The sequence below is a fragment of the Cornus florida genome, unplaced genomic scaffold, assembly GCF_030987335.1.
Source record: "Cornus florida cultivar Cherokee Brave unplaced genomic scaffold, ASM3098733v1 CherokeeBrave_3.0.0_Hap2_Chr10, whole genome shotgun sequence".
Classification (NCBI taxonomy): Eukaryota; Viridiplantae; Streptophyta; class Magnoliopsida; order Cornales; family Cornaceae; genus Cornus; species Cornus florida.
The window spans coordinates 47,375,045-47,447,133 of record NW_026775580.1 but is presented as its reverse complement, the minus strand read 5'-3'; the positions used below and the strand labels follow the sequence as shown (position 1 = coordinate 47,447,133).

At 36.1% G+C, this 72,089-nt stretch overlaps 1 long non-coding RNA gene and 2 pseudogenes across 1 annotated transcript; 1 reads left to right on the top strand and 2 right to left on the bottom strand.

The window, feature by feature from the left end:
• The first annotated feature begins 31,955 nt into the window (after nucleotides 1–31,955).
• On the top strand, nucleotides 31,956–32,053 carry LOC132280553 (small nucleolar RNA R71; annotated as a pseudogene).
• A 5,238-nt stretch (nucleotides 32,054–37,291) lies between these two features.
• Nucleotides 37,292–43,238, bottom strand: LOC132278920 (uncharacterized). Its single transcript, XR_009471169.1, has 6 exons — nucleotides 43,179–43,238; nucleotides 38,333–38,504; nucleotides 38,051–38,207; nucleotides 37,771–37,974; nucleotides 37,563–37,652; nucleotides 37,292–37,450 (listed from the first exon to the last, which is right to left on the bottom strand). It is a non-coding gene; the product is annotated as an uncharacterized LOC132278920 (long non-coding RNA).
• Nucleotides 43,239–54,932: 11,694 nt separating this feature from the next.
• LOC132277560 (subtilisin-like protease SBT3) lies at nucleotides 54,933–60,844 on the bottom strand (annotated as a pseudogene).
• Nucleotides 60,845–72,089: the final 11,245 nt, after the last annotated feature.

The following is a 72,089-nucleotide window of genomic DNA, read 5'->3' as shown; positions in this document are numbered from 1 at the left end:
TTTGATTTCGTATTTCATTTCAAGTTGATAACTAGATGATATCGTAACTTCTTATTCCTTATTTGATTTCCTATTTTGAGCTTAAGATGTAGCTTTGTGAAAGCATGCTTCATGCGTTGTATTGGAAGTTCCATTGTTGGTTAAATTGTATCGATATCATAATTTGTGTTTTGATGTTCAAATGTAGTTTAGGAATGACCTTATAGATTCATTTTGAACATAGACGTTCGGTAGCATGACCCACACTTGTTGTTTTTGTATTTTGGATTTCAAATTGAAGACTTTGAGAATCTATATCTTGTTGCCTTGTATAACATGTTTCCAGGTTGTTTGAATTGCATGAACAATGTGATTATGATATAAATGATCTAGGTAGCTTATGATGCTCCCTGGGTCTCATCTTGACATAGACGTTAGGTGGCATGAGCCCCTTTAACATGTTTCACCATAAGGTAATAAAATTGTAAAATGCTAGGTCGATGCATGCTCATCTCCTACGAGTAGCTTTATGTTACTCACCCCTACGATACTGGGGTATATTTCAGGTACAGGACTCAGGATTTGAAGATTCCATTGCTCCTTGGATGGCTTACAGTTTCTAAGTTTCTATTTTATGCAAGTGTTAGCATAAGATGCCTCTTTGTAGCCTTATTTGTTTAAACTTGCATTCGTTGATTCGTATATGTAAAGTGTACGTAAGTGCACTCTTTTCAATGTATTTAATATGTATGAGATGAGGCCGGAGGCCAATGATATGTATCTCGTTTTCTATGCACTTTTGTTTTTAAAGTTTATTATGAAAATACTGGAAAATGTTAAGTCATTGCTTCATAACTTTCGCATCGGGTGTTGGAATTTCATATCTTTTTTGCCCGGACTCAGAATCAGACGATTCTTGAGTCTAATTTTGTTCATTTTTCATTGTCCTTCCAATGGTGTGCACGGTGGCACCCTTTTCAGTAAGAAATGACCATTTTGCCCTTAGTTCATCTCTTTTCGGGTTAGGCATTCTTGCTTCATTTGTTTGGCTCATTTGAGTTCCGTGGCTTTATGGAGAGTCATTTTGGGGCCTTAGGGATAACGTACATCTCTTGAGGTTATTTGGCTTCTTTCGCTTCTGCATTTCGGGTCCGTTATCGGGTTAACTTCCGGTTCATCACTAACGCACCGGGTTGAGAAATCCAGGTCGTTACATGACATGTCAAACCTCCAAGTTAGAAAAATTACATTTCATAGACAAATCATGAACATGCTAACACTTGCATGTGAACAAGAATGCTTCTAAAGAAGCTCAACTCAGCAAATCACCCAAGCAATTGCAATCTCTAATCTTATATCCTGTACCTGAAATATGCCCCAGTATCGTAGGGGTGAGTAACATAAAGCTACTCGTAGGAAATCAGCATGCATCGACCTACGTTTTACAAGTGTACATGATTTAATCATTGTGCTTCATTCCACCTAACGTCTATGTCAAAGGTGAGACTCAAGGAGCATCCTAGCTACCTAAGATCATTTCTAGCATAAAACACATCCTTTATGCAATTTCAACAACACAAGAGCATGCTACACATAGCAACAAGATATAACATGCTTACACAAAGCAACTAGTTAGAAACATGCTTACACAAAGCAACCAGATAGAAACATGCTTACACAAAGCAACTAGATATAGATTCTCAAAGTTATCAACTTGAAATCTAAATGCTAAATCAACTAAATATAGTAATTTAGTATGGATGTACTTAACAACATCAAATCGCCAATAGCCAAAACCACAGTCACAATATAAACATGATTGATAACTTGGAATTGAATGCGAAAACAAATAGTGGAAGACTTGGACATCAGTCGGATGAAACCGATACAGGGCTAATTTGGAGCTACTAACCCCCAGGTAGCCTACCCAACGCGCGAACTTTTTTGGGCTAATTTGGAGCAACTAACCCCAGGCAGCCTACCCAACGCACGAACTTTTGACTTAAAGGACTCTTGTCCCCGTACTAGAGCTAAACCCTAACCATCATGCAATGTCCTAAGTGGTTCCAAAATAAATAGATAAGTTTACAACTTATATACGTATTGAATAGTAAACGAAACTACCTTCATGCATAAGTAGGCTGAAACCACACAACACATGCTCTAAATCCACAACTACTATAGGATGACAATGTCGAATCTTCAGAGCGCGATTTGTTATGCACTATAATAACATCACATGTCGAATCTTCAGAGCGCGATTCGTTACGCGCTATAACAATATAATGCAATATTGAAACATAACTCATAAACTCATTATAAGTCAAAAGTCATGCTTTAAACATACTATCAATGTCAAATACATGAGTTAAACAATAATACAATAGAAACGGAATTTAATCAATAAACTAATTAAATTCCCTAGGTTTCAAATCTCAATCAAATAGCCTCTAATTAGTACATGATAAACAATATAACATGGTTATTTCATACACCACATCAAAACTCGATTAGGCCATAAGAACAATAAAGTGAAATTTAATTAAATCATGATAATCAAATCCCTAACTTCTAAAACAACATCAAATGGTTCCAAATTAACATATGCTAGAACATAAGTCATAGTTATCACAAATATCATGTTAAACACTTAATTAGGCCAATGGAACCCTTAATTAGATTTTAATTAATCATTTTAATTAAAATCTCTAGATTTTCATACTTGTTCAAATGCTCTCAAATTAAAGTATGTTAAACAACATACCAAGGCAAAATTCAAAAGCATATCACAAGTCAATTTTATGCTAGGTACGGCCATGGGATTTAATCTTTCACAAAAAATAAATATTAAATAAAATATGCAATTCTTATTCAATTAATCCCAATTTAATATATGTTAACAAACATATTAAAACATGATTTTCTAGCATGCCACAATTCCATTCTAAGTTATACACATCCTTGTGAATTAAATTTCATACGAAGAAATAATTAATACTAATTTTCTAAAATCGATACAAGGCATGCAATTAAGTTATATAGTCATGCCAAACACTCAATACAACACACACAAAAGCCTAGAACATCCCCTACCTCAATTTGAGATAAAAATCTCAAAAGCCACTAAATGGAAACCACTCCGAATCCGACGAAACTTCTAGGTTTTGTCAGGGACTACACCGTGCACATAACCCCCAAGGAAGCTCCATCAAAATCACAACTTTACTTCAAACCCAAACTCAAAGAATGGTCATAAATGGGTTCTAATAAGGGTGAAAGAAGCGCGTAGTCAACACGAACACTAAACGCAAAGGCCCTTCTATGTTCTGACAAAGGAGTGAAGCTCAAAAGAGGAGAGAGAAAGTGGAAGCCTCCCTTGGGCTGCCATGGAAGCTTCAGGTCATGCAAGAGAGTGGGGAAGATGAAAAAATAAAATATCTCACCCCTCTTTTATAGAAATCTCAAAAAGTGCTCCGAACGGGCCCTGTCGGGTCCGAAAAAGTGAAATTTGAGCAGACACACTCAAATGGCAAAACCCTATGAACAAAAAAGATTTAAAATGAGAAAATATGAATAATAGAAGAAATGGCGTCAAAAACCGAGTCCCGAGCAGAAAGTTATGCCCCAAACAAGTTTAGCGCTAACTTGGGCCAAAAACTGAAACTGGAAAACAATGACCAGAAGGAATTTCTAAGAGTTCACAACTCGACAAAAAGTGAAAATGAATCCCGTACGAGGATGCAGGTTCAAAACAAGGCATTTAACAATAACTTTCATTAATTACACAATGGCCCCTCCAAAAAGTAAAAACTGCACTAATGGCCCAGAATGAAAATATCTTCCAAAAATATTTTCTTAAAAACCCCTGAAATAAAATATCTTCAAAAGATATTTACAAAAAATATCCCAAGAAAAGAAAATAATTTCAAAGAACTTTGCATCCATGCCCCTATGGACACCGGGAGCAACCAGAGTACTTTCTTGCAAAAGTAAAGATACGTATTTCATGGAAACCACTCAAGATGGAGATACATGAAGTCAAAAACCAACTTCAAATACAAGTGTGGTTATGCCAACAAAATGTCAAACGGGGAAAAGACAAAATAGGGAAAAGGACGAAAAGTGAATAGTATCAAAAAATGAAAAATGTGGAAATGACTCAGTCCTCAAAGGAAGTTGTCAATCCACAGAAAAGAGTCTTAAAAATCACTCCAGAGCACTCGAGACGACACTAAGCGAAGAGGAACTGAACTCAGAAAGGAAAGACAACGGAAAAAAAAAATATCCGTGAAAATCCGGGTCATTACATAATGGGTACAATTAATACCCATGGATGGTTATACATATATTTATAGGTATATATGTATATAGGGTAAATCTAATTAATATGATTTTAAGGTTTTATATAAATATGAATATAATATTACGTCTACTTAGGGTTTAGAAGCAACAAAACCCTATTCACGAACAGTGAGGTCTGAGAGGAAAAACAGAGAGAGGAAGCTAGGGTTTTGGCCAAAGGTTGAAAGGCTGGACCAAGGAGGAATGAAGAGGGTCTATTTATGGAATAGAACCAGAGCAGTAGAATGCTTTACAACAATTAGAGGTCGCCAGAAAGTCTAGGCAGAGGATGGTTAAAGGTTTCAAATCGAAATCTAGAGGCAAGTTCTATTCTTTGCTCCTTCTCTTTGATCTGTGTTCTGTGCATGCTTAGATGATCTCCAAGACTAATACAGACTTTAAAATGGAACTTATATGTTTTTAATTCAATGTTTTAATGTATTCTCTATTTTGAATCAAAATTTGTTATCACATAAATTGATATATTCTTTGTTACTCTGAATTGTGGTAAATAAAGCATACTATGTTTAAGTGTTCTGTAATAAATTTGGGCATATATTGAACTCCTAGGAACTATACTAAAACTTACAGAAGTGTTTATACATGCCGGAGATGGGGACGAAGAAGTAGAACAGGAAGAACGGGTGACAGGGCTCTCAGAGGGGGAGAGAGCTGGCTCCATGGAAGTAGGAGCCGGCTCCCCTTTGTGTAGAGCCGGCTCCAGGTGATGGGGAGCTGGATCCCCCTTGTATAGAGCTGGCTCCAAGGTTTAGGGAGCCAGCTCCATGTGTGTTGTGAGCCTGTTCTCCAGTTTTGAGACCAGGCTCTCTTGTTTTAGTGCGTTATGGAGTTATTTGGGTGCTGTTTGGACAAGTTCAGGTTCCCAAATTGTTTTTAGAGATTAAAATGGTTCTAAATATTAATTCATGATGTATTAAAACCTAAGGATTCATAATTTCAGTTATATGCTAAAGAGTTTGAACAATATGGAAGTTTAAAACAAGTTGCATGCTGTTAACGGATAGAGAGAATTTAATTGCCTAATTTGATGTAGCAATTTAAATGACTGATATATGATTTTTAAATCTATATTGGATGCATAATAGGGTCATGTATCTGTTAAACTTTACTTGTGCTTAGGTTGGATTTTAATTAATGAACTATTAAATTCAGTTCTGTTAATTAAATGGATGTTGTTCTGGATTTTAATATACATACATATTTATATATATATATATATATGATCTCTCCATCTCTCTCCCCTTTCCTCCCTCTTTCTTCTCCTTATTTTTGATTACCATTGACATCGTCTTTCATAAGAAAGAGTTGGATTTAACTTTTTTAATCTGATAGTAAATTACTGCCTCTTTAGAATCATTCTTTTATGTTCTTGTTGATAATTTATAGGGTGCTATTGAATTTGTATCTGTTGGTGAAATCAGACTCAGCTTACGGCAGTCCTTGGTTAAACTTGGGGTTGGCTTTATTTCTAGGGACCCAAAATTACAGGTGTTAATATGTGATTTAGAAGTTGTAATGAGGCCTTCAAATAAAAGCACAAAAAAGAGTAGATCTCGTAGATCTCGCACTTCCAGCAGAGGAAAGTGGATGGTTGTGGCTAACATGGCAAGGTTTTTGTCTGTGTCCGTCATTAATCCTTCCTTTAAGCTCACAATCCAAACACATCACATGGTTAGAGAATAATAATACTTGCATTCATAAGCATGGAACATCAAACAACAAACATGGATTATCCTCCCATCTAACAACTAAGGCAACTACATTACAACTAAGATAAGTGCATGTAAATTAAACTAAATAAACTAAGAGAGAGGCACAATCCATCAAGACATGAGTACGAACCATCAAATAAGCCACAACACTATGCCTTGACAATCTATAGATCCATAGCATTAACACAAATAGACATGCATCAATAACACAAAAACTAGCGATAAACACATGAACATCTATTCTAGCATACATAGACATATGGATAGAATGAAATGATCAATTGGAAGTATTAAACCACAAAAATCATTGAATAAACAAGATTCATATATAAAATAAGTGTCAAGACAAGATTACAACACAAATCCCCTCAAAATACAAAGCATTAAAGTCTATAAGGCATTTTTAGGGGCTAACTCTAGCCCTAAGAAGATGTTTAGCCACTTATTGAAGTAGTCATCCAACCCTTAAGGGCTATCTCCATGGTAGGAATGACCTCCTTCATTTTGGAAACCCTAAAAGAATGGAAGAACTCCTAAGAATGTGTCTTTAGCCTCCCCTCCTCTCTTTTCTTCCTCTCTAAGAATGTATCTAAGCCTTTTTCTAAGCCTTTCAAAAACTATGTGTAAAAAGTAACTCAAATCTTTATATAGGTAGCTCAAGTGTCAAACCCAATGGTCTGGACTCGTGCAAAAGGGCTCCTCCAATGATTGCACCATGAGACAACTTTTAATGAGTTGGAATTTGATTTAATTCGGACTTGAAAGGGTTTGATCGATCGAGCTGTGTTGAGATCGATCGAACATTGGTCAGATCCATCGAATGCTGCAGAGATCAATCATCCTTGGTGGTGCATTTTTGAATAAAGACAAATCTCTGAGATATTTTGGGATATTTTTGGGAAAAAGACAGAGTCATAGGTAGGGTAGTAGGTGTGGATAAGATCGAATCTTTTCGATCGATCTGAGAAATGTTGGATCGATCGAAGATGATGAGATCTTTGGATAAGGACAAAAGCTTGGATCCATCGTGATGAGGCCAGATCGATCTTGCTCTGATCAATCGAAGGAATGTTGAGATCGATTGAAGATGCTGACTTTCCACACTTTGCTTTATTTTGCTTCCACTTTGCTCCTTTCTTCCATTCAACTCAAGATTGCTTCTTTAATGCTCTTAGTTGGCTGAATTAACTTGTTTTGGGGATAAGTACCTAAAAATGGCAATAACATGAAATTAGTCTAAAACGGGAAAATAAGATAGATAAATGTCCTAGAATACCTAAGCTTAAGGGGTTTAAATGCGCACTTTTCAGTGCTCATCACAACCCCAAACTTAAATATTGGTAGTCCCTAGCAATTAACTATGTAGTAAAGGAATGAAATGAATAACTATACAACTATGAACTAGAAAGCAATAAAAGGATAACGCCACTTTCATAGGGAACACGATTACATTTAGCATATGCAACAAGCCTTTTAAACCCCTAGGTTACCCCTAGTGGATGAGTGAAGTCTCATGAGGGTTTCCAGAAATGATACCCACAAACATTAAGCTCATTCTCACAAAAGAGGTACCAATATTCCAAACAAGCATTGGGAGAAAACTACCTCAAGTATGCAATTTCTTAACTATTTCCAAGGAATCTCCTAAAATCTCAACATCAAGCAAATAAGTATGGTCCTCCACATCAAGAAAATGATCATGCAAATCAAAACAACTCTAGAATCCTTTTTTAGTGGACCGGCATTAAATATGTTGCTATCTTAGCCAACTAAAGAAATGATCACATCCTTACCCTCAAACTAGCACACAAATCTAGTACCGATTATCAAGACAAATAGTGAACCTTTTATTAAAGCTTTATTGATCTAGGTGTGCTTATTCTTTTTGCTCAAATTTTATTTATTTTTTCTATCCCTAACGATCAAAGATGGAAGCATGGTGCAATGTGTTAATCTATTAAACTTTCTAGTGATCCATGAGGTCGAGCGTTAGGTCAATGACTCCCAAATCGGACGGCTTTAAGGCACTACATATTCAAACACCCCTAAGGACTTAAAAGCTCAAATCAACTAGGCTACAAATCAAAACAACCTCCATTTAATCATTTCCCACTTCTCACCTTTTGGGAGAAGTCCTCACTTTTTATTGCTTTTGTAACCTTTTTTTTTTTTATCAAGTTATTAACCTAGAGTTTAGGCCCTCCACCTTTTGACGCGAGAAATTCAGTGCTTGATGAGGCTAGAATCCCGGCTACTTAATGAAAAGGGTTTATTATCCACTTTTATCAAGATGAAAGCTTTCAATGCACTACTAGCCCAATTAGGATATAACAATTCAATAATCAACAAAGCATGTACCCCACAAATGAATGCCAGTGTGTGCCTGTGCTAGTGTAGAATCTTAGAGTGAATCTCAAAATAATCACAAAATCAGGATGATGTGGACCACAAGTGCAAGCATGATATCAATCTTTCGAAAAATTTACTCCTAAATGGCATCCACAAGGCATACAAGGAGTATTGAACTCTCAAGCAAAGTATTTTTAAATTTTAAGTAATATAGTCCTCAAAAGATCAAAATCATCACTAGTTATGAACCAATCATAAAAAAATCTCTCAAATACACAAGGCATGCTTAAAATTTTGAATTGAAAGTAAGCGCTGCAATCAACACCCATTACCCCCAAACTTTAATGGCACAGTATCCTCAATGTGCAAAGAGAACAAAAGGAAATAGTATAACAACGCAACTAAGGCAAAGAATGGCTGAGACACAAATATCCAAAGTGGGTGGTATAACCCCTCCCACCCCCCCCCCCCCCCCAAACTTGGAATTGACTGGAGTCCTAAAAAGATGTCACTTGGATAAAACTCATCAGATAACAAAGGGATAATAACTGTGCATAGTGGACATGCAAACGTAAATGGGATAGTAAATGAAGTAAAGAGAGAGGAATAAGGGTGTAACTGAAAAAAAAATTGGGCAGCACTCTCTCTCACTGAAGTCACTGGGATGTACCTGATAAATGGAGTCAATTACAGATAAATGTATCAAAATAAAATCCAAACATCCAAAAATATCATGCATAGAAAAAGAGAAATAATGTACAGCACATCACAGTATCAGAGCCAACAGACTGGCCGCAAAAATATCATAACAGTAGCAATGTAACAGTAATATCTCACAGATATATCAAATGAGGAGAGTAAAGAGATAGAGAAATCAGGCAGAGGAGGTAGGGCGAGCGGGGCATGATCCTCAGATATCTCTGGATATGTCACGCAGCACAGCTAAGACATCCGCACGGAGAGTAGAAATGTCTGCTCTGAGAGAGACTACTGCATCCTCTAATAACTGGACAAGCTCTCCTAGGCCGGGTGTCTGTGCTAGAGCGTCAGGTATGACTATCTCAATGGACTGATGTACATCGTGACTGTGCTCCTGAGAATGAACTGGTAACCCTGCCGGAGAGTGATGATGTAGCTCCTCTAAAGGCCGCTACTCCAGTTCTATCTCCATATGTGTTGCAGCCACTAGTGCATCTACTGGATCGTCCGCTGCTGTTACTACTGCCATCTCTGCCTCCTCAGCTTCTGCAGCCTCTTCTGTTGCCAAGATAGCGTCCTCCTCCAAGCTCTTGATAAGAGCATTGTAGCTCTTGTTCCAGTCCTTCTTGCCGTAATGGCAAGCACCTGACTCAGAACACTCCTGTGGATGGAAATGGTAGCGTTGGTCCTACAAGATCTGAGTAATAAGATAAGCAAAGGGGAGATACTTAGCCAGCTTAGGCCTGGCCTTGCTAATATAATCTGCATATAACTTCATCGTGACACTCTAGTAGAGTGTAGGAATGGAGAACCACTGCCTAGTGTAAAACGCATAAAGAGCTGCCAGAAAGTTTGAATGTCTCTGGATCTTATGGCTCGCTATTAATACATTTCGGTCCAGGACCGAATCAAAGAACCAGAGATCGTCGGGTAGATAAGTCCTAGTAGTGAAAGTTTCACCATCTGCGTAATGGCCAGTAAGGGCAACAGTCATGTTTACATCAGAAGGCCGCTGGAGAATAGGATAATCAAGACCTAGAGGGCAGATATGGAGGCACCGAGAAGATGTGGCCAATGTATCAACAGTGATGCGGATGGGATAGCCATCAATGGTAGTCTGCAGCTTTGATAGATTACTCGAGGCTGGCCAGAGGTTCTAGAAGAATATCCAAACAAGCCATGGATAAATAGGATAAATAACAGGCGCCAGAATGGCTAAAATACCGCGCTGCTCAATATTGTCAAAAGTTGCCCGAGTTAAGACTGACCGGGAGAAAAAAAAAAAAAAAACTATGTCAAATACGGACTCATGTGATACTATGATCCGTTGAGTCGATTACATTTATAAATCAACCTTCGCAATAGCACGAATCATTGTAAAATAAGGCTATTGGTCGGGTAAGTCGAACCACTAGGACTGCGCTAATCCATGGCAACCTAAGTGTCAAGAGTCTTGTTAGAATGATAGGGGTGTTCATAGAGAATTTGTTGGTTGTCACTTAAGCTATGAAATTAAGGTGCATAAATTAAAAGTTTGCAAGAATTTAAAGGAGATGAAATACAAGTAAAGAAGACTAAGGAAGTGAATCCGCCTCCATCCCTATACACATGCTAGATTAGAGCTAAATTGGGGGAAAAACAATATATGTTATGGTCATGATACATAGTAACACTTGGTCGCTATAATATCCTCAAGAAGTTTATTAAATCTGAAGCAAGCATAATCTATCAAAGGTTAACAGGTTTAGACTACCTAACTAAGGTGTAGCTTAACCACATTTACTTGAATGAAAGACTATCAAGCCCTAGATAAAATGATGAAGCACATGAAGGTAAGAAATAAGCATAAATCATCAAAGATTTCACCTAAGCAATGATCTATCAAAGTCCTTATCAACATGCCATTAAACCATTTCATGATCTCACTACCATTGTCACCATGAGAGTGCAAGCAACATGATTAAAAGAATAAACCATCAAAGAAAGATAATTGACTCAACATTAATCATTTAAATACATGAAGATCCATTACAAAAGGCAAAATGCTCTAGACCATGAAAACCCCAAAGAATATACATTGTAATCCCCAAAATATAGCCTAAATTAGATCATGCTTACAAGGGAGGGGCCTCATCGCCTCCCTAGATGGAGGATTAGTTACCCATGGAAGCTTTAGAAGAAGGAAGAAGCTTGGTTGCAACCTCCATTTTTGAGCTCCCTTTCCTTGGCTTCAAGAACTCTATCTTTTTCCTCCTCTTTCTCTCTCCACAAATCTTGCAAAGATCAGATATCCCCTTGTTTATGTGGTTCCCCTCCTTTGTAGATATTCCTCTCCACCAAAGAAGGCACAAAAAACCACCAAAAGACATCTCTAACCAACCCATAAAGATGGAAATCAGAGATGAGGGAAACAAGGTGCAAGTGGGATGAAGTGATGGTTCCCGGAGAGGAATCTGCCCATAGTTCGAGCGCTCGAACTAAGCACTTCGAGCGCTCGAACTAGCACTTCGAGCGCTCGAACTAGCACTTCGAGCACTCGAAGTTAGATCAGTGAACTCCTTCCTCTTGACCTGCTTTGCACTACTTTGGTAGAACAGCCATAACTTTCTGCTACAAACTATAAATGACGAACCGTTTGAAGATTTGGAAATCAAATTCGAAGCTCTAAATATGTCATGTTTTAATGGAAGTCCAGTTCTCGAGTTTGATAGTCAAAAATGGTGAGCAAAGTCAGATTCCACTGCTGCCAAAACTTAGCCTTGAGCACATTGCTATTCAAAGATTGAATAAAACACCATTTTTGCTCCTTTTTGGCCAATGAACCTGAAAATATATAAAAACGTGCAAATAAAGATAATTTATAAAGAATAATCAAATAATGGATTTAACTAATGCAGCTAAGGGCGCTTGAATATGCAATATTCGGCGCTTATCACACCCCCAAACTTACATTTTGCTAGTCCCTTAGCAAAACTAAAATGAAAAGCTCAATGAAATGACAACAATGGGAATGTTATCACAAAATCAACTATGGCAAAATGAAATATATACATAGCTCGAATATAACTCGAAACAGACACAGGACTGGAGACGGGGTCATTGAGGAGACTACCATGCATATATGAAGTATTGATACAAAAAAAAATTGGTTAAACACATTTCAATATACACGCATCAACATCCTAGTCTATATAAATAACTCAATTGTCATCTCTTGACTGAAAATCAACTCTAGCTTCAGTGAAAGTGGATTGGATTCACAACATGCGGCTTTTACTTTCTTTTTCCAGTTTCAAGACACAAGTCTTCAAATCATTGAATTCCATTTTAAATGGAGTCCCTAAGGCATGAATTAATTTACAAACAACTTTGTTGCTTGTTGACAGTTTATTTTAACTCAAAAATGATACATAAAATGGTTGTGCAATGCTGAAATCCTTTAAGCTTTCTAACCAACCCATATAGCAAGCGTTAGGCCAACAACTCCCAAACCAGATGGCTTTAGGGTGCTGAGTGTAGAGACACTCCTAGGGCTTAATAACTCAATTAAGCAACGGCGCCAAAAATTGATCGGTTGAGTCGATTACAATTATAAATCAAACTTCGTAATAGCATAAATCATTGTAAAATAGGACTATTGGTCGGGTAAGTCGAACCACTGGGACTGTGCTAATCCATGGCAACCTAAGTGTCTAGAGTCTTGTTAGAATGATAGGGGTGTTCATAGAGGATTTGTTGGTTGTCACTTAAGCTATCAAATTAAGGTGCATAAATTAAAAGTTTGCAAGAATTTAAAGGAGATGAAATACAAGTAAAGAAGACTAGGGAAGTGAATCCGCCTCCATCCCTATACACATGCTAGATTAGAGCTAAATTGGGGGAAAAACAAAATATATTATGGTCATGATACATAGTAACACTTGGTCGCTATAAAATCCTCAAGAAGTTCATTAAATCTGAAGCAAGCATAATCCATCAAAGCTTAACATGTTTAGACTACCTAACTAAGGTGTAGCTTAACCACATTTACTTGAATGAAAGATTATCAAGCCCTAGATAAAATGATGAAGCACATGAAGGTAAGAAATAAGCATAAATCATTAAAGGTTTCACCTAAGCAATGATCTATCAAAGTCCTTATCAACATGCCATTAAACCATTTCATGATCTCACTACCATTGTCACCATGAGAGTGCAAGCAACATGATTAAAAGAATAAACCATCAAAGATAGATAATTGACTCAACATTAATCATTTAAATACATGAAGATCCATTACAAAAGGCAAAATGCTCTAGACCATGAAAAGACCAAAGAATATACATTGTAATCCCCAAAATATAGCCTAAATTAGAACATGCTTACAAGGGAGGGGCCTCATCGCCTCCCTAGATGGAGGATTAGTTACCCATGGAAGCTTTAGAAGAAGGAAGAAGCTTGGTTGCAACCTCCATTTTCGAGCTCCCTTTCCTTGGCTTCAAGAACTCTATCTTTTTCCTCCTCTTTCTCTCTCCACAAAATTTTGCAAAGATCAGATATCCTCTTGTTCGTGTGGTTCCCCTCCTTTGTAGATATTCCTCTCCACTAAACAAGGCACAAAAAACCACCAAATGACATCTCCAACCAACCCATAAAGATGGAAATCAGAGATGAGGGAAATAAGGTGCAAGTGGGATGAAGTGATGGTTCCCGGAGAGGAATCATCCCATAGTTCGAGTGCTAGAACTAAGCACTTCGAGAGCTCGAACTAGCACTTCGAGCACTCGAAGTTAGACCAGTGAACTCCTTCCTCTTGACCTGCTTTGCACTACTTTGGTAGAACAGCCATAACTTTCTACTCCAAACTCCAAATAACGAACCGTTTGAAGATTTGGAAAGTTAATTTGAAGTTCTAAATATGTCATGTTTTAATGGAAGTCCAGTTGTCTAGTTTGATCTGTCAAAAATGGCAAGCAAAGTCAGATTCCACTGCTGCCAGAACTTAGCCTTGAACACATTGCTATTCAAAGATTGAATAAAACACCATTTTTGCTCCTTTTTGGCCAATGAACCTGAAAAATATATAAAAATGTGCAAATAAAGATAATTTATAAAGAACAATCAAATAATGGATTTAACTAATGCAGCTAAGGGCGCTTGAATATGCAATATTCGGTGCTTATCACACCCCCAAACTTACATTTTGCTAGTCCCTTAGCAAAACTAAAATGAAAAACTCAATGAAATGACAACAATGGGAATGCTATCACAAAATCAACTATGGCAAAATGAAATATATACATAGCTCGAATATAACTCGAAACAGACAAAGGACTGGAGACGGGGTCATTGAGGAGACTACCATGCATATATGAAGCATTGATACAAAAAAAAAAATTGGTTAAACACATTTCAATATACACGCATCAATATCCTAGTCTATATAAATAACTCAATTGTCATCTCTTGACTGGAAATCAACTCTAGCTTCAGTGAAAGTGGATTGGATTCACAACATGCAGCTTTTACTTTCTTTTTCCAGTTTCAAGACACAAGTCTTCAAATCATTGAATTCCATTTTAAATGAAGTCCCTAAGGCATGAATTAATTTACAAACAACTTTGTTGCTTGTTGACAGTTTATTTTAACTCAAAAATGATACATAAAATGGTTGTGCAATGCTGAAATCCTTTAAGCTTTCTAACCAACCCATATAGCAAGCGTTAGGCCAACAACTCCCAAACCAGATGGCTTTAGGGTGCTGAGTGTAGAGACACTCCTAGGGCTTAATAACTCAATTAAGCAATGGCACCAAAAATTGATCGGTTGAGTCGATTACAATTATAAATCAAACTTCGCAATAGCACGAATCATTGTAAAATAGGGCTATTGGTCGGGTAAGTCGAACCACTAGGACTGTGCTAATCCATGGCAACCTAAGTGTCTAGAGTCTTGTTAGAATGATAGGGGTGTTCATAGAGGATTTGTTGGTTGTCACTTAAGCTATCAAATTAAGGTGCATAAATTAAAAGTTTGCAAGAATTTAAAGGAGATGAAATACAAGTAAAGAAGACTAGGGAAGTGAATCCGCCTCCATCCCTATACACATGCTAGATTAGAGCTAAATTGGGGGAAAAAACAATATATATTATGTTCATGATACATAGTAACACTTGGTTGCTATAATATCCTCAAGAAGTTCATTAAATCTGAAGCAAGCATAATCCATCAAAGCTTAACATGTTTAGACTACCTAACTAAGGTGTAGCTTAACCACATTTACTTGAATGAAAGACTATCAAGCCCTAGATAAAATGATGAAGCACATGAAGGTAAGAAATAAGCATAAATCATCAAAGGTTTCACCTAAGCAATGATCTATCAAAGTCCTTATCAACATGCCATTAAACCATTTCATAATCTCACTACCATTGTCACCATGAGAGTGCAAGCAACATGATTAAAAGAATAAACCATCAAAAATAGATAATTAACTCAAAATTAATCATTTAAATACATGAAGATCCATTACAAAAGGCAAAATGCTCTAGACCATGAAAAGACCAAAGAATATACATTGTAATCCCCAAAATATAGCCTAAATTAGAACATGCTTACAAGGGAGGGGCCTCATCGCCTCCCTAGATGGAGGATTAGTTACCCATGGAAGCTTTAGAAGAAGGAAGAAGCTTGGTTGCAACCTCCATTTTTGATCTCCCTTTCCTTGGCTTCAAGAACTCTATCTTTTTCCTCCTCTTTCTCTCTCCACAAATCTTGCAAAGCAGATATTCTCTTGTTTGTGTGGTTCCCCTCCTTTGTGGATATTCCTCTCCACCAAATAAGGCACAAAAAACCACCAAAAGACATCTCCAACCAACCCACAAAGATGGAAATCAGAGATGAGAGAAACAAGGTGCAAGTGGGATGAAGTGATGGTTCCCGGAGAGGAATCTGCCCATAGTTCGAGCGCTCGAACTAAGCACTTCGAGCACTCGAAGTTAGACCAGTGAACTCCTTCCTCTTGACCTGCTTTGCACTACTTTGGTAGAATAGCCATAACTTTCTGCTCCGAACTCCAAATAATGAACCATTTAAAGATTTAGAAAGTTAATTCGAAGCTCTAAATATGTCCTGTTTTAATGGAAGTTTAGTTCTCAAGTTTGATTGGTCGAAAATGGTGAGCAATGTCAGATTCCACTGCTGCCAGAACTTAGCCTTGAGCACATTGCTATTCAAAGATTGAATAAAACGCCATTTTTGCTCCTTTTTGGCCACTGAACCTGAAAAATATATAAAAACGTGCAACTAAAGATAATTTATAAAGAATAATCAAATAATGGATTTAACTAATGCAGCTAAGGGCACTTGAATATACAATATTCGGCGCTTATCACACCCCCAAACTTACATTTTGCTAGTCCCTTAGCAAAACTAAAATGAAAAACTCAATGATATGACAACAATGGGAATGTTATCACAAAATCAACTATGGCAAAATGAAATATATGCATAGCTCGAATATTACTCGAAACAGACACAGGACTGGAGACGGGGTCATTGAGGAGACTACCATGCATATATGAAGCATTGATACAAAAAAAAATTGGTTAAACACATTTCAATATACACGCATCAACATTCTAGTCTATATAAATAACTCAATTGTCATCTCTTGACTGGAAATCAACTCTAGCTTTAGTGAAAGTGGATTGGATTCACAACATGCGGCTTTTACTTTCTTTTTCTAGTTTCAAGATACAAGTCTTCAAATCATTGAATTCCATTTTAAATGAAGTCCCTAAGGCATGAATTAATTTACAAACAACTTTGTTGCTTGTTGACAGTTTATTTTAACTCAAAAATGATAAATAAAATGGTTGTGCAATGCTGAAATCCTTTAAGCTTTCTAACCAACCCATATAGCAAGCGTTAGGCCAACAACTCCCAAACCAGATGGCTTTAGGGTGCTAAGTGTAGAGACACTCCTAGGGCTTAATAACTCAAGTTGGAAAGGTTACAAACTCAAACTGGTCAAATTTTTTATATATTTTTTTTTATTTTTTATTTTTTCACACCAAAGGTATCCATCTATTTGGTTCATCAATTCAGATTAACTAGGTCACGATTACGGTTAATCAATGGTTAAGTTTCCAATATGCATCTGTGTATTGTGAAGCATAAAAGAGTGAAAAATCCAGCGAGAATCTAATTGAGACATTTATATAGACTATTTTGAATCCACATGATCACTTTAAATTCATATTTTTCTTTATTTTCAAAAATTCACAATTGCTTCTATATCCACGGTGTGAAACATATGCTTTATCTCTGACAAGTTTCAAATTATACTATCTTTGCTTAGCAAAAATATGGAACCAACAATGCAAGTTGCACCCCCAAACTGGAAGTACACATTGTCCTCAATGTGGGAGACAAAGATGGAAAAATAAAGGGCATAGTGTATAAAAGGAACAAAAATACCAAGTGGAGCAACGAAGGCAAAGGTTTCCAACTATATAAAAGTGCAAAATGCGTCCCCCAAACTTGAAATGTGCCACCTGTAATGGGACACGAAGAAAAGGCAGAACAACGACAAAAATAGTAACAAACAGTAAAATATGGACGGAAAATTTTTGAAAAGAAGATAACAGAAATGCTAAAGGATTTTTATTCATAATAACATGATTACAAAAGGAACCGAAAGTCAATCATGTTGAACCAGAGCAACTTATGCATAGCATAATCCTAAAGTTGAAAAGTAAAAGAAAAACAGAAAGGAAACATACACAAATACGAAACAAAATGATAAAGTCCAACACTGGCAACTATCTACGGGGCCGGGGGAAAACGGGCGAAGATGGCATTGAGGAGGGATTGAGTCTTACGCCGGTCCTCCTGTGCCACGCGACGGTCCTCCGCCGCAACACGGCGGTCGTCTGTAGTAAGGCGACGGTCTTCTTCGGCACGGAAGTAGTCCTCACGCACAGTTCGAGTGTAGTCGGCCAAAGAAATCTCAAAACGATCCATCCGCTCATAAAGACGGGCAAGACTACCCCGGATGAAGGCTTGGTCTGGCGGAAGATCAACAGGAGGCTCGTCCCGTTCAGCGTCCTCCGCGATGGCGTCATCCTCAGAAAAAGGAGGAGATGGAAAGTGGGGCAAAGGAGGAGTAGCGAGCCGAGGGTTCTGAGAATGGCTTAGAGCATTGGTCTACCGGCGGAGAGTAAAAGCTTGAATCTTTTTACCCCTTGGTTCATGAGGAGGAACAATGAAGCCCTTGTACTTCAAGAGCTTGATAACAAAGAATGGTAATGGCAAAGGCCGATTTTTAAGACGCTGCTGCCGTGCATTGATACACTCGTCCCAAAATCGCATAAATGTGTCCCAAATGAGTTCTGGGACAGAGAACCATTTGCCTTGGTCCATGGCATACAAGGCTTGCAACATCAGGCCTCGGCGTTCAGTGCTGTGCGCCAAAGGGTAAACATTATGCTTGAGAACGGAGTCAAGGAACCAAACTCGCTCCGGAAGGGTGGATTTGAGGGTAAAGGTCCGAGGTCGATGAGGGTCATCCACGTTGCAAATGGCAGCGACAACCTGCTCCACAGTTAAAGTATCCGGCTCCTCATATAAAGGGAGATTCTCACGATTGATAATGTCATCGGGGCACTCCAGAGGATAGCCAGAGACCTCCACCATGTCAGCAAGAGTGAAGGAAAAAGGGATGCCATCAATGGATGTGGTGAGAGTGACCGGCGGCTCTTTGGGGCAATTAAGATTCTGGAAGAAAAGCCGGACCACACGGAGGTAGGTGACCTTGGCAATGGGTTGGCAAATGTGCTGAAGACGCCGGTTAACTAGCTCCGCGACAGCCCATGAAGTGGTGGGAAGAGTGTCAAAGACACCCGTGAGCGGGAAGAGAAGCTTATAATTGAGCTTTTTGTCGAGCCAAGGGGCTCGGGGCTATTCATAAGGAACGACGGGAACATCCTCAGAGGGTCTAGGATGACGGGAAGGGCCGGCATAAGACATTTGGAGAGGCGAACTGGGTTGGGGAATTTCAGCGAGCACCTGGTATGCATAAGAAAGAAAGGATGTGAGAATGAGAGGAATCTATGAAGAAACCCAAAAAATTTCAGACTCAATGCTCTCTATGATAGAGCATAGCAACAAGCACAATTAAACTCCAAGGATTTAATGCCTATACTCCTCAAATGTAATATAAAAAGCACAAAGATTGAAGAGAAAGAGGGAAGAGACATACCTTGGAAGAAGAGTGGAGAGAAGCACGGATGGAATGAGGAGGAATAGTGGAGGTGATGGTCATATATATAGGGATGGATGAAGAAGAAGGAGAGGAGTGAAATAGGTGGATGAATTATGGAAAGAGAGTAGTGGGATGTGGGTAAATGAAGGAGAGAAGAGAAGTGGGATGTGGGCAGGAGTTAATGGAGGAAGAGAGGAAGGTGGAAAGGTTGAGGTTGTGGGTTGATGGAGGGAGTGGGGGGGGGGGTAGAAGAGAGTTCAAATTTAAAAAGTGGGGAAGGAGGGTTCGAGCGCTCGAAGTTAGGCCTTCGACCGCTCGAACTGGAGGCAGTGAGTTTCGAGCGCTCGAAGTGTGCACTTCGAGCGCTCGAAGTTGAGGCAATGAGCTTCGATGGACTTTCGAGCGCTTAAAGTGTGTACTTCGAGCGCTCGAACTTGAGGCAGTAGGCTCTTAAATGAAAATTGGAAGTTTTAAGTGTTCGAAGCTTGGACTTTGAGTGCTCGAAATTTGACCAGTGAGCAAAGCTTGGGTGAAATGACTGAAATTGCCAATTTGCCAACATCCCTTCAATGCATGAATGAAATTTAGAGAAAATTTTCCAATAATGCATTAAAAATTAGAGGTTACACACATGTCAAGCATTCCAAAGATCCAAAAAAATTGCCGGATGGAGCTGAAAATTTCCAAGTATGAAAACAAGGGTTGTATAAGGCCTAAGAGAACCAGTTTGAATTTTGGACACAATTTAAGATAATTCCAGATAAGGTTAAATTTTGGCTTTCTTAGCAATTTCCCAGAAAATTTCAAAGCCCAGGCAATGAAAATGTAGAGAAGCCTGGAAATAGAAAGAAGTGCTTCTCATGTTGTGCTAAATTTAAAATCGATAGCTAGACGAAGCTAGAGCAGGCATCAATCCTCGTAAATTGGGTCTGTCAAGAGGACTTTCTCAATTTTTCGGGTTGGGACTATGCCATCAATGCAAGGCTTAAGCCGTTGGCCATTAACTTTAAAGAGCGATCCTCTTGCCAGATCTTGGAGTTCGATTGCTCCATGAGGGAAGACAGTAGTGACGATGTATGGACCATCCCATCTTGACCAGAGTTTACCGGGAAAGAGTTTCAAGCGGGAATTAAAAAGCCAAACCTTTTGTCCCGTGGCGAAAGACTTGCTAACAATGTGCTTGTCATGAAACGCTTTAGTCTTTACCTTATAGATTTTGGCATTTTCGTATGCATCATTTCGGATTTCCTCATGTTCATTCAGTTGCAAAGCACGATTAAAGCCGGCCTGTTTGAGATCAAAATTTAGCCTTTTTATGGCCCAAAAAGCACGGTGCTCTAATTCTACTGGAAGATGACACACTTTGCCAAAGATAAGTCGATATGGCGACTTGCCAATGGGTGTCTTATAAGTCGTCCGGTAAGCCCAAAGTGCATCGTCTAGTCTTAGTGACCAATCTTTGCGGTCCGATCGAACCGTTTTTTCCAAAATATGCTTTATCTACCGGTTAGAATCCTCCACTTAACCACTCGTTTGAGGATGGTAAGGTGTAGCAACCTATGGATGACGGAATACTTAGAAAGGACGGATTTAAGATAACGATTTCTGAAATGTGATCCGCCATCGCTGATGATTGCTCGGGGCGTACCAAAACAACTAAAGATGTTAGATTGAATGAACTCGATCACAACTTTATGATCACTGGTTCTGGTGGCCGCGGCTTCCACCCATTTGGAAACGTAATCCACCGCTACAAGGATGTACTCGTAGCCATAAGAAGATGGAAATGGTCCCATGAAGTCGATTCCCCACACATCAAAAATTTCAATTATTAATATGGAATTGAGGGGCATCATGTCTCTTTGGGACATGGATCCGAGCCTTTGGCATCTTTCACATGATTTACAGAAATTGTATGCATCTCGAAACAAGGAGGGCCAATAGAATCCGCTTTGAAGAACTTTGTGAGCGGTCTTTTTGGCACTGAAATGGCCTCCATAAGCAAGAGTATGAGAGAAATTGAGAATGCTTGTGGTCTCAACTTCGGGAATACATCCCCGGATGATTTGGTCCGGGCAGTATTTGAATAGCTCCGGATTTTCCCAAAAGAAATGCTTGACTTGGGAAAAGAACCGGTCCTTCTCTTGTTTGGACCAATTAGTTGGAATTTTACCTACCGCAAGGTAGTTAACAATATCCGCAAACCATGGAAGATTTGCATAGGAAATCTGGAAGAGTTGCTCATCCGGAAAAGAATCACGGGCAACAATGAAATCGGACGATTTTTCAATGAGTAAGCGAGAGAGATGATCGGCGACAACATTGTTTGCCCCTTTTTTATCCCAAATTTCAATGTCAAACTCTTGAAGTAAGAGTATCCATCAAATCAAGCGGGGTTTGGTCTCTTTTTTTGATAGCAAATGCCAAAGGGCGGTATGATCCGAGAAAACTATGACCTTGGAACCTAGAAAATAGGAGCGGAATTTGTCCAAGGCATAAACTACAGCTAGCAACTCTTTTTCAGTAGTTGTGTAATTTAATTGAGCATCAGAAAGAGTTCGACTAGCGTAACAAATGACGTATGGGAGCTTGTCCATACGTTGGCCCAAAACCGCGCCTAATGCATAGTCGGATGCATCACACATGATCTCAAAAGGAAGAGACCAATTAGGCGGTTTCATTATTGGGGCAGATGAGAGGAGAGTGCGAAGTTTAATGAAAGCTTCCATACAAGCTTCATCAAAATTGAATGGAACATCCTTGGCTAAGAGATAACACAAGGGCCGTGAGACTTTGCTAAAATCTTTGATGAAGCGACGATAAAATCTGGCATGGCCAAGAAAAGAACGGATTTGACGGACGGAATTCGGAGGAGGAAGATTAGAAATTAACTCAACTTTGGCCTTGTCTACCTCGATTCCCCGTTTAGAGATGACATGTCCTAGAACAATGCCTTCTTGGACCATGAAATGGCTTTTCTCCCAGCTTAGAATTAGATTTGTCTCCTTACATCTTTGGAGTACAAGAGATAAATTGTTGAGAAATGAATCAAAGAAGGAGCCAAAGACAGAAAAATCGTCCATGAAAACTTCCAAGAATTTTTCAACCATATCGGAAAATATGGACATCATACACCTTTGAAACGTTGCAGGAGCATTGCATAGCCCAAAAGGCATGCGTCGATATGCAAAAGTTCCAAAGGGACATGTGAATGTTGTTTTCTCTTGATCTTGAGGGGCGATTGCCACTTGGTTATAGCCGGAATAACCATCGAGAAAATAATAGTAACTTTGGCCGGCTAGCCTTTCTAGGATTTGATCAATAAATGGTAATGGAAAATGATCTTTCCTAGTTAACGAATTGAGCTTCCGGTAATCAATACACACACGCCACCCGGTGGTGGTTCGTTGTGGCATGAGCTCACCCGCTGAATTTTCTACAACGGTGAGACCGGATTTCTTGGGAACAACTTGTGTGGGGCTTACCCACTTGCTATCAGAGATGGGGTAGATGATTCCCGCATCTAGCAATTTTATTACTTCCTTCATTACCACTTCCTTCATGTTAGGATTTAACCGGTGCTGAACCTCTCTAGTAGGCTTTGCGTCATCCTCCATATGAATGCGGTGCATACAGATGGAGGGGTCAATTCCCTTCAAGTCAGCCACTGCCCAACCAATAGCTTCTTTGTGCTCTTGTAACACCGCTAAAAGGTTAGTTTCTTGGTCCTTTAGAAGATCCGATGCAATGATGACCTGGAAAGTTTGATTTGAACCAAGGAATACATACTTGAAATAGGCCGGGAGTGGCTTAAGCTCAAGTAGTGGTGGAGATTTCAAAGACGGAACTGGAGGAGTAGTGGAAAGCTGAGGAAGCGGCTCTCTTGGAATTTTCTAAGGGGGAATATCCATGATAGCGTCGACATCAAGCAGAGAATTAACTTCTTGGATGGATTGGTCAATATCAAAGTTTAAGAAGTCGAAATGAGACATGCAAGTTTCAAGGGGGTCATTGCTTAGAATGAAGGGGAGAGATTCTTCAACCACTTCATCAATGACATCAACAAGAAAACAATCATCCTCATTGGAAGGATGTTGAGTTACATGAAAGATATGGAGTTTGACTTGCATATTTCCAAAAGCAATGTCCATCACCCCGGTTCGGCAATTAATTGATGCATTAGCCGTATCTAAGAATGGCCTACCAAGGATCACTGGAATATGCTTTTTTGGATCGTGGACCTGTTCCGTGTCAAGAACCACAAAGTCTACCGGAAAGTAGAATTTGTCCACTTGGATGATAACATCCTCAAGAATGCCTCGTGGATGCTTGACCGATCTATCGGTAAGTTACAAAACCATGGAAGTCGGCTTTAAATCTCCCAGGCCAAGCTGTAAATAAACTGAGTATGGAATTAAATTCACACTAGCTCCTAAGTCAAGGAGGGCCCTCTCGATTTTGTTGTCACCAATGACACAAGAGATTGTGGGGCCACTCGGATCCTTATACTTTGGAGGAGTGCTGTACTGAATGATAGCACTAACATTTTCAGTTAACCTCACTTTCTTTGGCAAATGACTTTTAGAAGTGCGCTTTTGAGTGCACAAGTCTTTGAGAAATTTCGCATAGGGAGGGATTTGCTTGATAGTATCCAAGAGGGGCAAGTTGATCTTCACTTGCTTGAAAACTTCCCACATGTCTTGAATTTTACAATTCTTGTTCCCAATGTGTGTTGACTCTTGAAGACGTTGCAGAAACGGAGCTTTTGGCTCATAAGTAGTTTCCACATTTGGGTTAACATGTGTGGGATTTTCGTGAATGGTATTTGGATGAGAAGAGCTTGGAATTTGATTGGAAGAGCTTGAATTTGGATTTCTCAAAAGAGGTTCTTTTCCATTTTTGTCTCCATCAACCTTGTTGTCAACCACTCTACCACTCCTAAGGGTGGTAATTGCTTGAACATGCTCATGACTCGGCCCACTCGATGGAGGGGTTTCATCAATCGTATGCATCCCTCTAGGATTTTCAAATGGTTGAACGGGAAGCTTACCCTTGTCCTTTTGAAGCAATTGGTTCACAGAGTTAGCTATTTGGCCCACTTGATTTTCGAGCTTAGCTATGGATTGAGTATGAGAGTGAACCATTTGAAGAGTAGGCTGCAAAGATGTCAAGAGTTGCTTGTTGGAGTCCATGATTTGCTTGTTTAATGACTCCATCATTTGCTTGTTTGCAACCACAATTTCATCAGTTGGGTAGACCGAAGGTTGATTAGAGACATTTGGATTATACGGAGGACGGTAGCTTGAGGAGGCTAGAAATTGCCTCTTTTGAAATTGAGGAGGGGGTTGATTTTGATGCCCTTGATTTTGGAATTGGGAATTTTGTGGGGCTTGTTGTCGCCACAAAAAATTAGGGTGATCTCGCCATCTCGGATTGTAGGTATTGGAATAGGGATTATTCCTGGATCTTGAGAACATGGCATTAGCTTAGTCTTCATTTGGATTGGAATATTGCTTTGGTATGGGGCAACCCTCCGTGAGATGGAATGGACTAGTATATGATGAGCATACCGAACTTGCCGAATTTTGAGATAACGAAGGAGAGAGATGTGGTGCCATCAATTGATAGAATTTATGAGCTATGGCATCCACTTGGGATGATTCCTCCCTTATTGATTTTAGTTGACACGAGTTGGTGTTCTTTGCATTGGTTGAGGTCGGAGCCCTACGAGAATTATGTTGAAGTGAATTTTCGCTTAAATTCTCTAGTAGGGTCCAAGCCTCATCTACATTCTTGGACATGAACATCCCGCCACAAGAAGAGTCAACCATGAATCTATGGGGTTCGGTTAAGCCAGCATAGAAAGCTTGCACTAATTGCCATTTTGGAATCAAATGATGCGGACATTTTCTAAGAAGGTCTTGTAGCCTTTCCCAAGTCTCGTTGAGTTGTTCTCCATCCGTTTGAGAAAAGCTAAGAATGGAACACCTCATTTGGTTGGTTTTACTCATCGGATAATACTTCTTAAGGAATTCTTGCTGTAATTGAGCCCAAGAAGTGATGGAATTTGGAGTGAGTGAGTTTAACCAATACTTTGCCCTATCTTTTAAAGAAAATGGGAAAAGATGCAGATGGAGTGCATTCTCAGGAAAACCTCTCAACCGGATGGTCGAACAGATTTCAAAGAATTCATCAAGATGCTTATACGGATCTTCATTATCAAGGCCATGGAAAGATGGAAGTATTTGAATGGTACTTGATTTGATCTCACATTGAGCCGCATCAATGTTTGGCATCACTATGCATGAAGGTGAAGCATATGTAGTAGGGATGAAATGGTCCCTGAGAGTCATTGGCTCTTCATTTGGAAGTTCGGCCCTAATTCCCTCATTTCTAACATCTCCTACATTTTCAGCCATTGTGTTAAATTCAGTTTCAAGCTCTCTTACGCTAGAAGATTCCCTAAGGTTTCGTCTAAGCGTTCTTTCAAGTGAATTTATGTCAACTGGCGAGTCAAGAGTTGGTAGGGAGAGCGATCTACGGCCAAACATCAACAATATATAATGCTATCAATGCTACTATTCATCATTCCCAACTCCACATACGATGTTCCCATTCTCCTCAATTATCAAGACAGAATTTAAATGGCCACGACAAGGACCGATGCTTGTACAGGAAATTTAAACAAGATAATAGCCTCAACCAGGGCTTTAAAACTGAATTATCACTAAGGTTAACACATGCACAATATATTACAAATTCGAAACTAGAAGGTCAAGAAACTTACCTAGAGTCCCCTAGACTTACAAATTTGCTAGCGTTCCCTCAGTGAGCCCCGAGTTCCTAGAATCTCACACACTTACAACAACAGAGTTATCAAAACCACACAAGGAAATATTCACAAAACACAATATTAACAATCAAACTAAAATTATCCCTAGAACTTCGGTTGCTAAACCGTTTGCAGTCCCCGACAACGGCGCCAAAAATTGATCGGTTGAGTCGATTACAATTATAAATCAACCTTCGCAATAGCACGAATCATTGTAAAATAGGGCTATTGGTCGGGTAAGTCGAACCACTGGGACTGCGCTAATCCATGGCAACCTAAGTGTCTAGAGTCTTGTTAGAATGATAGGGGTGTTCATAGAGGATTTGTTGGTTGTCACTTAAGCTACGAAATTAAGGTGCATAAATTAAAAGTTTACAAGAATTTAAAGGAGATGAAATACAAGTAAAGAAGACTAGGGAAATGAATCCGCCTCCATCCCTATACACATGCTAGATTAGAGCTAAATTGGGGGAAAAACAATATATATTATGGTCATGATACATAGTAACACTTGGTTGTTATAATATCCTCAAGAAGTTCATTAAATCTGAAGCAAGCATAATCCATCAAAGGTTAACATGTTTAGACTACCTAACTAAGGTGTAGCTTAACCACATTTACTTGAATGAAAGACTATCAAGCCCTAGATAAAGTGATGAAGCACATGAAGGTAAGAAATAAGCATAAATCATCAAAGGTTTCACCTAAGCAATGATCTATCAAAGTCCTTATCAACATGCCATTAAACCATTTCATGATCTCACTACCATTGTCACCATGAGAGTGCAAGCAACATGATTAAAAGAATAAACCATCAAAGATAGATAATTTACTCAGCATTAATCATTTAAATACATGAAGATCCATTACAAAAGGCAAAATGCTCTAGACCATGAAAAGACCAAAGAATATACATTGTAATCCCCAAAATATAGCCTAAATTAGAACATGCTTACAAGGGAGGGGCCTCATCGCCTCCCTAGATGGAGGATTAGTTACCCATGGAAGCTTTAGAAGAAGGAAGAAGCTTGGTTGCAACCTCCATTTTCGAGCTCCCTTTCCTTGGCTTCAAGAACTCTATCTTTTTCCTCCTCTTTCTCTCTCCACAAATCTTGCAAAGATCAGATATCCTCTTGTTTGTGTGGTTCCCCTCCTTTGTAGACATTCCTCTCCACCAAACAAGGCATAAAAAACCACTAAAAGACATCTCCAACCAACCCATAAAGATGGAAATCAGAGATGAGGGAAACAAGGTGCAAGTGGGATGAAGTGATGGTTCTCGGAGAGGAATTTGCCCATAGTTCGAGCGCTCGAACTAAGCACTTCGAGCGCACTTCGAGCACTCGAAGTTAAACCAGTGAACTCCTTCCTCTTGACCTGCTTTGCACTACTTTGGTAGAATAGCCATAACTTTCTACTCCGAACTCCAAATGACAAACCATTTGAAGATTTGGAAATTTAATTCAAAGCTCTAAATATGTCATGTTTTAATGGAAGTCCAGTTCTCGAGTTTGATAAGTCAAAAATGGCAAGCAAAGTTAAATTCCACTGCTGCCAGAACTTAGCCTTGAGCACATTGCTATTTAAAGATTGAATAAAACACCATTTTTGCTCCTTTTTGGCCAATGAACCTGAAAATATATAAAAGCGTGCAAATAAAGATAATTTATAAAGAATAATCAAATAATGGATTTAACTAATGCAGCTAAGGGCGCTTGAATATGCAATATTCGGCGCTTATCATACTAAAAGGCGTCTGAACTTCTAGATAGGTCTATCTCGAACCTGGCCAGGCTATGCCAGTGGTGGAGAAGGAGAAGATATATGCTCAGCCTCAACTGCTGAAGATGAAGATGCAAAAGTGGCAGAGGCAGAGCGGTCAGACTGAGCCAGAGCTGGCTCCTCATACTTTTTTAACTGCTCAAGCCACTCAGCCTGATCAACCTGGGCATGAGAAGGCTCTGCGGGCTCCTCTACACGCTGTCATACTCTCCTCTGGTACTATCGACGGGCAACTATCTTAACCCATGGCCTGTAAAACAGAAAAGAAACACTTGCAAAATAAGTTAGTAACAGATAATAGAGAATTGAAGCACAGTATATAGAAACTTATATTTCAAGTAAGATAGACAACTCAGAATAAAGGACATGAATCTATGCAAGTGATAACGCAGCCAAGTAAACAGTGACTAAGTGAAGCATGCTGAATAGTGTAAGTATGGAATGCATCCAATATGGAAAACACAGGCATTGGGCATCAAGAAACTAGCATGAACACTATGGATGGTGTGTGAAGTGTGCATATGCAAATCTGTGAAGTTTGATCGATCATGACTTGAGTGAGATCGATCTCTCTTAAATTGATCAGGACTAAGTTCGATCGATCTTTCTCTGATAGATTAGAGAAAACTTCGATCGATTGAACTGCTGTGAGAGATTTGAAAAGTCACATATCTGTGACGTAGATGACACGGGGGGTACCCAAGCAAGCTTGTGGGTCCCTCTACACCTCAACAACACAAAAATGGTCACTTGAATAGGCACATGACCCCCAAAATTGAATTCGGAATCAAATATATACAAAAATACATAGATATATATACATATATATACATGTACTTCAAAATGTCATATATGGAAATAATCAATCATGGAAACTTAAGATTTAAGCGTGGAAAGCATCTAAAACATATGATTGAAGCTCAAAATCCAAAAATACAACTCAAACTTACCAAATCGGGGAGAGAAGTGGATCAAGAGAGAGAGAGATGAGATCAAAGATGAGGAAGAGAGATTCGAAGCTCTAGAAGCTCGCCAGAGGTTCACTGGAGGTTGGGAAGAAGGTGGGCAGCGGTGAAAGGGAGCTAGGGTTTGAGATCGATATGTAAATCGATCAAAATGACCCTTGACTTCTATTTTTAAAAACTGCTTCCGACATATTCGATCGATCTGGAAAAATCTCAAATCGATCGAACATAGATCGATCTAAGCTTTAAAACGACACAGTATTTTTTTGAATTTTTTTTTTTTATAAATAAATAAATTCAAAATTCAAAAAGGAAAATCAAAGTCAAAGTCAACAAAGGGCCACAGATCGATCAATTCAAGATCGATCTGGAAGAGACTTTGATCGATCCAACATATGAAAACCTGCAAACAAGTTCGTACGATGCATAGAGAGGCCTTTTTCATGGGTTTCAAAAAAATTTCTAAGTATAGAATGAAAATTGATTTGAGGAAAATCTCGATCGATCTTAGAGCACTCAGATCGATCTGAACTGAAGTTCACTCAATACACAGAGAGCTGAAATATGCAAGAAATTCTCGATCGATGGAACTGAAAGATGATTGGATGCATAGATTCATGTTTGATCAATCGAACCTCTTTTGAGATCGATCGAATAAGTGCAAATTGCTTAATTTGAACATAATAGGGCATGCATTCTCAATTACAGTTCCTAGCAATGTGTATCTAAACCCAGAATATATCTAAACAACGCAAAAAATGAAAGATAAAATAGAAATGAGGGAGGAATAGGGTTGTAAGCCCTACGAAACGCACTTGTCTTTAACGTCTCTAGCAAGACATTGGGCTCTTTTAGCCCGGATCAAATATCTTGTTATACATCCCCTCCTTAACGGGGTGAAAAGTACTTTAAACCCCACCCAACAAATGGTTCTCTAAAGAACTTGTTGGATATGATTCAAAAGGAATTGACGGTCCTTGGTCTATGCAACTCTTGGGCTTCCATGCCCTTGGAACACTTGGTTTCATAACTTTTTTCCTTGAATTCTTTTTGGTAGGCAAACCATGGAAGCGTTCATTGTCAAGTAAAGACTCAACTTCATCAAATTCATTATCTAAACACTCTTCTACAACACACACTTCTTCATGCTTGTCTATTGAATTTGGGGTTGGATTAAAGATGTTCAACTTCACTTCATGTGGCCAAATGAGATTTTCATTATCCCCATCCTACAATTGATGTTGGCATTTGCAGTTGCCAAGAAGGGACGGCCAAGGATAACGGGAATTTGGCTCTTGGGATTCGGAAACGGTTCCGTGTCTATGACAATGAAATCAACGGGGAAGAAGAATTTATCAATCTTAATCAACACATCCTCAATGATACCCCGAGGCTTTTTGATGGGCTGGTCGGCAAGTTGTAAAACCACCGACGTCGGTTTCAAGTCTCCTAAGCCTAATTTAACATACACTAAATATAGAAGAAGGTTAACTCTTGCTCCTAAATCTAAGAGAGCCCGATTAATGACATGGTCACCGATGATGCAAGATGTAGTAGGTGAACCGGGGTACTTAAACTTTGGGAGAGTGTTATGTTGCAAAATGGAGCTCCCTTGCTCGGTCAAGACCACTTTTCTTGGTGCTTGGCTCTTGTTCTTCCTCTTTTGGCTGCAAAGATTTTTTAAGAACTTGGCATAAGCCGGAATTTGTTTGATTGCATCCAAAAGTGAAAGATTAATCTTCACTTGCCTAAACATTTCAATGATTTCATTGGTCTTAGTCTTTTGTTTGTCAAGAGAAATGGATCTTTTCAAGGCATCCGAAAATGGAGCTCTAGGTTCAAAAGCTTTTTCAATATTTTTCTTTAAAGAATCTTCAACACAAGAATTCTTAGAATCATTTTCCAAATCATTGTTCAATTCATCTTTTAAATCATTTTTGACAACTTTCTCAACAAGATGATCATGCACATGCAATGAAGGAGGAATAAAATGTGAAATGAGACGGGTGTCAACTCTTGGTTGCACCGGTTCACTCTCTTCATTGGGCATACCTACTTGGTTATCAACAATTCTCCTACTTCTCAAAGTTGTCACCACATTGACATGTTCAATTGTGTGACCTTTCGATAAGGAATAAGTCTCCACAACATATTGATGCTTTGGTGGTGCATTCAAAGGCATCTTCCCTTTCTCTCTAGCATTCAAAGTACTAGCTATTTACCCTACTTGGGTTTCTAGCTTAGCAATAGATTGAGAATAAGAATGAAGCAACTGAGTGTTCACCTCTAGAGTGCCTAGAGCGGTCAACACTTTCTCCTCAAAAGCAGGACTCTTTGAGTTTCCTTAAGAATACGATGATTGGTTAGGGAAGTGAGAATTTGAAAATTGATTGCCATGTGATGATTGAAAAGAAGATCTATAACCTTGGGAACCTTGGCTTTGCATTGGAGCTGGAACATACTTGTTTTGAAAACCACCTTGGGGAGGGTTTAAGCCTTCCCCTTGGCTTTTCCAAGAGAAGTTTGGATGGTTCCTCCACCCTGGATTATAATGAGCGCCATAGGGATTATTCTGTTGGTTAACAAATATAGCATTGATTTGTTCATGGTTTTCACTTAGCACATGTCCATGGGGACAATTGGAAGTAGAATGTAGAACACTAGAGCAAGTTATACAAGATTCATTAGATGCATGATGATGAACATGATTAGGGGAGGAAGACACTTGGTTTGCCAAGTTTTGGTTGATCAAAAATTAATCAAACCTTTAAGACAAAGATTTCATCTCGGCGGCTATGTCATTAGAGTTATCAACTTGACATAGGCCAGCATTCTTCCTTCCACCTAGATTTCTACCATTTTTAGAAGATAAAGATATATGCATTGAATTCTCACTTATGTTTTCATACAATTGCCACACATCATTTTCATGCTTGTCAAGATAAGAACCACCCATAGATGCATTAACCATACCCTTATGATTATCCAGTAAACTTTCAAAGAAATATTGAAATAGTTGCCACTTAGGTATATCATGATGTGGGCATTTCCTAAGCAAATCATTAAACCTTTCCCATGCCTCATGAAATATTTTCCCATCCCCTTGAGAAAATTCACGAATGGAAGTTCTCATAACATTGATCTTTGAAACCGGATAGTACTTCTTCAAGAACTCTTGCTGCATTTCTGCCCAAGAAGTTATCAAAAAAGGCCTAAGATTGTTGAACTAATATTTTACCTTTTCTTTAAGGGTAAAAGGAAAGAGTTTGAGTCTTAAAACTTCTTCCGGCATGTTCGTGTATTTCATATTGGAACACACTTCAAGAAACTCATCCAAATACTTGTAGGGTTCTTCACTTGGAAGTCCATGATAGTTAGGAAGCATTTGAATGGTTTGCGGTTTAATCTCATTATGATGTGCTCTAAATGGGAGCAATGACTGCATATAGGTACATTGTATTCATTAGGAACATGATGGTCTCTTAAAGCGATAGGAGGATTCACAATTGGTGGTGCTACACGAACACCGTGATTAGCTTGAACCATAGGAGGTTGTGGAGCAAAAATTAGCCAAGGCATTCCCAATGGAATTTGGCCTTGTTGTTGTGGGGGGATGAATGGTCTAGGCATACCTAATGGTACTTGGATGTTTTCATGATGCACATTAGGGTGGAGGATGCCTTGTTGGTCTATGTGACCAAGGTCCTCCATATGGTCGTCATTCAATTCCTCCATTAAAGAAATGGAGTGATGAGAACTACCTTTTCCCCTAACATTACGAACAATGGATTCAAGATGAAAATCAAGAGGGACAATAGTATGATTCAATGACCTACGACCATGCATGCACTGGCAAAATAAACAACAAGCAATTAATCAAATAACAATCACTTCGTCCCCACAACAAATCAATCAACAAATCTCCACATACAATGATCATACTCCCATGCTTGAACAATATGCAAAGAAAAGTAAATTGCCTCCATGTAGGCTCATGATTTATCTAAGAATGTAAATATAAGCCTGCACGCGGACCGACGATTTAACTAGAGATTGAATTAGAAAGATCTCACAAAGGGTCCTTAAGTAACTTCAATTTATTTTCAATTTTCAAGCATTGCTATGCTTTGTAAATTTTTTAGATTTTAGCCCTTTTTGTTTAGCTTACCTCCTTACTTTAAATTCTCCTTTGCTCACTTCCTTTTGCTCAATTCACCTAGCCAAATAAGAACAAATACAATAAGTAACTAAAAAGAAAATAAAGTAAAAACACAATCAAAAGAGTACTAATTCCTATTTTCTTCCAAAGAAATACGACGTTGCCACACTACAACAGATCTGGCTTTTACTAGCGCTCAAAAGCACTAGTAAAAGTCCTAAAAAGCCCTGGTAATTCAATTACCAGCGCTTTACCAGCGCTTTTGAAAAAGCACTGGTAAAACCTGCGTCGGTAAGGCTTTACCAGTGCTTTTCGAGAAGCGCTGGTAAAGGCCTTTTACCAGCGCTTTTCCAAAAAGCGTTGGTATAGAGTATTTACCAGCGCCTTCTAGAAAAGCATTGGTAAAAGGACTTTACCAGCGCTTTTGCAAAAAGCGCTGGTAGAATGTATTTACCAGCGCTTTTTGGTAAAGCGCTGGTAAAGGGTAATTTGAATTTTTTTTTAATTTTTTTTCCCTCCCTCCCTATGCCAGCACTTCTTAAAAGAGCGCTGGTAAAGGGGTTATTTTTTTTTTTTTTTTTTTTTTTATTACCCTTATAGTTTTTGGAAAAAACATATCAATACTACCAACTACTAAATGTCATCTAATATAACACAAGTTAATACAAAAATACCATCCAAATTGTTTTTACATAATACAACCACAAGTTAACCCTGCCAATATGAAAATTACAATCAAAATTGGCTACTAATACAACTACAAGTTAAGCTGGTAAATGTTAACCAAAAAGCAAAAATGTATACTAATAGAACCACAAGTTAACCTGCCAATATACCATCCAAATTGTCTAAATAAAGCTACTAAATGTCAAACAAAAAGAATTAACAATTTTTGACAAATGTAGTACAAGTTTTTCAAAAAGAACCCATCTAAGGCGAAGGAAATTCAAAAAGCACAGCCACGAGCCTATCTTCAACTTCAACAAGTCTTCTTGCCCAGTTGATTTGAATTACCCTACATTTTTTATAAATTCATTACGTACACATTATAATAAATGAAAATTTAACATATATATAAGAGAAATTAAAAGTTCATAACCTTAACTGAATTGGCATCACGACTAGATAATGAATTTGGGAATACTATAGGAGAAGCATTTAACGAATCAGAACCCTTCAAAATAAGAAAACAAAATACATAAAATCTTGGCACAAGTAAACATATATTTAGTAAAGAATAGAACTAATAATAAATATACCTGTCCACTACAATTTTGTTGTTGCATCTGCATTAGCATAGCCACCTGTTGTTGTAAATTTTCCAACTTGTCATCATAGTTGGCTCGTAAATTTTCTAACTTATTGTCATAGTCGGCTTGCATTTTTGAAATGGTCTCCTGCAACTTTACGCGTGCAGTACGTGCCTCCTCATCAGATTTTTTTTGCATTATTAATCAGTTCAGCTTTACTAGGAGAGGGCCCCCAAACATCGCTTGGTGTAGGCCCGAAGCTAAGCATCCGCACAAGACCAGTTCTCTCTTCTCCCCTCACAATGGACAACAAATCATTGGAACTACCAATAGGCGAGTCAGAGTAACTTTTTTGAAGTTCTTCTATCTTTTCCTGCCAAAAAAGTGAAATGTCACTTTCTTGAATGGCCACAACATTAATGACAAATTGTTGTGATTATGTATAGTAGTACTATTAGATAATGCAAAATTTCAAATCATTCCCAAATTTGAAGCTATACTTAGACAAAAAAAAAAAAAAAAAAAAAAAAAAAAAAAAAAATTTGCCATTAGGGCCCTGCGATAGGTATTAATATGATTCTTGGACAACAACCGTCACCTCCCTTTTTAAAAGTAGGTATTGGTTGTGTTCGATGTACTGTACATTTGACACATTAAAATGGTTCGTGTATAACATGCGCAAAAATAAACAACTTTAATCGTCCAATGTACAGAATGCATTGCGCATACTGAATATATATTTTTTTAAAGAAAGGAAAAGTTACATCACTTAACTGAATGTTCACTTAACTGTGAATCTTAATTGAAACTTACTTGGTTACAGAATAAAATTTTGAAGCATGTTATGATGGAAACAAAAATGTGAAACATGTTGTGATGGAAACAAAAATAGTAAGTTTGATCTAACTAACGACCACTTAGCAAAAAAATTATAAAAAGATTCCAAGTCAATAATGGTGACCGACATGTGATCGAATTGAATGGCTTAAGATTTAGTGTCAAAGCTTGTGTACTTACATTATAGACCCATTAATTATCATCATTCAATGAAAATTAAAACAACAATTTATAATCAAGTACACATAACAATTAGAGTATCATATTTTGTACACGCTGAAGACTACTAGATTGCATCTGTTACATAATATAGTTGAACTTTATTTTGGCCATCTCATAATTAATATCAACCACAAAATCTGAGCTCAATAATTAGCATCAACTTAAATGGCGATTAACATTTCCATATTCTTGTTCCCCTGGTATGGTGATAGAATAAAGCACCTCCTATCAAATCAGAGGTTATTGCTGAGAAATATTTGTTCACGTTCCCAAGTAAAAGTTTAAAGGTTCAACTTCTCGCATGTTATTTGTCGCGGAAAAAAAGAAAGAAAGAAGAAACTATGACACATGCGAACATAATTAGGTTACTGCATCACAGATTGCATTGCTTCAAACGCTACATAAAATAGTACATTCTAAAACTTTGAAAACTAAACAGAGGTGTGCCTTTGAAAGATGTTTTTCTATTTTGTTTTAGGACTTCGATGATTGGGGTTGAGAGGAACACATTAAATTGAAGAATTCAGGGCACTAATCAGCAACATGTTGACAATGGGAGAATTTTACAAACAACTGAAGGATAAATTAAGGCTAATGATATTCGTGTTCCACTAACCTCCTCTTTACATCCCTAAAACTTCTCTTCAAATATATATATATATATATATATATATATATATACACATACACTTCAAAACCTCAAACTTATCAAATCACCAACATCATTTCTTTTCCAAAGAAAAAAATAAAAAATCACCAGCATCACATCTTGTCACTTCTAAATTCCAAAAAAATTGTAGGTCTTCTATCTACTAGCTCTCTTGAACCACGCAGCTTCTAGCACAAGAAGAATCCAGGCAAACTTAACGAAGTGTTTGAGGTTCAAATTAAAGGATATATTATTATTATTCCACTTTAGTCTCCATCTTGATTTCTTTCATTTGATTTTCTATCCGAATTTTTCCTCCATTCTTATTATTGCAATATCTTGTAATTAGATTTGAGATTCCAGATGGAGTTTTAGAATCAGAACATACTTTATTAATTTTCTCTCCTCCCTTTATCTACCTTTCCATTATTGGCCTTCATAAAATCTTCAAAAACTTGAATCTCAAGAAATCAACAAAAGGAAGAAAAAAACGTAAAATCAATGAATGTCTCCTTGGTGTGTTTCTATCTTGTATGAATGATTTAATTTCCCAAGAATTAAATGGTGAAGTGTATTTTCTTTTCCTCCTACCCTAACTTGATTGTGATTTTTGAGTTATCAATCAGTTCTCAACCAACAATTTTGGGTTTCAACAAATGTGTTTAACATATTCAAGGACAAGCACGGGATATTCAAAGAAGAACCCAATGACAATCCCAATATAGCAGTAACAGTACACACCAGCAAGGTCATACAATAGAAGTAGAATTTTAGAAAATGAACTCAATATCAATATAATAGAATTTAATAAACTGAACACAACTTCAACAGAACCAGAAATCTAAAAATGTAAACAACTTCACGTTGTGTCCATAATTTCCTAAGAATTACTAGGTGTAGAACAAGGATGAAGCAATAAAACTTAGAAACGAAGAAAAGATGAGAGAACAAATAGAGTACAAGTGTTAATGGAAATTAAATACATGTTGGGGAGAATATGATTGACACATTGACACAAACAACAAATAGCAAATACTTCTCCATAACACAAATCAATCAACAAGAAGCCTCCACATACAATGATCCCATACTCCCATGCTTTTCAACAAATACAAGAAAGTAAATTTCCTCCACACGGGCCGATGATAAACAATGAAATTAAAATGCCTCCACATGAGCCAATGATTTGAAAATTGGTCACTTCAAGGCATGTAACCCCCTAATACACCGCAAAGAGTTTAAAAATTGGTCACTTCAAGGCACGTGACCCCCTTTTTGCAAAATGAAAGTATGAAAACTTACAATCATCTCCGAAGCAGCAGCATCAGTAGCTTTGTCATCCTTATTTACATGTGTGCAAATGAATAAATCTACACGAGAAAGCTGAATACCTTCGTCTTCCTCAATCTATAAAAGAAACATAGACATTGTGATATATATTATTATTTACCACTAACATTTATAATCATTCAATGACATAAGAACTGAAATAATTTATATTGCCAAAACTTCAACTAACCTCGGCAGAAACACGTGCAAAGCTTTTTGTCCCTGTAGTATGCATCATTGTCTGATTCCCACGACGTTCTTTGTTTTTTTTACTGACCTCCTACAAAAAGTGAGAAAAATTAAACGTTCTAACATTCCACCTAAAATAATGACTGAAAGCAGGTAAATAATAAATTCAACTCATTGACTTTAAACAAAATTGGTAGATGGAGGATTACCTTCGCAATAGGTGTACCCCAATGCCTAACCAAAAATTCCCAATGCTCCTTTTCAACATCAAGTGGTGGGTTTGCTAATCTTTCTGCATCTGTATCCCTAACCGAGTAATATTCACTTTTTAATTCACACTTCTAGCCCCTCCATTTTTTTCTGATGGAGGATATTGTCCAATGTTTTGACAAGATTCCCACATCATACTTTCCCTAAAAATGTGATAATTGTTGCATGTTAATCCACTTTTTCCATAAAAATTATTTTAATATCATTGAAGGGTTTTACCTTTACAACGTTCCACATATCCTCCTTCAGCCGTTTAGGCATCTCCCACCAAGTTTTATAGCACAAATGAGCCAATTTAGCATTCCGGGCAAGTGTTCCCAAATAATTACTATATGTACCACTTCCAGGGCCGATCGGCTGTCCAAACTTATTAACCCTAAACAAAAATTAACAATTGTAGATGTTTAGTACAAAAATAAAGATAGAAATCATTTTTTCTCCTTCATATTGAATATAGTCTAATTATGTAAACTATATAAGATGATCTATATATATATGTACCTTAATGGTAATAAGTTTGTCGCGTTTATGACATTCTTGCATCGTGTCGGGCCCCGTCTCTTCTTCGGCGGTGGTTAGGATGATTTTGAAGTTGAAGCTTCAGTATTTTGTTCACTCACTTTTTCCACTTCACTAACCATTCATTTCATTGTCAGCTTATTATTTATCCTTCCTGGAAAAGAAAACAAAAAAGTGAGAATTCATATAAGAGAATGCAATCAAATTGTTTTAAAAAGGCAGTGCACAATCCAGGAAAAATCAATAAAAAGAAATAAAAAATACCTCAAAACTTTAGGGTATTTTTGGTTGTCCAATGGAAATTATATAAAACCATTCTGTTTTGGTAAAATCATTGATTGCACTTATACAATAATGTGCCAAGAATAGATCAAAACATATTAAAAATATATAAGCACACAAAAAAACTAAATCATTATTCATGGGAAGCGTACATGTGCATGCTACAAAATATGATACTGCAATATTATTGTCAAGTTTGCATATATATATATATATAGAGAGAGTGAATCAGAGCTTATAATATCCAAAAAAGACATTTGACATCCAAAAAAGACATTTCACATCCATTGAGTAGTAGATATAGAATCATTCTAAATCTCATCTTCATCAAGGTCATCATCAACATCATTATCTTCTTCTATAGTTGTTCCAAGCAAATCAGCTCTTGTCCAAAACGTGCTATCATCAGGCACATCCAAGTCGTTATCCACATGTTGTGCATGAAATGGCTCATGAACTTGATAAGATTCAATATCATGCTCTGGCATATCATAAAGGTCTTGCGGTTTTGCGCCAATAACCACTTTCCACTCATTGTCAATGGGATCATCAACATAGAATACTTGTTCAGCTTGAGATGCTAGAATGAAAGGCTCATCTGTTCCCAACGATCATGACGAATTAACAAGCTTAAATCGAAAATCATCCTCCTTTATTCCTCTACCCTTGGACAAGACATCAAACCAATCACACTTAAACAATACCACCTTCCTATTTACATTGTAATTTAACTCAATGATATCAGTCAGCACACCATAGTACTGAATATCTCCTGTGATGGGATTTTGATCGCTGGCTCTTACATAACTAGATGTCACTGCCTTTATAGTAACTCCACTGTTCTGAGTCTTTCTCCGTCTCTCAACATCTCTAACATGAAACTTCAAACCATTGATCACAAACTTCTTAAACCGTTTCGCGACAGGGTTTGGACCTTATGCTAGCCACCTCAGCTCATTAGGAATTGGATCCTCACTATCTCGCAATTGTATTCATAAAGATATAACTTATACAATAAGGTAATTTTTCATAAACCTATAATACACCAACACATACACAAAAGTCAAATACTTACACGTTCATTAAACCATTTGTGAAATAAATCATGAGACATCTTCTCTAATTGTCTTGGTTTTAAATAGTGCTGCCTCATCTTAAGAAATCTCTTATGTTTTCTGCATTGTGAAAATATAATGTTAAACATATTGCCTATTAAACTAAATGAAGTTTGACACGAATATAATCATGTAATATATTGGGGAACTTAATGTTACTCAATGAATGGTTCTGCTCCATGATAATTGAACAAAACATACCGATGAGCTTGCACCAAAGTCATCTCATCTAGATTAATGAACTCTTATTTTCCCAAGGCATGACCTTGTGCACCAAAATCATTCACTTCCTCCCCATCAAGCACATTATCGGAATTCCTTTGGGGCCTATCGAATCTCATCTCAATATTCGTCAAACAACGTGAACAAAAATTCAAGCATTCTTCCGCTAAATAACCTTCTACTATTGACCCCTCAGGATGACTTCTATTTCGCACGTAATTTTTCAAAGTCATAAGGTACCTAAATATAAAGAATGAAATTTAATAATATCAGAATTTTTAAAAAATAAACAAACAATAAATGAAAATTCATTAAAAATCTTGACCTCTTAATTGGATACATCCAACGGTATTGCACTGGTCCTGCAATCCTTGCCTCGTGAGCCAAGTGAACAAATAAATGTACCATTATGGTAAAGAAGCCAGGTGGGAATATCATTTCCAATTAACATAGTATTAAAACAATCCGGTGTTCCAATTTATCCAAGTCTTCAGGCCGAAGAGTCTTTGAACATAACTCTCGATAAAAGTTACTGAGCTCGACAAGTACTAAGCAAACATTCTTAGGCAATATCCTACGAATGGCTATGGCTAAAAGTTGTTGCAGCAAGATATGACAATTATGACTCTTCAACCCACTAATTGTACGCTCTTTCAATTTCACACAACGTGAAATGTTAGATGCATACCCATCTAGAACTTTAACATTTTTCAACACTCGACATAATGTGCTCTTTTCAAGTGAAGATAGCGTGACACTTGTAGGGGGCAAATAAAATTTTTTTGAACCACGTTCTTGTGGGTGAAGTGAAGGCCTTACTCCCATATCCTGTAGGTCAAGTCTTGCTTTTAATCCATCCTTCCCTTTCTGATCATTCATCAATGTGTGAAGTATATTGTCACATATATTTTTTTCAATATGCATCACATGTAGATTATGACGCAGAAGATTATACTTCCAATATGGTAATTGAAAGAATATACTCTTCTTTCTCCAATTATGCGGCAGACGCGTCCGATCTTCATGCTTCCGATCTTTATTCATTGTATGTACACTCTTTCCAAATGGTGAAAATTTAAGGCCCTCTAATTCATGTAACAATTGTGGTCTAGATAACATAGGCGGTGCACAACTTACCTCTTTAGTGCCGTCAAATGCTGATTTACAACACCTATATTTATGATCTTTTTCAAGAAAACAACGATGCCCATCATAACATATTTTCTTGCTATGATCTAAGAAATGAGAGCAAGTGTCTTTGTTACAAGTAGGACAAGCCAAATACCCTTTTGTACTCCAATTGGATACCATTGCATAACCAGGAAAGTCAGAAAGAGTCCAAAACAATGCTGCATGCATATGGAACATCTCATTTCTTGAAGCATTATAAGTTTCCACCCCATCAATCCACAACTCTTTTAATTCCTCTATCAAAGGCTACAAATAGACATCAATATCATTTCTAGGTCCCTTAGGGCCAAGTATCAAGGTTGATAGAATAAAATAAGGCTGTTTCATGGACATCCATGAGGGTAAGTTATACACGAGTATCAAAACAGGCCATGTACTGTGTGCAACACTCATGGTCTTGAATAGGTTGAACCCATCAGTTGCTAATACAAGCCTGACATTCCGAGGATCACTAGAAAATGTTGGGTATCTTTTATCAAAGCTATCCCATGCTGGGGAGTCAGCAGGATGTCTCATCAATCCATCCTTGATTCGCTCTTCGGCATGCCATCTCATAAAAGAAGCTGTCTTACTTGACATAAACAATCTTTGGAGTCTTGGCTTCAAAGGAAAATATCGTATAACTTTAGTAGGAATTTTTTAATTTGTTAATGAGGATGATGTACTTGCATTGCCCTCAGTTTCTAAATCAAAAACTTTCCACCTTGACTTGCCACAATTATGACACATTTCATCATTAGAGTGCTCCTTCCAATACAACATACAATCAGAGGGACATGCATGAATCTTATCATATTTAAGACCCAGGTCACCAATCATCTTCTTTGTTTCATTGAAGGTTTTTGGTAATGTCTCGCCATCTGGTAATCCATCTTTTATCGCTTTTAACAGATCAGTGAATGATTTGTCACTCCAATTATATTTAGTCTTCACTAAATATAGCTTCACTACATAGGATAACTTTGAAAACTTTTTACACCCAGGATATAACTCTAGGTTTGCATCTTCCAATAGCCTATAAAATTTATCTAACTCTTCATTTGACACCCTTTGGTGCTGATCATTTCTCCGTTGGTCTCTTCCCTCCCTTCAGTTGGAACACCAAAACCCTCGTGTAAAAGTCCATGCATATCATCATTTTTGTTTGCATTGATATCCTCGTGTGTTGTGTGTACATCAGTTTGCCGAGAAGATGACGGCACTTCTTCCCCGTGATAAAACGAAGTTGTGTATGACTGAATAAACTTATTGCATACCAAATCATCTCTCACCTCAGAACATGTTTGTTTTTATACAATTGCCACAATAAATACAAGGACAATATATACGTCCATCCTTCCCAACTCACTCAAATGAGATATCTAGAAACTCTTCAACTCCACGCAAGTATGCTGAACTTAACCTATTTGCATAGTAATGCATATAAAAAATCAAATTTCTTAAATTGTTGTTATTAGATTAAGTAACCTAATCAAACTACAATCTGAAGTACCTTGACTGAGTTATCCAACTTGTATCTATGATATTACAACAAGCAACCTAAATAAAAAATATGGACAAGAAATATATTATTGGTAAACATGATAACAATTTAGTCAAGGTATTTGAAAAGAATAAAAAAGTAACATGTACAAAAAAAAAAAATCATGACTACTCCATTAAAACAAATTCCTCAACAAAATGTAGCTAGGGTTCCTAAGAATGATCGTAAATTTTTAGTAAAATATCATTATGCAAGATGGGTCCATTGTGTACAGCAAGAAAGTAACAGGTAATAGTTCAAATCTCCAAAAGTTCCACATGAACATAAATAAATTATTTGCATTAATCAAAATAAAAACATATTACAACACGATTATTTGTAAGAGCTGACAATTCAACAAGATGATATACCAAAGTTAATTTACCTATCATGCAACAAGTAGAATATATATATTGATGAACTAATGAAACTCATAAGGAATAATTTTAAATGAATAGATAAAAAATTAAAAAGTAGGAAAAGCAATCATCAATACCTTCAAAGAATATTAGCTAATCAAATGCGAGTTATCCCTTCTTGATTGCTAATGTGAAGGAAACCGAGACAAATGTTGAATTATAGTGGTCACATTGTTAGCAATAGCAAGAACATAGCAAGCTCAGTGTCTTGTAGCATACAAAAACATAATTTTTTGTTCAAGTAGAAGGCAAACAAGAGAACAAAATTGTATTTGACAAAAAAAGAAACCGAATATTATATAAAAACACTAATCTGACCAAGATTCAACTCTCAGGGTTTTAGAATCAACAAGATGTAAAACATAAAGACTCAGTCAAGATTTCTCTCTAAGATATTATCCCTAAGGTTTCGTAGGACTTGTAAAGTTTTATTCTCAGATTATTGCTTGTTGGTGGGATCTGATTTTTCACCTCATTCTTCACATTTTTTTTTTTTTTTGATAAGTAAAATTCATTAAAGGCACTCAAAAGGGGAGCACTCCCAAGAGAACAAAAAGCCACTACCAGCGACATTCTTCACAACTTTATTAATATTATTTGATTCAATTTCAGATCCATTAGTAAATTTTTCTTCAAAGCTTCAGCATTTTGAATCAAATCTTTGATTCTTCATTAATCTTCATTTTTTACAAAAAGATTTTTTGAGAATATATCTTTTTCAAGAGCCATTTTTTAATGATAGAAAGAATACTTTCAGCAACCACTTCTTTTGCAACAAGACCAATGCCTATTGACAAATCTTAAATCTTATTAGATTTAATCCTTGTTATCTCACTTACTAGAAGACATCCACCATTCATGTCTAGAGCACATACATGATACATCCAGCATTCATGTCTAGAGCACATACATCATCGTGTATAAACTATATTACTCATTAATGCCAAGACTTTTATATTTAATTTCACCTTAAATAATTTCATCTTAGGATCGTATCTCTCATTGAGTTATATTATTTAAACCATTATTTAAGGTCCAAACTTTAAATTTGTCTTATTAGTGCTGCTCAATTTAAGAATTGTCAATTGAATTATTCTACATTAGTCTCCCTGGCCATAATTCCCTACAAACTATAAGTCGTGTAAGTCTAAAAATTTATGGCAGTTACATTATCAAACCCCTCTCATTTACTTGTGTCAAAAGTTTATATACTTTGTATTACTAATTCATTAATACAAGTCTCTCTTTTCTATTTCTAATTTTCTTTAGGCTTATGTTCAGTTAGATGGAAATGGTTGGAGTCTAGAGAGAGGTTTTCTTTTTTCTTTTTTTTAACATTTTACAAGTTTGGAAGGCAAGAAAAGAATAATTTTGAGGGAAGTAATTTTCCTTAACTGCTTAACTTTTCCACAAATTCGTCCTCTAGAAAACATAAGAAAATTACCATTCAAAAAAAAAAACATAAGAAAACTTACTTTCTTGGAAACTGATATGAACCAACAGCTTGCCCATAAATTCTCTCTAAAATAAAATGTTTTTATAAATCAATTTTGAAAGAAAGGTCTAATGGTTCATATCTCTCTCTAAATAAACTATAAAAAAAAAATTATTTAGATTCTCCAATAATTTTTACTTTTTGAGATCAGATAAAAATATTTATTTGAGACAAGTTTATTTAGATATGTTTTCTTGTTCAACAAAAAAGAGAAAAAAAAAAAAAAAAAAAAAAAAAAAAAAAAAAGGTAAACAATAATATTTTCTTGCAAATTTTAAGCTACCAAACTATTAAATCAAATTTCTAACAAAATTTTCATTCTAACCAAATACATGTTGAAAAAATTATTTTCCTTATTCCACTTCAATTTCTATTACTTCCACCTTGTAGTGGCTATTTCATTCTAACTAAACAGAGCCTTAAGATTGCAACTTCATTTATTTTATCTTTTACTTATTTATTTATTATCCTTATTACCTTTTTCCTAGAAACTTTTTAGTAGGATTTTATCTCAACGTTGAATAATGTACTCTTTTTTTTTTCTTTTCAAAAAACGTAATGATACAAGCCCTTCTACAACGATCATCTTCTCTCTCCTTTTTATACAATCTTTCTATAGGGAATTAATGAATTCACAATATATTGTAGGTTGAATGGAGTATGGGAAGTGAGTGTGACAATGTGAATGTGATTGGACAGATTGACAGGAAAACATGGTTTATACAAAGATCGTTAGTTTCTCTTATCTTTTTCTCAACACCAAAGGCTTCACAACACACTGGAGAGCTTTTCAATCCCACCCTAAAACGCCAATTCTCCTAGAGTGCCAAAGTCATCCTTATTGTCGATGCAACATTATTAAGTCAAAAGAAAGCCAGGAAAGAATCCAACTTTTGCGAAGGCAGAATCCTCTTGTTCCTTCAGAAGGTAGACAGCAAATCTAACTAAACAAAACACTATCACTATTACCTGAATTCAATTGAATTTCATAATAAACATTACATATTATAATACGTTACTGGGTAATAGTTGTCGAGGATGTATAAACCACATGAGAAATCAGAAGGCTTTTAATGGCATACTTTATTTATTAACAATGGCACTACTAGAACAACTATAAAGTGCCCTTTGGTAAAACTAAAAATTTCAAGCACTAAATTTTAAGAGTTGAATGTATTACTTTGAAAACCTATTTGATATTGTCTTAATTTTAACTTTTTAAGCATTGAATTCATTAAGATTGTAGAATACAAAAGCTGAAATCTGAATGTTGTACCGATTAAATTTTTACCCTCAATATGCATATATGCAAAACAAAATATATTGTCTAACTATGGAGTAAGAAAATCTTGATTCATTTTTCTAGACAAATGACATGTCAAAATATGTGTACAAATTATCTAAAAAGTAGAAAATACTGCATATTGTAATTCTAGATAATCAACTGCTACATGCAATAAATAAATTTTCTTTCTTCTACCAAGTGTTCTTGTTCTTCCATACAACTATTCACCTTCTATAAAATATCCTACTATCTTCAATTGTTACCTACCATCTAAATTCCATAATCCACCAACCATTCTACCCATCCCACCTAAATTCCAACAACAATGATACTATCCAGCTTTTATAAAATATCCTACCATCTTCAAGTGTTATCTACTATCTAAAGAGTTTCACTCTATCAACCAAACACTCTAACCATCCTACAACAATGAAGAGCTGTCACACCCGCATTTACACCCCTTTTGGATTGGAGCTCCCCTAAAGCTAGACATGTATTTCCCCATATGGAGGTGAGCTGTCGGAATCCATGGGGTAAAATCATGAACCTAATGCGAGGGTGGGAAAATTACTACGTATCAAGGTGTTTCCGACCCATTTAATAACCCATTTCTCTCTCTCTCTCTCTCTAGACAGCATTTCCTGAAGTTGGTTGAGCTCCTCAACCAAACACCCATTCCACGTCACATTTGAAATTAAACATACAGTTAGCCAAAAACTTAAAAAAAAAATTTTAAAACAACAATCTTAAGAAATTCTTAGGAAATATTTTTTTTTCTTTGTTTCAAAAAGGATGTCTTTTTTAATAAACTTTTAACCCTTAAAGAAGAACGTTTCTTTTAGGAAATTCTTACTACATTCTTCTTCAGTCCCAAAAAAAGATTACTCTTTTAGAAAATTGTACAGAAAAAGTATACAGTAAGAGAATTTTTAAGCCCCATATTTTTGTATCCTTAATTGTCTTAGAGGATCCAATTTCGATTCCCAACTAATCATATTGAGATTTGTTTGAATTTTAATTGATATTTATATACAGTATTATTTTAACCACCAAACATTAAAAAATAGTAAAAATATTATTATTATTAATTTTAATTAACGACAAATTGTATATTATTTATATACAGTTTTCTCAATGTTGGAACACAAAAAAAAAAAAAGAAAGAAATTACCTGAAAAATGAAATCAGACTAATCAACGACAAAACTTGTTCCAACAATCCAAGCTACGATCGATTATTTCCTCTCGTACAAAGAAAAAAAAATTGAAAACAACAATCTTAGGTACAGAATGAGATCAAATAGTGGTTGCAGAATCATTGAAATTGGGAGGATGCGTTGTCGCTTGAACTAAATTCCAAATCAAACCGACCTGATCTTGTTTACACTGTGATTTTTTGATCAATTGTGATTAAACTGATTTTGTGCGTATAAGTTATTTAGTTACACGGCACTTATAAACAACTTTTGTTTCATCAATAGAACTATAATTTTATGAGAACGACCTCTTTTGAGATCTCCGTGCTATGGACAATGACCCCAACCTAAATAATGGTAGGTTTGGTTTTTTCATCATTTTTACATTGAGAAAATTATTACACTGGAACACTATGCAATGATCATAGTTGCTCTTCCAAATTCTCCGGTCGCTAAGTTGTTAACAAATTTCATTCCTCATCAACTCGAAATTATGGTTTCATGATTCATACTTGGAGAATTATAAACACGGGAAAAGAAAATCAATGAAAATGGGGGAGACTAATAATTTTCATTGTTTATCAAATTAGAGTCAAAATAAATGCTTATCGTTGAAAGTTCATATAATACTTGATAAATAAATAGAAGTGCCTTTAAGCAATATTTGTTCTAGATTTTTAAGAATTTTATTCATACGCAATGATATAAATATAAGAATTCGCATTCTATAAATTGACATGGTATAATAATACTCCGTATTATAAAAATCTCAAATCAAACCCACCTAATCTTGTTTACTGTTTTGGCTATTTCCGTATTCCCAGCTTGATAATGGCACTTCTTCCCCTACGCACTCGAAGCCGAATTGCTTCAAAATCTACTTAGATGATGTCTAGAATAGGAATGGTTGGGTTGGGAATAGGAAGATAGAGAGAGTGATGGTTCAAGCTTTCACTTGAAGAAGTTCGAATCGTTGACCGGTGATGGAAGGGCGCGACCAGTGATGGAAGGGCGAGACCACGAGAGAACTATGATGGAAGGCGAGAGAACAGCTGAGATGGAAGGCAAGAGAACGGCATGATGAGAGAGCTATGATGGAAGGCGCGACCGGTGATGGAAGGGTGAGACCGTGATGAGAGAGCTGTGATGGAAGGCGAGAGAATGGCTGAGAGAGCTGCGATGGAAGGCGTGATAAGAGAGCTGTGATGGAAGGCACGACTAGTGATGAGAGAGCTGTGATGGAAGGCGTGATGAGAGAGCTGTGATGGAAGGCGCGACCGTGATGAGAAGGTAAGAGAACGGCTGATGGATTAGGGCTATTGCAAAATGAAATGGGAAAGTGGAGAATACAATGTTAATTCCCCACAAAACGACGTAGTTTTAGGGACCAAATATTCTATATATAAATCAATGGAGGGAAAAAATAGAGGGAAAAAATGAAGGGAAGGGAAAAAAAATGAAGGGAAGTGGGAAAATGGGGACACCTATACTAGCACTCCTACAAAAAGCACTGGTACTATTACACCTATACCAGCCCTTTTAAAAAAAGCGTTGGTATATACGATTACACCTATACCAGCTCTCCTACAAAGAGCGCTGGTACGATTACACCTATACCAGCGCTTTTAAAAAAAGCGCTGGTACGATTACACCTATACCAGCGCTCCCAGGAAAAGCGCTAGTACCATTACACCTATACCAGCGCTTTTAAAAAAAGCGCTGGTAATATTAGACCTATACCAGCGCTTTTTCTAGAAGCGCTGGTAAAAACCTAATATGTTGTAGTGCAAATTCAATCCCCGGCAACGGTGCCAAAAACTTGGTGTGTCGTCGAACCAACGCATAAAAATGTGTTAAGAGTGTGAGTGTGCAATGTGGCCAAGTTTTGAATTTATAAAAGCCACTACTACCTCTAACTAAAAATATAGCTAGGGTGAGTAGGGATCGTCCTAAGGGATTGTGGGCATGCTTGCAATGGAAATAATATATAGAGTTAGTAGGTCGAGTGATCAAAAGGTGGTTTGATTGGCTAATTAAACTACAAACTAAAATAAACAAGTTCAATATAAGATAAGCAATTTAAATGAAATTTAGAGAAAACAAGATAGTGAGGTCTCGGGGTCTAAACGTCACCACTAAACATCACCATTCTGGACATTCAATGTATAATTAATAAGAGGAAACATGTGTTGCAATTTGAGAATGTGTGATTAATTGTTTCAACAAGCATGGATGACCAATTAAGCATATATTGTCTAAGCAACCTAGTGAATAGCACAATACATCAAACTAAACCATTAATCTTTCCTTTAAGCTCACAATCCAAACACATCACATGGTTAGAGAATAATACTACTTGCATTCATAAGCATGGAACATCAAACAACAAGCATAAATTGTCCTCCCATCTAACAACTAAGGCAACTACACTACAACTAAGCTAAGGGCATGAAAATTAAACTAAATAAACTAAAAGAAAGGCACAATCCATCAAGACATGAGTATGAACCATCAAATAAACCACAATAGTATTCTATTAAGCACTATGCCTTGACAATCACTAGATCCATAGCATCAACACACATAAATATGCATCAATAACACAAAAATTAGAGATAAACACATGAACATTTATTCTAGTATACATAGACATATGGATAAAATGAAATGATCAATTGGAAGTATTAAACCACACAAATTATTGAATAAACAAGATTCATATATAAAATAAGTGTCAAGACAAGATTACAACACAAATCCCCTCAAAATACAAAGTATTAAAGTCTAGAAGGCATGTTTAGGGCTAACTCTAGCCCCAAGAAGATGTTTAGCCACTCATTGAAGTAGTCATTCAACCCTCAAGGGCTATCTCCATGGTAAGAATGACCTCTTTCTTGATGGAAACCCTAGAAGAATGGAAGAACTCCCAAGAATATATCTCTAGCCTCCCCTGCTCTCTTTTCTTCCTCTCTAAGAATGTATCTAAGCCCTTTTCTAAGCCTTTTAAAAACTATGTGTAAAAAGTAGCTCAAATCTTTATATAGGTAGCTCAAGTGTCACACCCAATGGTCTGGACTCGTGCACAAGGGCTCCTCCAATGATTGCACCATGAGATAACTTTTAATAAGCTGGAATTTGATTTAATTCGGACTTGAGAGGGTTCGATCGATCGAACATTAGTGAGATCCATCGAATGCTGCAGAGATAGATCATCCTTGGCAGCGCCTTTTTGAATAAAGACAAATCTCTAAGATATTTTGGGATATTTTTGGGATAAAGACAAGAGTGGTAGGTGGGGTGGTAGGTGTAGATAAGATGGAATCTTTTCGATTGATCTGAGAAATGTTGGATTGATCGAAGATGGTGAGATCTTTGGATAAGGACAAAAGCTTGATCCATCTTGATGAGGCCAGATCAATCTTGCTCTGATCGATCGAAGGAATGTTAAGATCGATCGAAAATGTTGACTTTCCACACTTTGCTTCATTTTGCTTCCACTTTGCTCCTTTCTTCCATTCAACTCAAGATTGCTTTTTTAATGCTCTTATTTGGCTGAATTAACTTGTTTTGGGGATAAGCACCTAAAAATGGTAATAACATGAAATTAGTTTAAAACGGGAAAATAAGATAAATAAAGGTCTTAGAATATCTAAGCTTAAGGGGTTTAAATGTGTACTTTTCAGTGCTCATCATTCTTAATCTCCTTGTTAATCGAAAACAATAGCTTATTTTGTCACTGGAACCTGACCATAGAAAAGCCAAAAATGGATCAGGAATAAAGAAAATTGAAAGGAAAAAAAAACTATAATGCTCCTTTCAACAGTTTCTGCTACTTAATAAAAGGTATAAGTCAGGACAATAATGCAAGTTTTCATATTAGATGAGTTCGGAAATCAAAGAAAAAATACAATGTGTTGACCTTAAGGATTTTATTCAAGGACAATCTAGGTGTTTTGATGATAACAAACCATGAATGGTGTTTAAGGACTAAAGTTTACATTGAGTGTTATATAGATTATTCATATTCAAAGAATAACCTCAATGAAGCTATAAAGATCATTCCAAGTATTCCATTATTCAAGATCACATCAATGAAAGAAATGGATACAAAGAAGACTTGAAGTTACAAGGAACCAAATGTAAAGTCCATCCAAAGATAGCTTGGACTACAACGAGCAAAGAAAACAACTCAAAGAAAGGAAGAAAGCGAATCCACCTGAAAGCCTACACAATCATGAACAAAACGTGAAGAAGGGGTAGATAGGATGGTGAGTGTTTAGGATTCAATGTCAAAGTATCTATGAATCCATTTGAAGCTCATCTCTACAGGACCATGCATATCATATCATCATTCGTATGCTCCTATATCTATTAGCAATTAACTATGCACTTCATTCATATACAATTGACATATGAAGTCATTGCTAAAGAGTGAGTTAGTTCAAGCTTGCATAAGCTTTGAAAGAACTCATCATTTGTGCTAGAAATGTTAAGACCATGCACATCAATCATATAATTCATATTGGTAAATAATTAAGACATGAAAAGCCTTCATTACCATGAGTTGGTAACGGACATTAGGACCCCAGAATGCGCGTCATGAAACACTATATTTTTGGCTAAGTGTGAAAAATGAATTTTTGAAATAATGATTATTTCAAAATAATTTTTCCCGATAATAACTCTTTATACTTAAACTAGCCTAAACTGATTTTATCATAATTTTTGACCAAGTCTACATTGGTCTACATAAGGATTCATTTTTACTAAAACTGTCGAAAATCCAAATTTGTACTAAAATTGAATTTCTACATTTTGATTTAGTTGGATTTCAATTTTTTAGTATTTTTTATTGAATCCAAATGGGGGGTACTTCCTTATTTACATTGTAAACTTAAAGTAAATGGACATTTACTTAAATGTTTTCAATGGAAATAACCTATGTGCACATGTCCTGTACTGAAAGTCCTATGCATAAGTTGTCTGTCAAAACTGTTAATACACATGTCGACTGGTTTGATGCACATGTCAACCGGTATCTAGGCAGTGGCAAAAATCTAAGTTGAAGCTCACACATGTCGACCGGTTTAACACAAATGTCGACCGGTATCTAGGCAGTAGCATATGTCCAAATGGAACTCAGTAGATGTTGACTGGTTTGCAATACACATCAACCGGTTCAAGCCAAGATGTCAACCGGTTTAGCCATATGTCGACCGGTTTGGTCGCAGATCTGTAGATTTCAAACTGTAACATCTATTTTCTTCTCGACCCTCATGCATTCCACTCCTAACAGCTATATTGAGCTTGGAAACTCTATAAATAGAGTGGGGAATGTCTTAATAACTAAGAGACATTATTTGAAAGACTTCATAATGCATTAAAGAGAGCTTTTGTTCTCAAATCTTCTTTTTATCTCTCTCATTCACTCTTATTCAATCTTGAGAGATTCTAGCAAAGATTAAAAGGGCTTTTGCTCTTGTTTTAATCTTCATAGAGTTTTGCTCTATTATACACTTGAGAGATTCTATTGAATTCATAAAATCTTATATTCTTCACATATTTCATCTTCTCTCATTCATTTCATTTATAGAGTTTGAGCTTTATTGATATTCATATATACTCTAGTTGAGAGCTAAAGTTTGTACATCAATCTTTGAGAGATATTTCTTGTGAGCTTGCACTTGTATATTTATCTTGAGAGAGATTCAATCTTGTACTTCAATTACAATCTTTTCTACAAACTTGTAAGGGTTGGTGTGACCCAAAAGAAGCCTAGGAGAAGGGTGTTCTCTTAGCAAGGAAAAGAAGCAAAGTCTTGCTTCATGTAAAGGTTTGCTCTCCACCCGTAAGGAGAAGCTATAGTGGATTGGGAAGTCTCAAGAGGAGTCTTGAGCTGAGGAGTAGGAGTTTCCGAACCTCGCTAAAATCACCGAGTCAATGTTTGCAATTTCTATTCCCTTATCTCTCTTATAATTGTGCTATTTAATTGCTTATTTCATATCTTTATAATTGCACAATTGTGTTAAGTACTTTGCTTGAAATTGTTTTTCTATATTGCAAAAATTATCCATTATTTGTAATTGACTCTATTCACCCCCCCTCTAGAGTCAATACTTGGGCAACACAATGCAAAATCACAATAAATTAAAGTTAGTTACTGTGCTGTGCTGAATGACATGGTATTGTGATGTTACCTTAAGAGCTAGAAATGAGAGCTGCCAAGTTAATCTTAAAAAGGACTCCAGAAAAACTAGAAATGAGAATGCAAGGAAAAAATGCAAAAAAATTTAGGGAAGGATATATATTATACTTGAGAAATACTAGAAACAACATAATAAGAATACTTTGAAAATGGGAAAATAAAATTAAAACAGTATGTCATTTGAATGGCAGACTCAAAATCATATGAATGTAGAAAGGCATCTCTTAAAGCAGCCATGCATCTTGACAAAAATCAAGGAAAGATGTAATGGTGATCTCAAAAAACTTAATACTGATAAACACACAGTCAATTTCAATCCTTTTCCCTTTTTATGATCTGGAGCAACTTTCTTTTATTTGAACATTGAAAAGCAAATTTTAAACTGCAACATTTCAGAGACAAAATTATTACTATGAAAACTTGAAAGAAAGCAACCTTGAAATACTACTGTACAGAAATATAGGAAAACTATTTGACAAGAAGTATTTAGGCCTCATTGCCATTGATATGCATTCGGTTCCATTTTAAGTTTTGTGTGGTATGTTTTATGGAACATACCAACAAAATACCGGTAAGCGATAAAAGCTTATATGGAATACCTGGTAGAAGAAGTACAACAGCAAGAACACAACAAAGACAACAAGAGTGGTAATAATCACGACGCGTCCAGCAGGAGAAGATAATGCTAAGACTACTGGGATCTGGATGACAGTAAATGGTATCAACATGTATTACAAATGGCTCTATCAAAGTATACATAACAGTCAACAGATAATATCTTGTACCCTTTTAGTTTCAATTATTAAATTAAACAACATTCTCTCTCTCAATCAAATGCTAAAAGATAAAAATTTTAAAGGCGAACGTACTGAGTTATAGTTCCTAGTTGCCTCGTGTATAATCCTAAACAGCAGGTGCAGGATTAAACTATGTATTTCATTTTTAATACCTTTAATCTTTTTTTCCTCTACACAATAATAACAGAATGCTAAATTAGCTATCTTTTTTTTTTTCTTCTTTCTTTTTGGAGGTAAGTTATAGGTTCCTGCAGTTTGTATATCAATTTTCTTCAGCTTGTGATGCCAGTTCACATGTATGAAAGGGTCACAATCAAAAAATATTGACAAAAGAGACAGATAACATATATACAATGCACTATTGAACGGATCAATTAAACATCCAAGCTAATGAGTTTATCTGTTTGGTTACTCAGAAATTCATTCCTCAACCACGGGGGATATCCTGTCACTAGTGTAGGAAAATTCTATCCCCCTACCACTTATGAGAGTAAAAAGATGATAAAATAAATCACAGTACTTAGAAAAAAAGCATGTATGTTGAAGATGTAGTATTATTTTTTACTGCAAATACACTGCCTTGAATGTTATGCTCTGGTTAAACACTTAAATTTTCAATCTAAAATTTGAATTATATGCAAATAAACTGCCTTGAACTTCACATTATGTGTGCCATGGCACAGGCCACTTGGGGGCAACCTGACTGTTTGATACTCAAAAATTCATCCTCAACCACACGGGATTTCCTGTCATTAGAGTATAAAAATTATGTAATGAGAGTGTAGAGATGGTAATATAAATCATAGTATTTTAAAGATGTGTTTTTTTAACAGACAACACTACAAATTCATTGCCTAGAATGTGATACTTTGATTACTTCCAAGCTTGGACTGCAACAAATCATCATCAAATGGTGAAACCACAATAGGACTCCTCACTGTATGATTTCCATTCTCCTCAACCCAAACAAGCGAACCAAATTTGACTGTGCCATACTATTCCTTCATGTACTTTATTGTCAAATTGTAGCTCTGCTTATCATACTTCTTAACAAAAAGGATTTTCTCCGGCCAAACAAAGATGGTGGGTGCTGTAACCTCAGCCTTGTAAATTGTCGGTCCATCCCCAACATTTGTCATTGTCCTCTGAAATGTTCGAGTGATCATTGTTGTTTTGTTAGTGTACAAAACAATAAATGATGGATAATTCAGATCGTCAGAAGGGTTGGAGCAAGTGTAACTGTTTGATCTTGCAATGGTTAAAATTTGTGCCTTGGTGAGATTCATCGAGCAGAAGAGATTTACAAGTCCTGTGGACTCACATCATATATAAGACCGGGATCAAGTGCCCTGTTTGGATCAACCTGTCCTGCCCCCATAGCTAGAGGTGAGGCTTTTTCGAGGTCCAAACTAAGGTCTCGAATATGATTAAGTGGGTTTGCCGTGGTCATCATGGCAGACCTTATAGCAACTGGACTCCATTCTAGATGAGCGCCTTTTAGGAAAGCAGCCACACCAGAAGCGTGAGGACACGCCATGGATGTCCCAGAGTGAAGATTATAATCACTAGACAAATCTATATTCGAACCAATAAAGGCTGCAAGTCTATTGGGAGGCCAAGCTGCTAAGACTAGTGATCCTGGCGCCATTAAATCCCGCTTCAGGATGCCCAGATAGCTCTGTGCAGGACCCCTTGAAGTGTAGGAAGCAACAGCAGGTGCAGGCTTTGTCCCCAAAATGGTTTGTTGGAACTTTATGCTTGCCTTAGGCGCCTTCTTTAGACCTTTTGGCATATTTGAACACTACCTCTGCATCTTTTGAGCCAATCACAACTCCAGGATAAGAAAATTCTTCCACCTCGGCTAATAGTAGATCATCGCAGATAAAGATGGCTGAGGTCGCCTTTGACAGACTTGCAACGTTGTAGAGAGAATCAGTGTCGCCGATATCACATATGAGGATGCCATCATAAGGGGGATTGGACAACAAGTCAGTTGAATTGTAATGTGACATAGTCTTGTTGTAAATGAGAGGGAGGTCATTAACCAAGGCACTTGCAGGGAACATGGTCCATCCAGTGATGGTTAACCCATTGCCAAGTGTCACAGTCCCGGCAAAAGAACGGTCAATTGAACTGGCACCCACAGTTAAGACCCATGGGATTCCATTGTATACTGACCCAAGAGAGGGGCCATCATTTCCTGCTGCAATAGACACAAGCACACCCTTCTCCATGGCTCCAAATGAAGCTATGGCAAATGGGTTCTCATATAGAAGGACAACAAAACTAAAACCCATCGAAATTGACATCACATCGACCCCATCAGCCACAGCATGGTCCATACCAGCGAGGTAATCGGAGGTGTAGCATTCTACAAAGTTGCTCGAGCAGACCCTGTACATGGCCACCCAAGCACGCGGCGCAACCCCTCTTGCAGTCCCCGAGGCATAGCCAAAGTAGGATACGCCTTCAACATAGTTTCCGGCAACTGTGGAGGAAGTGTGTGTCCCATGACCATCAGTGTCTCTCGCAGAGTTCATGGTAATGGTAGTGTTAGGATTTGCCATGAAGCCCTTGTTGAAATATCTAACTCCAATGAGCTTGGAGTTACATAATGAAGAATTGAAATCTTCACCTCCTTGGCACGCCCCCTTCCATCTTTTGGGCACTTTCGTCATTCCATAGTCGTTGAAGCTCCGGCTCTCTGGCCACACGCCGGTGTCAATGACACCCACAATGACACCTTGACCGTAATTCGAAGCTGGCCATAGTCCGGCCACGGGATTGAGGGAGAGGAACTCAAAGGTGTGAGTGGTGTGAAGAGTGACAATTTTGTCAGCATAAGCTGAGACAAAACCGGGACACCTTCTGAGGGTGTTTAGCTCATCTGGGGAGAACACTGCACTGAAACCAGTTAAAGTAGTGTCATAAGCATAGATAAGCTTTGGGGTGGATCGATGGTCATTTGGTGTTGTGGAGTCAAGGATGGAAGTGTACCAGTGATGGTGGGTAGGAAAGACTTTGGGCATGTTGGACTTGTCCATGTGGACAATATAGGTGGACCTCTCCATTGCATTTGAGTGAGAAGTAGCAGAAAGAAACAAGATCAATTGGAAAACAAGAGTTGGAGGAACAAGTAACCTGTTTGCAACAAGAAGTTGTGGAGGAATTCGATGGTGATCGTCCATGGAAGATTTTGAGTTTCAGGACGGCGAGTAGGGTTGTTGAGAAAGTTAACCCTAACTTGGGGTTTGAAACTGTTCATTTTGCTCTAAAATGTTGAGAACTTTGTTTTCTTTGAAGATTTTGAGTTTCAGGACGGCGAGTAGGGTTGTTGAGAAAGTGAACCCTAACTTAGGGTTTGAAACTGTTCATTTTGCTCTAAAATGTTGAGAACTTTGTTTTCTAACTTAGGGTCGTCACGTCTACTACACCCTAACTTAGGACCAACTTTATCACGGATAGCAGCACAATGTCCCCTTCATTTTTCTCCAAAAAAAGGGAAGTTTGTCATTATCATCACAGCTGTACCTCTTCATAGTTCCGTCTCCAAGAAATACCTTCTAGCGTCCCAATAACATCACACAATGGTCAACATCACACAATGGTCATGGTTTGAATGAAACCAATGAAATTGAGTAGAGTTTGTTGAATGGCCTTGTGTGTGTTCCTACGTGTCAAAATAATTTTATAATATTTTTAAAATTATAATTACACTCTACTTTATATACAAATATGATTGGTCTGAGTTTTTTCTGAAAAATTTATTTACATTATATATGCAAGTGTAAATAATTTTGATAATTCATTATAATCATTTTTTTCAACATTGTACACCCAATTTAGGACCTTGTGTGCACCAAACTTTGGACCCGCCATATTCACACAAAGCATCACATTATCCTCTTCATTTCTTATTTATTCGTCAAATAATAATAATAATAATAATTGTCATTATGATTAAATTGTACCTGTAAATTCATTTACTAACATTTTTAGAAATAATTTATTATTTCTTATTTTTAAACTAGTGAAGTTTTTTTATTATAGTCACAGTTTTGCCTTCAAAAATTTATACCATTTTGAGTGACAAGTTTTTTCTAAACTATTTAATTTGTATATTCAAATGCACTTAATTGAATAAACACTTAAAATTTCATAATTAAGTGTTAAAAATGATTTTAAAACAATATCAAAGAGCACTTTTCACGACAATTGTGTTGTTCCTTGTTTTTGAAAGAATATTGTTTTTCATACATATTTTAAAATGATATTTCAATTGCATTGTTAAATGCAAACTTAATTGAAAAACACTTAATTTTCATAATTAACTGCTGAAAATTAATGATTGTAAAACAACACTTCGGAGTACTTTTTAGGATAGTTAGAAGTTGTGTTTTTAAAAGACAGATTGCATATAACTTCATTTAAGGAATAAATAAATAAATAAATAAATAGCTAGTGAAGTGTGTATGTTATGACTTTATGGTGTGAATATCATTTCTATTTCAAGAAATGATTGTAAATGTTTTGTTATGGAGTGGGTCTATTTTTTTAGGATAATTATATCGTTTAATATATAAAAAAGATAATTGGGGTGAAAGTGAAAATATTGGGACAACAAATATCAAATTTTTGAAAGTGGAGCTATAATCATAAAGATAAACTTGTCTTTTTTTTTTTAATTTATGAATAACCAATATCAAAAAACTGAGAGAAGTGGTTAAAATATTTTTTGGTTTGGTCTCTTACCATCACGAAAGAAATTATCCTTTTTACAAATAAATAGTAACGAATTATTTAAAAAAAAAAAAATTAGAAATGATTTAATACAACTTGATGCCCAAAGCTAAAAGAATAAAAATAAAATTTGAATGAGGCATTTTTTATTGTTAGTACAGGTAAAAACTTCTCTAGTAGAATAGCACTTTTTATTGTTTGATGTGTAAAAGTAAAAAATTCAAAATTTTGAAATGTATATGGGCATAGGACATGTTGAGAACTTTGTTTTCTTTCTTAATTGGCTGAGGAGGGTCACATCTATACCCTAAGTTAGGACCAACTTTATCACAATGTCCTTTCATTTTTTTCCAAAAACGGAAGTTTGTCATTATCATCACAACTGTACCTCTTCATAGTTCCATCTTCAAAAAATGCCTTCTAGTGTCCCCTTTCACACAGTGGTCATGGTGTGAATGAAACCAATAAAATTGAGTAAAGTTTGTTGAAGGGTCTTGTGTGTGTTCAGACGTTTCAAAATAATTTTATAATGTTTTTAAAATTATAATTATATTCTAATTATATACAAATATGATTGGTCCGAGTTTTTCTTGAAAATTTTATTTATGTTATGTATGCAAGTAATTTTCGTAATTTATTAGAATCATTTTTTTTCAACATTGTACACCCAATTTAGGACCTTGTGTAAACCAAACTTAAGACCGACCTTATTCACACAAAGCATCACATTATCCTCTTCATTTCTCTTACCTATTAGTAAATAATAATAATAATAATAATAATAATTGTCATTATGATTAAATTGTACCTATAAACTAATTTACTAACATTTTTAGCAATAATTTATTATTTCTTATTTGTAAACTAGAGAAGCTTTTTCATTATAGTCACCGTTTTGCCTTCAAAAATTACGTTCTAATGTCAGAAATGGCATACAAAATGCAACCTTACTTTCCTACATAGTCCCACTAGAGGCTAGTTAAAAAATTGTAGTATTCATTATATGTTCCCAATAATTATGTAAAAACATCATTTGACTGCATTTTCATAGAATAGGGATGTTTGGATTGTCCATCATTTCAATGTAGAGGGATGTCTAAACTCTTCATATATCCCTTTTAGGTAAATTGGTACAAATTATGATCGACTTTATCCAAATATGACATAAGACGGTCTTGTTTATTTATCTTAAAATAATATCTTCTTACTTATTTGTCCCAAAAAAGGAAAAAATATTATGTCTTTATGACTATAAGTGTACCTAAAATGTTGACACATAGGAAAAAGTATTATGTCTTTATATCTTAAAATAACAATTTGATTGGGTGTTACAAAAATATTAAAATATCCATCAATTAATTAGCTTTATATAGCAGCATCGTGTGTTGACACATAGGTGGAATAATCCAATTTATTATGAATTGAACTTCTTATGAATAAAATGTTGGGAATATAGATTAAAGGAGTTTGAAGAATTAATGGAGTTTAGTTCTAAAAACAGTATGCTGTGAACTGTGAAGATAAACAAAGTGATATATATGTGTATTTATGTGATATATATATATATATATATAAAGGAGTTTGAAGAATTAATGAAGTTTAGTTCTAAAAACAGTATACTGTGAACTGTGAAGATAAACAAAGTGATATATATGTGTACTTATGTGAGATATATATATATATATATATATATATATTGAGAAGATTGTGAGATATATATATATATATTTTGTAATTGGCTAATTTTGTTGTCAAAACAAGTCCGATCGAGTTGTAAAATTTCGGTTCAAAATTTCAAGATTGAAGATCAGATGCGGATTTGAAGAAATTCAAGTGTTTATGTTTTAATACACTTGGGATGATGAGAACAATGCTTTAAAAGGTTTGTGAGTGTGTGAGAGCACTTAGGAATTTTGAAGAATTAAGGAACAGGTTCAACATTGTGGACATTCAAGACTGGTCATCTTGAACCGGTAGGAAATTCCTGAACTGGTTCAAGAATCACGAAGGATTCTTCATTGGCCATCTTAAACCTGTAGGCAATTCCTGAATCGGTTCAAGGCCTCAGATTAACTTTGGTAACTTTAGTTTCCTAGTCTGTTTTGATTCATTTTTGGTCTAGATTTCCTTCCAAAAGCCTATGCACGAATGTCACTTGTTTTACAAGTATTCTCAGGTCTTCCAAAACTTCTATATAATGTCTCTTTCATTTAATGTTGAGATATGGCTTTTAGGAACAAAAATTAATTATTTTGAGAAAGTCTTGTGAGAGATATTTTTCAGAAAATCAAATCTAATTTTTCTGATTCTATTTTGAGAGCACACACATATATACATGAATGATTTAGTTATGTTGTTCTTTATCTCATCGAAATTGGAGCATGGTTAAATATTCAAAGATTCCGAAAAGTAGATCTATTTCTTCTACATCAAATTCAGATCTTGAAGAAAATGCGACGTCACAAAGCTAGAAGATTGTCAGCAATTCGTTTTTGGTAGAATGACAGGATGTGAGCCTGAGTTAAAGTCCATTGTACTTTGTTTCAGATATAGTGAATCGTTTTGTTTTGGACTACATAGTCCACGAGGTTTTTCTCACAACAATTGATTTATTCTACCCATTGGAGTTTCTTCACTAAAAATTCTGGTGCCATCTCTCTAACTCTATTTGTTTTACTTTTCAGTAATTAGTTTTGTGATTATAGATATTTAATTGATCATATTGCTTAGGTAATTTAATCAATCACAAAAATTGGGCAAGTTGACCTATTAATCTCATCTAGGTCATTTAAGTAGTTAATCACAGTTAAATCAACTAACAGCTTCCACACTGCATAACTCACAATATATATTTAGTTAAAACAATGAACACTTAAAAAAGGATTATAAAAGGTTTGTAATAAATAAATAAATATATATATATATATATATATAATTTTGTGATTAAACAACTATAATGAGATGACAAAATAAAACAGCCGCACAAAGTATGTAAGAAAATGTATTATAGAAAGTTAGAAAGAGCTGACCTGAAAGATGATGAGGTTCGCTAGGCACTGTTCTAAAGTCACAAAGGCTTCCCTATCGTGCAGGTACAGATGGTCCAATGCGATTTCAAAATACAATACAAGCTTTTCAAGCCGATAGTCTTCTATGTGCATGTCACAAGAGACTTGATACCAAGTCTATAAATGTCAAGTTGCCCCAAAAATATGGAAAGATTATGACATTATAAACTTGAGAAATATAGCAAAAATAAAAGTATATAATGTAAGACAGAGATCTAGCCTTTATTCACCAAATAAATTCACATAAAACTCAAACGTCTTAGGCTATTAAAAGCCTAATCTTCTAAAACATAAATCTGTCATTAAAATCAATAATGAAAAGATTTGTAACAACAAAATAAAAAAATAAAAAAGAAATTTCAACTCATAAAATTCTAGAAACGGAAAATACAAACTCTTACAAATAAATAGTTTTACAAACCTTTAAAATTCTCAACATAAAATGCTTCCATTTTCTACATTATTTTGAAAGGTTTCGAGTTTTATTTTCGGTATCATATATAAATATTGAACAATTGAGGATTCTGTTTGTTAAGGACATCTTTTGGCATTGTCCGTAAACCACATGATGCAGCATGTTATGGAGGAGTGTCCTTTCATGGATTATCCTAAAGAGAGAATAATATTCTTGTATATAAAATACTTAAGTTAAAGCCAAATTAAATTTTTTTTCAACATATATATATATATATATATATTTTAGAACTTGGAACTCTCTTGGACAGGACCCTTTAGACCCACCCCAAGCTACAAATCCAGAGTGTTATAATCGGCCCCACAACAACAACACCGATTAAATCATGATGGGTTATAAAAAGAGTGTTAGGGTTCGAAACCGGGACATATTAGAACCCAGCCACTTACCTTACCATCATCACCAAACCCTAAGGGACTTTCTATTCATTTTCATCTTTACATAATCAAAGTAGTAAAACAATCAAGCTAGTAGATAAATCAATCTACTTCCACCCCATTTTAATGAAAAAGTATACAATACCTTAATGACAAAGTACGCGTATCTCGTCTAATGCGTAGTCATGATAAGGTGTGAATATCATTTCTATTTGAAGAAAGGGTTGTAAATGTTTTGTTATGGAGTGAGTCTATTTTTTAGGATAATTATATCATTTAATATACAAAAAAGATAATTGGGGTGCAAGTGAAAATATTGGGACAACAAATATCAAATTTTTGAATGTGGAGCCATAATTATAAAGATAAACTTGTCTCTTTTTTTTTTATTTATTTATGAATAACCAATATCAAAAAATTGAGATGAGTGGTTAAAATGTTTTTTGGTTTGGGTTCTTACCATCATGAATTTTTTTTTTTCCTTTTTGCAAATAAACAGTAACGAATTATTTTTTATAAAAAAAAGTTAGAACTGATTCAATACAACTCGAGACCCAAGGCTAAAAAAACATAAAAATAAAAATTTGAATAAGGCATTTTTTATTGTTAGTATAAGTAAAAACTTCTCTATTAAAATGATGAGCGCTGAAAAGTGCGTATTTAAACCCCTTAAGCTTAGGTATTCTAATACATTTATCTATCTTACTTTACCGTTTTAGATTGATTTCGTATTATTTCCATTTTCAGGCACTTATCCCGAAAATAAGCTAACTCAGCCAAATAAGAGCAGAAATGAAGCAATTCTAGGATGAATCAAAGAAAGGAGTCAAGTGGAAGCAAAAGGTGGAATTCAACATCTTCGATCGATCTCAGATCAAAGTTCGATCGATCCAACATGATCGATCTCAGCACTTCAAGATGGATCTGAGCCATGATGACATTTTCAGAGATCTCAAAGTTCGATCGATCCAACATCATTCTTTGATCGATCGAACTACCTTGTCCTTATCCAAATGATTAATCTTATCTAGTTGTACCACCCTACTAACCACTTTTGTCTTTTTCCCAAAAATATCTTCGAAATATCTCAGATTTGTTTTGATCTAAAAAAGCACTGCCATTGAGGATCGATCCAACTTCAGTTCGATAAATCTCAGCTATGTTCGATCGATCCAAGTCCAAGGTTCGATTGATCGAACTTCCTCCAGTGCGAAAAAGTTAAATTTTCAGCTCATTGAAAGCTGTCCTTATCCAATCATTGGGTAATATTTTGTGCACGACCCCAGCTCATTTTGTATGTCACTTAACCTACTTATATATAGATTATGATACACTTTTTGAGAGATATACACTTAGATTGATTTATCACAATAAAGGCTATTCTTAGGGAGGAAGAAAGGAGAAAAAGGCTAAAGACACAAGCTTGGGAGCTCTTCATCAACCAAGGAGTAGATTTCTTCCATGGAGTTTGCCCTTGACGGTTGGAAAAGCATTACCATGAGTGGCTAGACATCCTCTTGGGGCTACAGTTAGCCCCAAGCATGCTTTCTACATCTTGATTTTGTGTATTATTGAGGCATTAGTGTTGTAATACATGCTTTGTCACTTTTATATATATAGATCTTGTTTATTCAATGATTTATGTGGTTTAATGCTTTCAATTAATCATTTCATTCTATTCATATGTCTATGTATGCTAGAATAGATGTTCATGTGTTTGTCTATATTTCTTGTGTTATTGATGCATGTCTATATGTATTAATGCCATAGATCTAGAGATTGTCAAAACATAGTGCTTAATGGAATGCTCTTGTAATTTTCTTGATGGTTCATGCTCATTTCTTGATGGATTGTGCCTCTCCCTTAGCTTAATTAGTTTAATTTCATGTCATTAGCTTAATTGTAGTGTAGTGGTAGTATAGTTGTTAGATGGGAGGACAATCCATGCTTGTTGTTTGATGTTCCATACTTTTGAATGCAAGTAGTATATGTCTCTAACCATGTGGTGTATTTGGCTTGTGAGCTTAATGAAATGATTAATGACTTGCTAGATATATTGTGCTTTTCAAATGCTACTTAAACAATATATACTTAATTGCTAGATATATTGTGCTTTTCACATGTTGCTTAGACAATATATACTTAATTAGTCATCCTTGCTAATTAAATCAACCAAACACACACACACATCAATATTGCAACACACATTTCCCTCATTAGTCACTTGTTAAGGGTGTAGAAAAGTATTGTTTGGTGGTAACCTCTAAACCCCAAGATCTCTCTCTCTTACTTACTCTTTATTCCATTCAATTATTTAGTTTAATTTGCTCTCTAGTTTAATCAACCAACCAACTATTTGTTTGATCACTCGACCTACTAACCCTAATAGTGATTTGTTGGTCCTTATTTTATAGGTCACGGTGACCACAAGCTTGGAGAAGCATGCAATTTAGGCGAGGGCCAAGTTTTACATTTGTCAAAGCCACTACTACCTTTCACAATAAATATAGCTAGGGCAAGTACGGATCGTCCCAAGGGATTGGAGTCGGAGTTGATTGTGAAATCGCTATTAGGGTTAGTAGGTCGAGTGATCAAATTGGTTGGTTGATTAAAAAGCAACTAAATTAAACTAAGTAATTGAATACAATGGAGAGTAAGTAAGAGAGAGAGAGAGAGAGAGAAGAGTCTTGGGGTTTAGAGATCACCACCAAGCAATGCATTTCTATATTATTGACAAGTGATTAATGAGGGCAATTAGGGTGTTGCTATATTGGTGTGTGTGTGTATTTGGTTGATTCAACAAGCGAGGATGACTAATTAAGTATACATTGTCTAACCAACATGTAAAAAGCACAACATATCTAGCAATTAAGTATATATTGTCTAAATAGCATGTGAAAAGCACAACATATCTAGCAAATCATTGATCATTTTCATTAGGCTCACAATCCAAATACAACACAAGATTAGAGACATATGCTACTTGCATTCAAAAGTATGGAGTATCAAACAACTAGCATGGATTGTCTTCCCATTTAATATTATACTATCACTAAACTACAATTAAGCAATTGAAATTAAACTAATTTAGCTAAGAAGGAGACACAATCCATCAAGATATGAGCATGAACCTTCTAGAGAATCACAAGAACATTCCTTTAAGCACTATGTTTTGACAACCTCTAAATTTATGGCATTAATACATATAGACATGTATCAACAACACAAAATCTAGAAACAAGAACATGAACATCAATTCTAGCATACATAGACATATGAATAGAATGAAATGATTAATTGGAAGCATTAAACCACACAAATCATTGATTAAACAAGATCTATATATATCAAAGTGTCAAAATATTAATTACAACACTAATCCCTTAATAATACACAAGATTAAGATATAGAAAGCATGCATAGGACTAACTCTAGCCCTAAGAGGATGTCTAGCCACTCATGGTGAGGATGCTCTAACCCTCAAGGGCTAACTCCATGGAAGAGGTTTGCTCCTTGTTGATGAAGATCTCCAATGGTGTCTCTAGCCTCCTCCTCCTCTGAACTTCCTCTCCAAGAGATGATATCAAAAATAATATTGGATCCCCTTGAAAAAGCAATCCTTATCCTTATATAGGTAGGTCAAAATGACACCCAAAATGAGCTGGGGTCGTGCACACAATATTCCCTAATGATTGGATAAAGGACAACTTTAAATGGGATGGAATTTTAACTTTTTCACAATGGAGGAAGTTCGATCGATCGAAGGAAGTGAGATCAATCGAAAGTAAATAAGATCGATCGAAATTAAGCTGGATCGATCCAACTGGCTGAGCTTTTTGGAAAAAGACAAATCTGAGATATTTATGGGAGATATTTATGGGAAAAGGACAAAAGTGGTTGGTGGGTGGTACAGCCGTGGATACGATCAATCATTTGGACTTAAGTGCTTTGGGTCAAGGCTTGGATCTATCTTAAAGTGTTGAGATCGATCAATGTTCAATCGATCGAACCTTGGACTTGGATCGATCGAACTTGCTGCTTTGCTTCATTTTGCTTCTTTCTTTCTCCACTTTGCTCCTTTCTTTGTTTAATCTCAGAATTGCTTCAATTAAGCTCTTATTTGGCTGAGTTAGCTTATTTTCGGGATAAGTGCCTGAAAATGGAAATAATACGAAATCAATCCACAACGGTAAAGTAAGATAGATAAAGATACTAGAATGCCTAAGCTTAAGGGGTTTAAATACGCACTTTTCAGTGCTCATCACACCCCCAAACTTAAATATTGCTAGTCCTTAGCAATGAACTAGAATGTAAAGGAATGAAATGAACAACTATACAACTATAACTAGAAAATAATAAATGGATAACGCCACTTTCGTAGGGAATGCAATTGCACTTAGCACATGCTACAAGCCTTTTAAACCCCCAGGTTACCCCCAATGGACGAGTGAAGTCTCATGAGGGTTTCCAGAAATGGTACCTACAAACATTAAGCTCATTTTTTTCAAAAGAGGTACCAATATTGCAAACAAGCATTGAGAGAAAACTACCTCAAGTATGTAATTTTTCAACCCTTTCCAAGCAATCTCTCAAAATTTCAACATCAAGCAAGCAAGTATGGTCCTCCACACATCAAGAAAATGATCATGCAAGTCAAAACAACTCTAGAATCCTTTTTGAGTGGATCGACATCAAATGTGTTGCTATCTTAGCCAACTAGAGAATTAATCACATCCTTACCCTTAAACTAGCATACAAATCTAGTACCGATCATCAAGACAAAAAGTGGACCTTTTATTAAAGCTTATTGTTCTAGGTGCGCTTATTCTTTTCACTCAATTTTTTTTTTTTTTGTTTTTTTTAGAGGATCAAAGATGGAAGCATAGTGCAATGTATTGATCTATTAGGCTTTCTAGTGATTCATGAGATCGAGCGTTAGGTCAATGACTCCCAAACCAGACAGCTTTAGGGCACTAGGTGTTCAAACACCCCTACGGACTTACAAGCTTAAATCAACTAGGCTACAAATCAAGACAACCTCCATCTAATCATTTCCTACTTCTCACCTTTTGGGAGAAGTCCTCACTTTTTTATTGCTTTTGCAACTTCTTCTTCTTCTTTTTTTTTTTTTTTTTTTTTTTTTTTTTTTTTGTAAGCAAGTTCAATTATTAACCTAAAGTTTGGGCCCTCCATCTTTCGGCGCGAGAAGTTCAGTGCTTGATGAGGCCAGAATCCAGGCTACTTAGTGAAAAGGGGTTGTTATCTACCTTTATCAAGAATGAAAGCTTTCAATGCACTACTAGCTCAATTGGGATATAACCAATTCAATAATCAACAAAGTATGTACCCCATAAATGAATGCTAGTGTGCGCCTGTGCTAGTGTAGAATCCTAGAATGAATCTCAAAATAATCACAAAATCAGGATGATGTGGACCACAAGTGCAAGCAAGATATCAATCTTTCGAAAAATTTACTCCTAAATGGCTTTCATAAGGCATACAAGGAGTATTAGACTCTCAAGTCATGCAATTTTTAAATTCTAAGCAATATAGTCCTCATAAGATCAAAATCATAGCTAGGTATGGACCAATCATAGAAATATCCCTCAAATACACGAGTCATGCTAAAAGTTTGAATTTAAAACTATCACTGTAGAGCACCATTCCCCCCAAACTTAAATTGCACAATGTCCTCAATGTGTAAGAGAATAAAGGAAAGAGTATACTAGTGCAACTAAGTAAGAATGATCGGGACTAAAGTATCCGAAGTGGGTGGCATAGCCCCCCCAAACTTGGAATGAACTGTGGTCCTGAAAATTGGCACTTGGATAAACTTATCAGATAACAAAATGGGATAATGTAATGACTCGGTCATTTGCCTCCCTTTCCTTTTTCTTGAAATTTTACGAATGAAATTTTTTCGTTTAATTTTCTTTTCTGAGCTCTGTTTCGTGTCGCTTAGTGTCATCTCGAGTACTCAGAATTGGTTTCTGAGACTTTTTCATGTGAATTGACAACTTCCTTTGAGGACCGAGTCATTTTCGTATTTTTCGTTTTTCAAACACTATGCGTTATTTCGTCTTTTCTATATTCTGTCATTTTCCCTATTTCGTCTTATCTCTGTTTGTCAGTTTTTGGCACAACCTCATTTCTCATGCTCGGAGTTGGTTTTTGACTTCACGTGCCTTCATCTTAAGTGGTTTCCTCGAAATACGTATCTTTACTTTTGTAAGAAAGTACTCTGGTTGCTCCCGGTGTCCATAGGGGCATGGATGCAAAGTTCGTTGAAATTATTTTCTTTTCTTGGGGTGTTTTTCGTAAATACCTTTTGAAGATATTTTATTTCAGGGGTTTTTAAGAAAATATTTTTGGAAGATATTTTCATTCTGGGCCATAAATGTAGTTTTCATTTTTTGGAGGGGCCATTGTGCAATTAATGAAAGTTATTGCAAAATGTCTTGTTTTGAGCCTGGATCCTCGTACATGATTCATTTTCACATTTCGTCGAGTTGTGTACTCTTGGAATTTCTTCCTGGTCGATGTTTATCAGTTTCAGGGTTTCTGACCCCGGTTTTTGCCAAACTTGTTTTGGGCATAACTTTCTGCTCGGGACTCGGTTTTTGACGTCGTTTCTTCCGTTGTTCATATTTTATCATTTTGAATCTTTTTTGTTCACAAATTTTTGCCATTTGAGTGCGTTTGCTCAAATTTTACTTTTTAGACCCGACGGGGCCCGTTCGGGGCACTTTTTGAGATTTCTATAAAAGGGGGGTGAGATATTTCATTTTTCATCTTCTCCCCTCTTCATGCACGACCTGGAGCTCCCATGGCAGCCCAAGGGGTGCTACCATCTTCTCTCTCCTCTTTTGGTTCACTTTTCCTTGATGGAAAGTCTTCGGCCTTAACGTTTGTTGTTCCACTCGCTGTGTTCTACCTTTCCCCCTTATTAGAATTCAGTTTTGACCATTTCTTGAGTTTGGTTTTGAGGTCAAGTTATGATTTTGATGGGGCTTTCATGGGGGTTATGTTCACGGCGTTGTCCCCGACAAAACCTATTAGTTTCGTTGGATTCGTAGCCGTTCCATTTTGGTGGGCCTTTGAGATTTTCATCTCAAATTGAGGTAGGAGATGTTCTAGGTTTAAATTTTTGTTATATAGCATGCTTGTGATGCTTATACTACTTGTTTGCATGATTAAATACAAAATCTAGAGATTTTATTATTTATTTTTCTTGTACGGGATCTAATTTTTCCGATTACTCATGACTTGGTTTAAACATGTAGCATGATTTTATATTGCCCCTTGATATGCTCATTGTCGTGTATTAAAATTGGAACATTTGAATAAGTATTAAAGATTTTATTTAATATTTATCTTAGGTAAAAGATTAATTCACATGGCCTTAACTAGCTTAAAATCAATATGTGTTAGCATATTAAATTAGGCATTTGCATGCTCTCCAACATAGTTGAATTTGAAAGTAATTGGAGGTGTTTTGAAAATTAGTAATTATTAATTAATTTGCCCCGAGTGCACTATTCACTCTATTTAAATTCCGACTTGATATTCTTGACTTACATGCCATATAGCTTCACATATGTTTGATTTAGAATATTCAGTTAGGTTTCAAACCCTTCATTTAATTAAATTCCTTGTTTAAGATTTAATCCTCATGGTGATATACAACTTGGAATTGAATTGTGGCATGCTAGAAAATTAAGCTCAGGTATTGTTGTTCACATATATTAAATTGGGATTAATTGCATGAGAATTGCAACTTTTAATTTATATTTAACTTTAGTGAAAGGTTAAGTCACATGGTCTTAAATTGAATGAAATAAACTTGTAATGTGTTATTACATTAGTCTTTGGCATATTCTCTAAGATATGTTAAATTGAGAGCATTTGGTTAAGTTTGAAAATCTAGAGATTTTAATTAAAAGAATTAATTAAAATCTGTTTTGTGGTCCCATTAGCTTAATTAAGGTTTTAACTTGATATTTGTATTGGCCATGACTTGTTTACTAGTATATATTAATTTGGGACCATTAGAAGTTGTTTTAGAACCTTGGTAATTAAATTAACATGATTTAATTAAAGTTCTACTTTGTTGTTCCAACAACCTAATTGAGTTTTAGAATGGGTATAGGTGATAACCATGCCATGTCCTTTAACATGTATTAAATTGAGGTTATTTGGAATTGAATCGGAATCTAGAGAATTTAATTATGTTTATCTATTTAAATTTTATCAATTTGCTCCATGATCTAGTTGTGTTTTCGAAGTGGTTTCTATATTCAAATCATGGACTTAGACTTGTTGTATATTCATTTGGTTATGCTTTGAACATTGGATAACATAGTTGCTATGTTTGTATTCGTAATAATATGTTTTCCTTATTGAATATATTATTGCCTTGTGTAATGATTTGCACACTTCGTATTTAACATCGTTCATGCATAGCGTGTAACGAATCGCACACTGAAGATTCGACATTCATCATATCATATTAGTTGTGGATTTAGAGCATATATTGTATAGGTTTCCAAATTTGGTTGTGCTTAGTAGATAGTTGATTATCTTACATATTCCTGTTGATATATGCGTTGTTGCACAACTTGTTGATTTTGGAAACTTGAGGATGTCGTTGTTTGACTATGGCTAGGACGTGGTTCTAGTACGGGGGATAGTCCCTTTATGTGGTCTAGTGCGTACATAGGGAGGTTACCCATGGGCTAGTAACCCTAAAGTAACTATGTTGTCGGTTTGATCCAGCGTGACGTCCGGGTATCCACTTTGTTTGATTTCGTATTTCATTTTCAAGTTGATAACTAGATGATGTTGTAACTTGTTGTTTTTTATTTGTCGTTCCATTTTAAGTTACAGGATGTTAACTTTGCGAAATTGTGCTTTATGCGTTGTATTGGAAGTTCCAATGTTGGTTAAATTGCATCGATTTTGAAAATCGTGTTTTGACGTTCTAATAAAGCTTAGGATTGATCCTATTGATTCTTTTATAACATAGACGTTAGGTGGCATGAACCACTACTGTTATTTTGTGCTTTAAATTCTAAGTTGATGGCTTTGAGAACTTAAACCTTGTTGTATTGTATAATATGCTCTTTTGTTGTTGAATTGCATGGATAATGTGATTCTTGTTAACTTGTATTCAAATATGCTTTTGTCATATTGTATGGATTACTCTAGACCTAGTTCAATTGTATTAAAAATGCAGTTCATGTTAATTTATGCTCAAGCATTCTTCTTGTTGTGTTCTTTGGATTATCCCAACCATGATTCATTTCATACACGTATGTATATCATGATTCTTGTTGCTTAGACTCTAAGGTA